At 35.8% G+C, this 72,089-nt stretch overlaps 3 protein-coding genes and 1 pseudogene across 3 annotated transcripts in view; 3 read left to right on the top strand and 1 right to left on the bottom strand.

The window, feature by feature from the left end:
• LOC132068472 (polyadenylate-binding protein 2-like) overlaps positions 1-10,267 on the top strand; it is a 10,540-nt gene extending 273 nt beyond the window's left edge. The window contains exons 2-6 of the mRNA XM_059462069.1: positions 1-40; positions 1,497-1,567; positions 8,628-8,819; positions 9,990-10,120; positions 10,211-10,267. The exon at positions 1-40 is cut by the window's left edge and continues 63 nt beyond it. Of these exons, the coding sequence (XP_059318052.1) occupies positions 1-40; positions 1,497-1,567; positions 8,628-8,819; positions 9,990-10,120; positions 10,211-10,259 (483 nt within the window). The 3' untranslated portion in view covers positions 10,260-10,267. The remainder of the gene's footprint in view (positions 41-1,496; positions 1,568-8,627; positions 8,820-9,989; positions 10,121-10,210) is intronic.
• A 3,298-nt stretch (positions 10,268-13,565) lies between these two features.
• On the bottom strand, positions 13,566-15,194 carry LOC132068471 (F-box protein FBW2). Its single transcript, XM_059462068.1, has 2 exons — positions 14,880-15,194; positions 13,566-14,434 (listed from the first exon to the last, which is right to left on the bottom strand). Exons 1-2 carry the CDS (start codon positions 15,185-15,187, stop codon positions 13,774-13,776), a joined length of 969 nt encoding a protein of 322 aa, XP_059318051.1. The 5' UTR covers positions 15,188-15,194; the 3' UTR covers positions 13,566-13,773.
• Positions 15,195-50,444: 35,250 nt separating this feature from the next.
• Positions 50,445-52,003, top strand: LOC132066349 (uncharacterized). The gene is made up of 3 exons (XM_059459674.1): positions 50,445-51,526; positions 51,642-51,882; positions 51,968-52,003. Exons 1-3 carry the CDS (start codon positions 50,445-50,447, stop codon positions 52,001-52,003), a joined length of 1,359 nt encoding a protein of 452 aa, XP_059315657.1.
• A 14,554-nt stretch (positions 52,004-66,557) lies between these two features.
• LOC132068470 (ferredoxin--nitrite reductase, chloroplastic-like) lies at positions 66,558-70,504 on the top strand (annotated as a pseudogene).
• Positions 70,505-72,089: the final 1,585 nt, after the last annotated feature.

Here is a 72,089-nt window from a genome sequence, read left to right as displayed (position 1 = left end):
ATGCAGGCCAAAGTTGAGAAAGAAATGGGCTCTGTTCAAGGTCTCTCTCTCTCTTTTTTTTTTTTTTTTTAAACCGTGGTGTCCAGGCTAGCTTGCATGACTATAATTTTGAGTAACTTTGACCACCTTAGACTTCACGGTTCTCAATTTACTTCAATTGACCACATCCTTTGGTGCTGCATTTCTATATTATGGTGTCAAAACTTGAAATCCTACTAATCTACTACTAGGAATGCTTGTTGGTTTGTCAAGAAGTGGTTGTATGTTTGATATTCTGATTTTCCCCTTAAAAAGTTGTGATCTTTGGGTTATTGGATCTAAATATTACTAGTTATTATTTGATCTTTATCTTGCAGAACTAGGAGAAAATTCAAGTTAGTAGGCTCCCGTTTGGCCATCCATGTTAAAGTTCAAACCTGAAATTTGAAAATATGAGTTTTTGAAGTTGTGTTTCGACATGCATTTTACTTGGAAAATATTTGAAGTTTTGTGAGTGGAAGTGAAATTTCACCCCAAAACTGGTCTGAGCTAGTTTTTGGAACTCAAAAATATTTTGAAGATAAATTTTCAAAATCTTTAGCCAAACGCTAGCTAGGTTTTGGATAAATTAATTATACACATTGTGTGCATTTTTTAACACAAATACAGGGTCTACGTTAAAGCTATTGGGTTCTACTGAACCGTATGCTAAATTGTGGCTCCAACTCTGCTTTTCTATAATTTGGTATCAAAACTTGAAATCCTATTAATCTACTATCAGATTTTTTGTTGGCTTGTCAAGAAGTGGTTGTATGTTTGATATTCTGATATTTTTCCTTAAAAAGTTGTGGTCTTTGGGTTATTGGGTCTAATTAAGGATGTGTTGTTCTGCTAGGTCCGCCATAGTTACTGTACTATCCTAAAAAATTCAACAATTTTTTTGCGTTAAACCCCCTAAAAATTGATGTTTGCTATGAGACTATGATATCTTTTCGAGTAGAGTTTGCCATAGGAACTGATTATACATTACCCTAGAGGCCTATACAATGAGAAGTTTCGTTCGTCTTTGGAAATTCAAATAAAACATACCGTAATGGAAACAAAAGATTCACCATTTAGTAAAGATGAGTTTATCAGTTGTAGTACAATTAAACTTGCAGGAGTTGTCAATGAGGCCAAAAGTATACATTTCTACTAGTAATTGGTTGTGATTAGTTAAGACTTAAAATTTTCAATAACTTAGAAACTGAAATCCAATTTTTTGACAGAAAAATCCATCTAAAGTCAACCCTTAAGACCAGCCGCAGCCCTTGAAACTCGGGGATATGTGCTCGTAAATACCAGACATAATTCGCTTGGTGCAGGGCTCGAACCTGTGACATACGTCACAATTCCCTCAACCTTTGGCAATGGCAATTGAGCTAAGCCCAGGGGCAATTTTTTTTCTTAATTATTTTTGCATCGTTTTAGTTGCTGAGTATCTTTATTGATCTTTTTCGGAACCATTTATTTTGCAGATCCTGCTAATGCAGCTGCTTCGCAGGCAAACCGTGAGGAAGTGGATGCACGATCAATATTTGTTGGCAATGTAAGAACTGTACATCTATAGTTTGTAAGTGGTGATTGCATTCTTGGGGAAGTGCTTCGCTTGATTGAAGAATGTTTTCAGATAAGTTGGTCTATGCGTGGTTGAGTGGTTTGTTAAAGGATCAGATTTGCCTCTATACTATCAAAAATAACTTATATTTGCCCTTCGTTATACATTTTGGTATATTTTCCCTTGCCATCCAACTTTGGGGCCATATTTACCCCTCATTCGTTAAATCTCATATCGCCACCTAAATTTTCCTACGTGGCATTTTTTTTTCCAATTAAATATGGTCACCCATTTAAAAGAATTTAACCCACCCGGCCCACTAAATTCTGGAAATTTGCAGATAGTCATCTTCTTCCATCAACCAGGGTTCTTTTCTAGACTTTGACGATAAACTACATTATTAAAATGATCACTTTCTATGCGAGTAATTAAATATATCAATAAGCATTGTCCTTCAGTGGGTATCAACATTTGGTACCAGGTTTTCTTGATGCAAAATTCAGATTTGACTTCTTCTGATATGATATCTGACCTGGAAGTTCTTGGAAATTTCTGAACCTCAACAAATCCATTTACCAAAAGAATCACAAAAAGCAAGATACTGAAAGATCACTTCTCCAATGAACAAAAGGTCTTTACAAGCAGATAAGTTTGTACCATGATTCTTAGATACAAAATAGTGTACAAGGGAAGAATGTGGTGGTTCTGTAACAAATGAAGGAAATTTAGAGAAACAAAAGAATTATCAATGAAATAGCATGTTTTATTATCTTGTCGGATGTAGGTTTGGTTTAAAAGTTTATATCCAGAAACGATAGCTGACACTGCTAGAGCTAGAAACGCGACGAACTCCATGCCAATTGCTGATCCTGAAGAATCTGTGAATATGTTGGGTGGGTCAGGCAGGGGGGTTAAATTCTTTTAAATAGGTGACCAGATTTAATTAGACAAAAAATTCCACGTAGGCGCCACGTAAGAAAATTTAGGTGGGGGCATGGGATTTAACGGATGAGGGGTAAACATGGCTTGAAAGTTGGATGACGAGGGCAAATATATCAAAAAAGTATAATGAAGGGCAAATATAACTTACATTATAATTTTTATAGGGGCAAATCTGACCCTTTTCCGTTGATAATTTGAACTCCACCTTGTTAGCTTGCTCACATGACTAATTCCAAGCCTGGATAAATGATGGTTGTGGTAGGTTGACAATCAGTTTAAAATTAGTTAATTTTTAGATCCTCACAATATTGAATATATTATGACATATTTATCTAGGCATGTGTACACCATTTGAACAGTGTAATGAAACAGGCCCAGATGGCGGGAAGTGGATATAGAAGATACACATAGCAAATATCAATTGTTTGGATTTGATGCATAGTAATAATTGTTGTTGTATATTTGATAGTCCCATTGCTGAGCCAATGCCCCCAATAAACTTGAAATTCCCAAATGTCTAAGCCCCGGGTTTACCCATTTCATGATTCAACCCCTAACATGAACCCTAGGTTCATATCTTTCAAAAATGAGCTTAACTATGTTCTAATATCATCATTCATGCTCAATTCTTCATTTTAAGCTCTTAGATATTACTACACATATCTCAAATAGTAGTAAAAATAGAAAGAACAAGACATGGATGCATTGAAGCACAAGCTAGTAGTGATTTACACTTCCTGCAGTGTTGCCACTTTTGATTTTGCAATTTCTTCACCAAGCTTCTTGGTGTCATTGATATGGAAGGGAGAAGGGTTCCCTTGTTTTGTCCCTCTCCAGTAAGAAAACCAAGTGCAAATAGCTTGATTTGCTTCTCCCAAGGTGTATTTATAAAAAAACTTGTTTATCTGATGTGTGCACTGCACTTTATCGTATAACATATGCCATATTGATGTCCGGTCCACATACTATACACATACATTAAATAGTAATAACAAGGACAGTGATCTTTTAACAGAAAAAATAGTAATATTAGCAACAGCAATAATAGAGTGTACGCAGACCTTACCCCTACCTTGTGAAGGAAGGGAGGTTGTTTCCGATAGACCCCCGGCTCAAACTTTCCTTCTCCAAGTTAAAGTTAAATAACACTTCTTAGCATCTTAATTTTGATATGACAATCCTTCGATTAACTGCCCTTTTTTTTCCTTCCTATTTAACCTATAAATTAGACACATTTCCCTTTGACTCGTGTAATGATCTAGTCCAAATTCACTTAATTTTGTAGCTAGACGAACCAAGTCTCTAGTTTGGGGTGGAGGTCGTACTATACAGTAGTACATTTGGTCAAAGTACATTGTAGTTCCACTGTAGTTGGGGAATTCTTTTCCCTACTAAAAGCTGTTTGTAGTTCTTAAAGGATTGCAGATATGCTACTCATTGCATCTAATCATATAAAAGAAGTAATATACCTTATTTCCCTTGGAAGCGTTGGAAGCATGTTTATTCCTAATTCATGATCCTAGCTCTATAGAGTTATAGTGTCTCATTATGAATGCGGTATTACAACATGAACAGTCAAATTTGTGAGGAGTCATCTTGTTTGGGGAGTTGGTATTAATGGTTGAAAGCTTTGGTTATTTATTATGCTTGAAAAATATAGGATTTGATCTTAACCTGAACTATGCACCATTTATTTGTTTCTTCTCTTGCAAATAAATGACAGGTACAAGCTTTGGTTCTCGGGCAAGTCGAGGTATAGGAATGGGGTAGGGATCTTAGTAGATAGTGAGCTTAGAGATCAGGTGGTAGAGGTTAGGAGGATCAATGACAGGATGATGGCGATTAAGTTAGTCGTTGGAGGGTTCGCCTTGAACATTATTAGTGCTACGCGCGCGAGTGGGTTTGGACGAGGAGGTAAAAGGCGGTTTGGGAGGACTTGGACGAAGTGGTGGTAAGTATATCGCTGCGAGAAGTTATTCATAGGAGGAGATTTCGATAGGGCACGTTGGAGTGCTGTTTCGAGGGTTATGACGAGGTGCGTGGAGGATTTGGCTTCGGGGACGGGAATGGTGGAGGAGTCTCGCTCTGGATTTCCTGCTTTTGGATTGGTGGTAGCCAACTCGAGTTTTCCGAAGAAGGAGGAGCGCTTGGTAACCTTTCGTAGCTCGGTGGTACAGCCTTGAATAGACTTTTTGTAGAAAAAAGATGATAAAGGCCTCTGTAAGGCTGAGTCATCTTAGAGTGAGAATCTTACGACCCGACATAGGCTTATTGGTGATGGATTTGGAGATAAGAAGGAAGAAGAAGAAGAGGGTCGTGGATGACGAAAGCGAGATTAGGTGGGGAGTTTGACTTTGTCTAGTGCCACAGAGATGGGGGGAGAAGTTGATGGCTATGGGAGCGTGGGATAGTAGGGGGGATGCGAGTAGTATGTGGGATGGGACGACGGTTGCATTAGGGAAACGGTATAAAGGTATTGGGGGTCTCGGGGGCGCGTGGTGGGCGCGAGGGATTGGTGGTGGAATGAGAGAAGTCGAGGGAAGGTAGAGCGAAAAAAGCGAGCGTATGTGAAGTTGGTAGATAGCGAGGATGATGAAGAAAGCGGACGAACGAGGAAAAGTATAAGATGGCGAGAAAGGAGGCGAAGGGCGGCGGTTTCGGCGGTAAAAACGGCGACACTTTTTGAGCAGCTGCTTTATGCGGAGACTAGAGGACGAGAGGGTGGGGATAAGAAGCTATTTAGCGCTCGCCGAGGGCGAGACGGAGGAAGGCACGCGACTTGGATCAAGTGAAGTGCGTCGAGAACCCGAGGATGGCCAAGTGTTGGTAAAGGAAACCGCGTTAGACGGAGATGGCGATCATACTTTCATGAACTCTTGAACGAAGGAGGGGACGGAGACATTGTGTTGGGAGACTTGGAGCGGCTCGATGGCGTCGCGACTTTGGTTATTGTAGGAGTATAAAGGTTAAGGAGGTTAAGGGGAGGATTCGTAGGATGCGCGGGGGAAGAGCGACGGGACTGATGAGATTAACTTGGGGAATTTTGGAAGAATGTGGCGGGGGTAGGCTTGGAGTGGGTTTATTTGCGGGTTGTTTAATGTCATTTCGAACGGCGAAATCGGAAGAATGGAGGTGAGTACGATGATTCCGTGTAAAAGAACAAGGAGACATTGGCTAACGATAACTATAGAGGTATCGAGCTGCTTCCAAGTCACACTATGAAAGTGTGGGAAAGGGTGGTGGAAATGAGGGTGAGGAGGTGTGTCTTTCGAGAGAACCGATTTGGATTCGTGCCGGGGCGCTCGACTACGAAACCATTCGTATTGTAAGAAAGATTGGTGGAGTAGTATAGGGAGCGGAAGAGGGACTTGCGTATGGTATTCATTGACTAGTAAAGGCTGCGACAAAGTGCCCGAAGAGGTCACATGGAGATGCTTGGAGGCTAAAGGTGTGCATGGTGTACGTTAGAGCGATAAAGGATATGTATGATGGAGCTAAGACCGAGGTAAGGACGGTAGGAGGAGACTCGGAGCCTTTTGTTACGATGGGGTTGCGTCGAGGATCGACTCTTGCTTCCCATTCGCCTTGGTGATGGATGAATTGACGCGACAAATACTAGGTGAGGTGCCTTGGTACATGTTGTTCGCGGATGACATAGTCACCGGCGGCGAGACTCGCCGAGCGGGTTAACGATAGCTGGAGAGGGAGGCAGACGTTGGAGTCTAAAGGATTTCGGTGAGTAGGACCGAACGGAGAATCTTGGAGTGCGGGTTCGGTGGCGTCGCGTGGTGACGAGGAAGTGAGGCTTGGTACCCGAGCCGTTTCGAAAAGGAAAGTTTGAAGTATGTTGGGTCTATTATACGGGGGAGATGGGGATATCGACGACGATGTTTCACGTCGTATTGGTGCGGGGTGGATGAAATGGAGGCTCGCCTCGAGGGTCTTGTGTGATAAGACGGTGCCGAAAACTTAAAGGCAGGATTCACCAAAGTGGTGGTTAGACCGACTTTATTGTACGGAGCGAGTGTTGGCCGATCGAAAATGTCACGTTCGAGAAGATGAGAGTCGCGGAAATGCGAATCTTCTGCGGTGGATGTGTGGGCACGCTGGGTGGGATAGAATTAGGAATGAAGATATCGAGACAAGGTGAGAGAGTGGCATCGGTTGGAGGACAAGATGCGGGAAAAGCGAGGTGAGATGGTTTGAGCATGTGAAGAGGAGAGAGGAGGATGCTCCGGTGCGGAGGTGTGAGAGGTTGGCTATGGACGGTTTCGGGGGAGAGGTAAAGGGAGGCGAAGAAGTATTGGGGAGAGGTGATTAGACGGGATATGACACGGTTTCCACCGAGGACATGACCTTAGATAGGGTTGTGGAGGACTCGGATTAGGATAGAAGGCTGGTGGCTTATCCTTTCACCATAGTAGTTGCGGATTTTGCTCATTTGTTTATTGCCGTTTTGATTTCTCGCATTTGATTCTTTGCTAATATTTGTTGGGCCGTTGTACTTTGATTATCTTATTTATCTATAGTAGTTAATGCTCCTTTCTTTCCGGACTGTTCTATCACGACTTTCTCGCTTTTATTATTCCTTGTTTTCATATTGTTTTCAATATGTATATATCTTTTTGTGTCTTGTTTTCCTCTCTTGAGCCGAGGGGTCTTTCGGAAATAGCCGCCCTACCTTTCAAGGTGGGGGTTAGGTCTGCGTACACTCTACCCTCCCCAGACCCCACATGGTGGGATTATACCGGGCTGCTTGTTGTTGTTGTTGTTCTCTTGCAATGTCCTAACTTCTTGGTGTAATTGTCTTTTTCCTTTTTGTAGTTATTAAGAACATTGGATTCTTCTTGATGATCTCTTCGTTTTGGTTTGACTTGGATGCTTCTTGAGAGTCATGCTCTGACTTTCTTCACTATAATCGCAGGTGCATTCATATTTTTGAGTAGCGCTGGCACCATGTTTTTGATGGTGGAAGAGAGCTATTTTGATTTTAGATATTTCTCTTAAGAGGCATTTTGACCTGTATGTTGACTTGTATAAAGTTTGAATAAGAAAGACAGCAATTCAGCAAAAAAAAAAAAGAAAAAAAAAAAAGAAGTGAAGGGAAAAAGAAAAATAGATTAAAAAAAGAAAATAAAAAGCATGAGAAAAAAATATTGTGAAGCTCCACTGGGAAAATGATGGAATTGAAATACAATTCAGTGAGAGGCAACGACAAAGTACAAGAAAATAAAAAAGAGTATTTGGAATGTGATTTGTGAGGATTCTCATGGAAACCACAAAAAGTCATTTCTTTGTTAAAGTACTTTCACCTTAGGTTCAAGTTTCGACCTTTTGCAAGAAGAAAGGTGCATTTGCCTGTGAAGTGCAAACCCTTGTCATTGCCATGCAAATTCTAGTTGCCGAGTCTAGTTGCTGCTGGTGGACGTGAGTATTCAGATTTGACTAGCTATTAAGCCTGACACGGTGAGGTGTCATTACTTTGCCTTTGGCCTTATCTATTATTTCTTCCATGGCTACCAAAACTTTTATACTGAACCATATGATCTGTTCTTCTCCTGTGCTACTATGGTGATGTGGCAGTCAGTTTCCATTGTACCTACACTATTTTTCGTTAGGGGGGAAAGAAAGGGGATAAGGAGTATTTCTTGTTTGGTTAGGATGTAAAAGAGGAGAGTCAACATTTTAACTCCAAAGTTTGGTGAAAGAGAGAAGTAAATATCATCTGGGCTTGTAATTGACTGATTAAAGTTTTTCTTGAAACAACCTAGCTACTTAAATCCTTTTAGAGCATTTGATTTTACAGCGAGAAAAATAGAAAATATTCTGTGTCAAGCATAAGTAAAGCCAGGAAAGCCAAGTGCTGAGCTGAATGATCTTTCTCTGCTGTTTGGAAGGCGCTGGGGCACAAAATTGTTTCTCTCTTTATGTGTTGATACACGGATCTGTATTATTTTATACTATCATTATCTTTGAGTTCATAGTTATTAGTTTTTGCAAAACTTAACATAAGATAGATTGGAATTCTAGCTTTCCATGAAGTTTCAAATTCTTTATTTCATTGTCACTTGCAGTTACCAGCTCGTGTTTAATGAATTTCATGTTACAGGTTGATTATGCATGTACCCCAGAGGAAGTTCAGCAGCATTTCCAGGCATGTGGCACTGTGAATCGAGTTACCATTCTAACTGATAAGTTTGGTCAACCTAAAGGTTTTGCTTATGTGGAATTCGTTGAACAAGAAGCTATTCAGGAGGCACTCCAACTGAATGAGTCCGAACTGCACGGACGACAGTTGAAGGTGAATTTCTTTTCATCTTTTATCTGAATAGAGTGATCACTCTCCAGCAAGCATGTCATGTTTGTTGGTAGGAGGGGAGATATAGAAACAGGAAAGGCTCTGCAATAAAGGACTCCGGACATATTGAACAGGTTGTTGACAATGCACAAATATCAAGCTTATGATGTTGCATCTTATATGTACAGGACAATCCGTCTTAGAGGGACCAATAAAAGAATATTGTCTTAGAGGCAAAATCTGTCATTTAATTGTTCTGCCTAGCTAATCTTTGCTTGTCGGACTTAAACACATAAAATGATTAATGGATTGCCAAGTAGCATATATCTGGATTGTAGTACATAGATTAAAAATAAGATTGAGGAAGTGGTAGCTTAGTATGATTTTGGGGTAGTTATGATATTGTCCTTTTCTTCAGATTGCTTTGTCATGCTTTATACCATATTTTGCCGTACTTTTTTTTGTTCTATCATAACAGTTTCTTTTATACATTATGCTTTGTTATGCTTTTTATTTTATTTTGTGATGACTCCTTTACTATTTGTTACTCCCTCCATCCCAATTTATGTGATATAGTTTGACTGGGCACGAAGTTTAAGGAAAAAAAAAGACTTTTGAATCTTGTGGTCTAAAACAAACCAAAGATATTTGTGTGGTTATAGATCATCTCGTTAAGCGTAAAAGTTAAAGTTGAATTGTTCCCAAATAAGGAAATATATCATTCTTTTTGGGACAGACTAAATAGGAAAGAATATCACATAAATTGGGACAGAGGGAGTAATTCTTATCTAACCTTCTTTGAAATGTCTTTTCTTGAGCCAAGGGTCTATTGGAAACAACCTCTCTACGTTTCTAGGTAGAGGTAAGGTCTGCGTACACTCTACCCTCTCCAGACCCCACTTTGTGGGAATGTACTGGGTATGTTGTTGTTGAAGTGGTTGCTTAAATAGGGAGGATATGATTGTTGCTCAATTAGACAACCGAACTCCTTAGCCTCTTTTATAAAGTTTTGGTAGCCTCTTTTATAAAGTTTTGGTTTTCTGATTTTGCAACCAATATGCTTTTCTTATTTACAACCAAACTCCATTTATATATCGTCTTCTAGTACGGTGTTTGCACTGAGTCTTTTCTTATTTTACGTGCGCATCTTGTGATTGTCTCCCTCTATTTCAGGTTATGCCCAAGAGGACTAATGTTCCAGGGATGAAACAGTTTCGTCCGAGGCGCTTCAATCCTTATATGCCTTACGGATTCAGAAGACCATATGCACCTGCCCCTTATTTCTACTCTCCTTATGGATATGGGTGAGTGTTTTTTTTATATCTTGTTGATTATCTCAAGCCTTGACAGTTCAAGTGGATGAAATCACGCGTATATTGTTTTGCATGGTGCAGGAAAGTTCCGAGATTCAGGAGGGCTTCGCGGTTCATGCCTTACTACTAAAAAATGTTGCTGTGTCAGCTAGATTTTGTTTGAGACATCATAGCAGTTGCCTATCATAAGCTTATGTAGCCTTCCTGCATGAAGGGAGTAACAAATAGTAAAGGAGTCATGAAGCATTTCTGTTGTGACTATTGGGAGTTTCTTTTAAATTTTTACCAATCAAGGGTTATGGCGGATGGATAGGATTCCTCCGCCCTTAACGAGAGGTCTCGGTTCGAGCCCTCGTAATGAAAAATCTTGGTAGTGAGCTCTTTTCTTTTAATGAGCTTTACATGATGAGTATGCCTATTAGTCAGAGTCCCTAAGCGGGTATGGATCACTAGATGGGGAACCAAAAAAGTTATTAGGAAGTTGGCGATTATCTTGATACATGGGGCAATTGGCAGGAATGCCTTTATTTTGGGGTGGTCTTTAATTTTTGGCCCTCAAATTGGTAGTCTTTAATTTTTGTCCTTCACCTAGTATCATGAGGTTTGGGTTTGAATGTCGGCTCAGTTAAAAAAAAAAAAAAAATCGCAATGTAGAGTTTTAATGCAAACTTAGGCTTGTAGGCAGAATTTTGCCTGCTTCAGGCAGAGTTCAAAACTCTACCTTTGGACAAAACTCCGCCTTAGAGGCAAAGATTCGCAAGCAAAATTCTGCCTTAGGAATCAAAGTTATACCTGGCGAAATTTTTTTAAATTTTTGACTAAGCACGGGTTCGAACCTCGAACCTAGGAATTTTAGGCGAAGGACAAAAATTAAAGATCAACAATTTGAGGAGCAAAAATTAAAACCAGTGCATTTGAAGGGCACTCCGCACATAAAAATGTGATACATAAGAAAATGTAATAAAAAGTTTTATTAATGAATAGCATCCGGAGAATCCAATGGATTAAGTATTACCACCCTGCAATGAGCATCTTAGTACACTAGCTCTATGAAATGAACTAAGGAAATTAAATATTTGATCTAGTACATTTTCATCAGGTAAAGCTAAACTCTATGCATGTAAGGTACATAGTATTATTTGATTTTGGCTTCAAAGTATCTTTTAGGGGAGACCTGAACGTACGATTTTTAGGGGGATCTGGTCGAAAAACTTGCCGCCAGCGATCTGGTCTAATCGAAGTCAACTAACTCACATGGAATTCAAGGTTCGTTTTCACCAAGCTAGTCCCTTGAGTCTATAGGCTACCTTTTCTTAGCGAGCATAGGAGATCTCCAGTGCGAGCCATCTTCTCTTTTTGCTTCTTCTGTAGGGGACTTTGTCATAGCTGCGGGTTCAAGCCCCGTCAATCCCGACTGATCCAATGAATATATCAATAAATCTCTCCTTTTTATGAAGGGGACCGGGGGCATAATTTCATTGTCAAAGCAATTTTCTCCTTTCACATACTCTACCATAGTATAGCGTTCCACAATTTTTTGAGGCCTTTTTGTAGTCCTCTTCTATTCCGACTAAGTAAAATTTCCATACATACTTAAAAGAAGGGATCGCCAAGATGATAAGCTCTGCTGGAAAACTTTGCAGATGGTTCTTCTCAATAAAAACAACCTATTCATTCAGTATTTACTCAAACAAATAGTAAGTACTTCATTGGTTAGTATGCTAATATACATTATAGAAATACAATCCCTCTCGCTCCTCTTCCAATGAAATTTCTGCAACATGGAAAATAAGAAAGAAACTACTTATCGTTTCGTTAGACAGTACTGAAGCAAATTATTCCTTACACCAAATGGACCATAATCTTAACTAAAAGAATACAATTACAAATTAGACACACCATAACAGTTGCATAAAAAAAAAAGATCTAGAATGGTCACCTAAGCTGGAAGTATGAAACACTGTATCTGTTTTGCTTATGGCACTTGTGACTTCGACAGATATGCCAAACACTTTTACAATAACAATAATACTTATCACCTAACACAAAACTAACAAACCTATTGAACATAAAATACTTGTCAGAAGAACAATTACAAAATACATTCAGAAGTAGAAAAAATATGCTGGTTCCCTCCTCTAGAATACAATTTTTTCATCAAAAAGCAATTCAGAATGCGTTGAATAGGAGTCATCAGAAACAGTAAGGGATCATATACTTAGCGAGGTCCTCCAGTCATCTTTATAACCTTTGTTGAACTAGCAGCACTGTGATGGGAACTGGAAACAAAAGCAGAACATTGAGTCATGCCTCTAGATATCAATATGAACAGTCGGTGACATGATACAAAGTAAAACACCAACATCGAGCATTACTTACGTTCATTTTTGACAAAGGAGGTGTCCGGACCAGCTTGCTTGGACCTCGAGTATTCCACTATGATAACACCAACACATATATCAGATAACTTTGCATCACTCACATATTCATATCGACTACAGTTCTCTTCTGGACAAGCAGGGTCAACAATGCTTCAGCACACCTTTCGTTATGTGTCTCTCCTTGAGGGCCAAAGAAAATCACTCGGATAAATACTGATAGACCTTGTTGGATTCTAGCTTTCACTTCAGTCCTTTTCTTTTTAATGACGGTGGTGTCCGGCCAAGCTTGGGCGCACCTTGACTATTTCACCGGCTACTTGTTACCTTCCACCAGCATAGGTATCGGGTAATTTTGCCCACCAAGGCTTAGGCGGATGGAGAGAATAGCTTTCACTTCATTCTTCCAACTGTCCATCTTCACTTTTCACCTTTTTCCATATAGTTAATGGAACTACATGAAAACCTAACTCCTGCTTCAATCTCTCTTCATCATCTTCATCACCTGAGCTAGATTTTAAGTTCAGTACTTTTTTCTTTATTGTGCAAGGGTTGGAGGTATGATTCTATTGTTCTTGTTCCAACTAAAACAAAACACCCTTCCTTATTTGTATAATTGCCAAGCAATCAGTATTTTGGAATAGCTAAGTATAGCTCATACTTCCACAAAATAGAATAAAAACCATGCATATTCCCTCTTTCTCTTTTTCTGTAGTTGTGGCCATAAGTGACGAACTGACTATTATAAATAGCCGATGACATTCTTCAGATGACTACACAGAAATGTTAGTTTGGGAACAAAATGGCAAGTCATTCTTTTATTTTTGAATTTCATTTTATCAGTACATGGGAAGAAGTGTTGAAAATGGAAATTATGTATGGCTTGAAGTTTTAATATTAGATGTGCAATGAAAGCCTATTCATAGTGAATCGTTTATCACCCCTGAGTTTAACCTATCCACCCTTGATTATCCAACTATGGCAAATTGGCAAGAGACAAACAAGTAAACTATGGAAGGTATCTATCTTGGCAACCCAACAAACAATTGCAGACTGAATTGATTAAGAAGATAGAATGGAAATCTTTGTTATATGAATAAAAACTACAACGGGAAAGTAATAAAACAGAAAAAAGAAAGAGGAAAAGGTACACAAGAAAGCAGGCAAACTTTCATATATATAGTAGTACAAGCAGTATTTACCATAGAGAAGAGAAGTATTTTAGAACTTCTGGAAATTGAATAAGTAGAATTTGATCATCAAACCTCAAGGAGATTGCGGCCAATCATATCCAGAGTCCACAGCATTTAAGTCATCATAAAACCACATTTCGACATCCTCAATATCTTGATCATCTTCCCAATACACATCCGACATCTCATCAAAGTCGTCATCATCATCGTCCACATCACCAGCCACAAAATCCCATGGTACATAGCCAGAAGAACTTGAATAATCAGAGCAATTGTCCCAGCCATTCCTATCATAGCAATCTACGACAGCTGGACCGACCACCTTTACCCGATTAAATTTCTTCACAAAATTTCCGTCGAGGTTCACATTCCAACAACCTCTTACATCCAGTAGTTCAAGATGTCTGCAGTTTTTAAGGACCTCGATTATGCTTTTAGTACCAACCAACATGTAGGCAATCTCGAGTTGCTTGAGATTTGGCATTGTAGTGGCTATTGCAAGGGCTTCATCGTCTTGGGAGAGTTTGTTAATAACCTCAAGGGGATGCATTGTTCGTCGCAAACCAGTGAGACATTTACAATGCTTCCCTATGGCTTCAAGGGCTTTGGCTCCTATTTTTATGCAGTAGCTTACATCCAAAAATGTTATGTTCGAGAACATTCCCGCAACTCGTTCCACAACGGAATCACCTATTTCACTTTTTGGCAACCGCAACATCTGCAGAGATTTGGCACTTGCAAGCAAAACAGAGAAGGGATAAGACGAGCATTATTGCAAGGGATAATTACATTTTTGGACCGCTCAAAAGAATAATAGCCATCAAATGTATAGGTTTTGTATATTAAGTATAACTATACATATAATAATAATATACGTCTAGTATACACAAGATATACATATAATATACATAATCAGTTTATAGGGTTTGTATATTTTGGCCACCACCCGTAATTAATTTCAGCAGACTGGCCAAAAAATGAAAAAAAAACCCTCATCCCAATTTATTGACAACAGCAAGTGCACATCATGCAAATGGATAAGAACCATTCTGAACCTCCATACTAACTCATTTTGACTCGAAGTATAGTATCTTAAAATTATGTGTAACTTATAAGGTACAACAAACTATTGCAGTCGCTGAGATATGTAAATAGTATCAAGACTGATAGTGTACTAACTTGTTTGCAATGAACGAGAAGCTTTGTTCCCAGGAGAGACCGGAAACACAGAGCTTACGAAGAGAACCAGAGCTTCTTGTAATAAGCAATTGAAGCATCCGATCAAGGTTATCAGGGCAGCGATTTTTGCTCCATTCCTCAATGTCAATCTCTTGCCAACAATAAGGACCCCTTGCTGCTTTTCCCCATGACTTGCAAACCCTTGGGACTATAGTTAAAACCTCTTGAAGTGGAAGTTTTCTAAATATCAGCCCAAGTGCATCAGGAATTAATTCATCCCACCGACGGAATTCAAAACTCTCCTCCATTGATTTGCTGCCAAGGTAATAAGATATATTTAGGACAAGGATCCATTCCCCAAAAAAGGTAACTGTTTTAATCACAATCTACCTATTTTATCTCAAAGGTCAGGCTTGAAAGAGGTGCAAAGCTTGAAAATTTGGGTAATCAACAGCTATAATTTGGAGTCACTGTGCCGTGATAAAATTTTGAATACATAATAAACAAGAGTTGTTTGTCAGATGGTCACTCAACTAATAGTTATTATCTCAAAAAGTCAATTTCTTTGTTGAAGGAGCTTGGAATCAAGAAGAAAGATGACTTTCTGAGACGGTAAGTATTAGTTGAGTGAAAATGAAAGCAATTGATCAGTGAAATCACAAACATAAATCAACTTAATTGGGGAAAAGTTAGAGAAACTTTCACATTATTAGAGGATGAGCTATGTTCCCTTTCACATTATTAGAGGATGAGCTATGCTCCCTTTCACATTATTAAAGGATAAGCTATGTTCCATGAAGCCCATAAGAAAAAGAAAGGAAATCTAAGACTGAAAGGGAGAGATAACTGTTTAAGAGAAAAACAAGATTTCTCAAAAGACAACAAATAGGACAGCGGGAATATGCAATCTTGAAACAAGCATATTTGTTAGCAAGACATCAAATTGGTATGACAAACAGAAGAAAAATGCAATCTTGAAACAAACATATTTGTTAACAAGACATCAAATTGGTATGACAAACAGAAGAAAAATGCAATCTTGGAAAAAAACATATTTGTTAACAAGACATCAAATTGGTATGACCAACAGCAGAAAAATGCAATCTTGAAACAAACATATCTGTCAACAAGACACCAAATTGGTATGACAAAACAGCAGAAAAATGCAATCTTGAAACAAACATATTTGTTAACAAGACATCAAATTGGTATGACCAACAGCAGAAAAATGCAGTCTTGAAACAAACACATCTGTCAACAAGACACCAAATTGGTATGACAAAACAGTAGAAACATGTAATCTTGAAACAAACATATTTGTTAACAAATCAAATTGGTATGACAAACAGCAGAAAAATGCAGTCTTGAAACAAACATATTGGTTAACAAGACATCACATTGGTATGACAAACAGCAGAAAGACACAATCTTTACACAACCCCATGTTTGTTAACTGCAAATAAAATTCTAAGAAAGAAACAGGAAAATGAAGATAAAGAACCAACCTTTATCCATCCATATTTCCACAGCAAAGTGCTAAAGCAATGAGATTCAGTTGGCTACACAATTTATCATTTCCCAGTAGAGTTAAATGCTCAAATCAACCAACACCCTGTTGAAAAAAAAAATGCTTAAATCAAGAAACAGTATTCTCAAAACTCAAGAAAAGCAACAAAAAAGGAAACTTTACACCATTAAATATGAAAATGTCCACTCCATTGTAAGTAAATACAAGTATCTCTAGAGCCCCAAAAGCAAGAACCACAATAATAATTGTGTTACTAAACACTAATTTCATGCACAACTCATGATATGTATACATACAAAGAAGAAAAGGGCGTCAGTATAAAGAGAAAAAAATACTCAAAAAGAGCAAAAAAAAAAAAAATTACCTAGAATATTTTGTAGTATTGGATCTATGAAATGACACCGGTTTATCCGCCTAAAATAAAGGGGTAAAAGAATGTGAGTTTTATTTCAGTTAAAAGAGGGTGTTTTGTTAAGTGTTAGGTACAAGAAAGAAACATAAGAGACTTGATATGACAAGATTTGATATAACAGCAGAAAAAACAAAAAAGGAACATGTGAAAGTGAAAAGTGCAAGAAATATCTCAGAAAGCAATGGGTAATTGTAATGGTAAAATAAAAAATGTAAAGGAGTAGTGGGAATATGGAATTGTATGTTTCTGAACTGGGGGTATGGGGTATATAGTACTACTACTGTTGCTACTGATGTGTTGCTCCTTTTTGAGTTCACTTTAATAAAAATAATTTACATTATTAAATCACTTTGAATATTGATTCTTTAATCCCAATTCATGTGATATAATTTGATTAGGTATAAAGTTCAGAAAAAAAGACTTTTGTGTTTGTCGTCTAAAACAAACATTAAATATTTGTGTATGTATAAATCATTTCATTAAGTACTTTAAAGTCTAGTTGTTTTTACGTAAAAAAAAATGGAGTCATTTTTATAGGACAAACTAAAAAGAAAAGTCTGTCACAATATATTGGGACGGAAGGTTTAATTATAAACAATTACCTCTAATTAGTCGAGATTAATACCTTAAAAATTGAGGCAGACAATTTGTTATAATATCAAAAATAGAGAAAATAACATAAGCTATTTGTTATGTTTGGATAGGTTGATAATAGTTCCCTAAATATACTCGTGAGCAGTTTTGATTTTTTAAGTTTATTGAAAGTGAAAAGGTTTGGTCTCCATCAAATATTTAACAAACTTTATCGATTATATTTGACGAAAAAGGTAAAAAAAAAAAACTTTTTAGCCAAAATTTAAATTTGGATTTTGGAAGGGCAGCTTATTCAGTTTGTGCTATTTTGGTTATTTCTTTAGTCTTGTGCAGCTTTTTGAAGTATAATTTCTGGTATTTTTGGTTTATTTTTAGGGAAAAGGGTCAAATATAGCCTCTACTTTGTTTTATTAGTTAAATATACCCTCCGTTAGTGAAAGTTAATAAAAATACCCCTGACGTCTTCAAACTTCACACTTATGCCCTTATTTGGATGGAAATCCACAAATCCTCTCAAATTACCCAACTTCAAAAAAATTACCCACTTTTTTCTTGACCCGCCCCGCCTATCATCATCATCAAGCTTTCGCTTCATCTTCTTCCATGAAAAAAAAAAAAAAGGCAAGAACACACCCAAATGATAAAATCCCAAAACTCACATCAAATTTGATCTTTAAATCCAACTCCAAATCTTGGTGCAGCCTTAATTATGGTAATGTTCAAGGCATTAAATCTCTCCACAACGAAGGTGCTGGCCTTGAGGTATTATCAATTTTTTTTTAATTAAATTTTTATGTAATTCAAATGTATATGTTATTGTTTGCATTAATACCCCTCCTCTCCAATTTAAATGTCTTAGTTTGATTGAGCACAAAGTTTAAAAGAGATTTTTGAATCACATGTGCATGGTTTTGAACTTGTCACGTAGAATGTTTGAATTGTAAACTTATTAATTATAGAAAGAGACACTCGTTTTGAGACTGATCAAAAAGAAAAGTAAGACATTGAAATTGAGACGGAGGCCAGTATGATTATCTTATTTTCTAATTTTGGAGATTTTACATTTTTTTTGGAGATTTGATGAGATTGAGTTGCTATAGTGATGAAAGACTGTGAATTTAGTCAATATCGATGATTGACTGAAGTGAATTTTGGATTTTAAGCTTTTAACAGCTGAGTTATGGTTTTTGTTTTAATTGATTATATATCTCTGCTTTCTGTTTTATTGTGGTAAAACTGTAAACTTGAAAGTATTTGTATGTTTACAACAACAACAACAACCCGGTGAAATCCCACAACGTGTGGTCTGGGGAGGGTAGAGTATACGCAGACCTTACTCCTACCAAGGTAGGATGGCTGTTTCCAAAAGACCCTCGGCTCAATAAAAAGCATAAAAAGAGGTCAGATAAGGCTAAGAGATTCCAAGCGATATGGAAATGCAAATAACGAAAGCGACACAGATAAAATAAGATAATCAAAGCACAGGAAATAACAAATAATAGCAGAAATCAGAGCACAAGAAATTATACTGCAATAATGCGACTACTAATAAGGAAGGATAGCGAGACTATCTACTAGTCTTCTACCCGAATCTGGGTCCTCCAAACCTTCCTATCTAAGGTCATGTCCTCGATAAGCTGTAACTGCGCCATGTCGTGTCTAATTACCTCTCCCCAATACTTCTTCGGCCTACCCCTACCTCATCTGAAACCATCAATGGCCAACCACTCACACCTCCGCACTGGGGCATCTGTGTCTCTCCTCTTCACATGCCCAAACCATCTCAATCTCGCTTCCCACATCTTGTCTTCCACCGAGGCCACTCACCCTTGTCCCGAATATCCTCATTCCTAATCCTGTCACTCCTGGTGTGGCCACACATCCATCTCAACATTCTCATCTCGGCAACTTTCGTCTTTTGAACGTGAGAGATCTTAACTGGCCAACACTCCGCCCCATACAACATAGTCGGTCTAACCACCACTTTGTAGAACTTGCCCTTAAGTTATTGTGGTACTTTCTTGTCACATAGCCCTCCGGAAGCGAGCCTCCATTTCATCCACCCTGCCCCAATACGATGTGTGATATCATTGTCAATCTCCCCGCTACCTTGCATAATAGACCCAAGATACTTGAAACTACTTTTCTTCTAGATGGCCTGGGTACCAAGCCTCACTTCCAAGCCAGCCTCTTGAGGTGCTTCACTGAACTTGCACTCTAAGTACTCTATCTTGGTCTTACTCAGCTTAAACCCTTTAGACTCTAGAGTATGTCTCCAACCCTCTAGATTAGTGTTAACTCCACTACGAGTCTCATCGATCAGGACTCTGTCATCCGCGAAAAGCATACACCATGGCACCTCATCTTGAATTTGCCGCGTCAATCCATCCATCACCAAGGCAAATAAAAACGGACTAAGAGTTGATCCTTGATGCAACCCCATCACAACTGGAAAGTGCTCTGAGTCTCCTCATACTGTCCTTACCCTGGTTTTGGCTCTCTCATACATGTCCTTGATTATCCTTATGTACGCCACAGGTACACCTTTAGCCTCCAAGCATCTTCATAGGATCTCTCTTGGAACTTTGTTGTAAGCCTTTTCTAGGTCGATGAATACCAAGTGTTATTATGAGTAAAAATATCAATGAATGAACTACGATTCAATCCAAACTAGTTGGGGGGGCGCTATATTAATTGTCCGATATTTATCCGCTCTATTCAGGCTCATTTCTATTCCGGAAAATCTGTGTGCAAAGAATTATTCATCATGATTAGACTATTTGTATGTTGGCATTTGAATTACCAACAGGGGCGGATCTACACCTTGCCGACGGTGTTCGGGATCTACACCTTGCCGAGAGTGTTCACCCGAACACCCTCGGCAAATATTGATGTATATAGAGGGTAGATTTAATGTATTTATGTACATATATTAACTTTTGAACACCCTGAACAAATATAAAAGGTTATCTCAAGTGGTTCAGGGTGTTCAAAATTGTTTCCAACATCCTAGGTTCGATTCTTAGGGATAACATTTTTTTTTATATTTAGCTTTTATTATTTTTTCCGAACACTCTGAGTGAAAATTCTAGATCCGTGTCACACCCTAATCTTGATCAGGGTGTGATGGGCACCCGGCCCCACATACGGAGCCGAGCGAACCCTCAGACTCCAATTTCATACATATTCCTTTCAAATTTCCAAATCAAATCACATGAAACGTACAGAAAGACTTTCAAAGGAACTGATAACAGACATCGTCTTAGGCGGCCATGCGTATCAAACATAACAAACATATCAGATCAAATCGTGGCGGGCGGAACGTACTTCGCCCGAACATACATACATGTACAAACATATAGGCCGTTCGAGCCACCATAGCAAACGGGTCGCTCAAGACACGGATCTCGGACCACGACTGCGTACGCAAAGTCTCTAACACAAATCGAAATCACAACTCGGGTATGCTCGACTCCGACACTCCGGAGGGAAATGGAGCTCGCCAACCTCGCTGAAACTCCTCCTAGCAAAGTCTTCTGATCATCTGGGTGTACCTGCGTGGCATGAAACGCAGCCCCCGAAGAAAGGGGGTCAGTACGGAATATGTACTGAGTATGAAAGGCAGGAAATACGAAATGTTAATCATGATCGAATCAAATGTACGGATGTATAGCGGACGAAATCATAACCGCATCCGGATGTACGAACATATGTACGATGTGCAGAGTAACAGAAACAAATACAGAAGTGACAGATCAAACCTGCGCGGAATGCAAATGTACGGAATGCAAATAAAAATCATGCATGGGCTCAGGAACGTGGTCACCCCCTGACGCTGGTGCCACAACACATCATACTCCGAGAAGATTTCAAATCTCCGTACAAACTCCGAACACATCGTAACATCATACACATCATATCATCGAATATATCGAAGCCATATCACATCATAACACCATAGACGGTAACCGGCCCTATGGCGAGGTCTCGGAAACCGTAACACATCATCTTGCCGAATATGTCATAATGCGCACGAAATAAACCGGCCGGGACTCGGCAGAAAGGAAATCGTAACATATGCACGAACAGAGTAGTGAGAAACTAAATGCACATAAACCAAGACCCGATGAAATAATCAGACGTTCATAATGGATTATTCATAACAGAATACTTATATCAGAATCTTCTTATTAGAATATTTATATCAGAATACTTATATCGAAACACTTATGTCGGAATATTTATTTCAAGGTTAGGAATACTCATACTTATATCAGAATACTCAAATCAGAATACCTATTCCAAATTTCTTGTATCAGAATTTCTCATGTCAGAACGCTTGTGTCAAATATTTACATCAGAATATCTATGTCCGGATGCCTAGACCAAAATGTTTATATCAGGATACGTATACCAGAATGCTTAAATCAGAATTCGTCTGTCAGAATTATTAGATACTTAAATTAGGGGGGGACATACGACTCCTAAACAGATTCGGAATCACAGAATAGAATGACCCGAATATACATATCAATATCACACCTTACTTGGCTCTAAGACATGCCAAAAGAAAGAAAGGGTAAGCCTTACATACCTGTGCCGCGACCAACTAGTTATGCTTATTTGTCCAAACTTGTCAATCTACATACAAAAGAATTCACACAATCATTTAATCCATTGTTATTCACTTGTCTCAACTTTTCAAATAAATTCACTTATATTCGCTACGAAATTTCGCAAAGATCTCCCTCAAAATATTAATCGTCCCGAGAATATGGCTCGGCCCAAACCAACGTCAACAAACCCAGAATTCAACTCGGCCAATCCAACAACATTACTAGTAGATTATCCCAGCAACACTTCTATATTTAATTCAATTCACTTCAATTCAATCCAATTCAATGCAATTCACATAATCTTCTAACAACTCAATTAACATATTACTTTACCCGAAACCTTCCAATTCACAACAACTATACATTTCATCATCATTCACGTATACTAACTTCAACAACAACCTTCCATCTTCATTACATAATTCATAACGACGACCACTAGAATATCAAATAATATCAATTTACATTAACTTACCAAAACACCTCTTATCCGACCATAACCACTTCTTACATATTTTCATGCAATATAAGAATTCAAGCTAATGCCGCATTAACTTCCTCAACATTCAAGTAATGATTACAACTTTATTTTAAACCATCAAACCTTCATTTTTCTTCATGGAATCTATAACACAACAACAAAAATATCAAATAGAATTTGGGCACCATAACTTGCCAAACCACACCTCTATTCGGCCACAATAACAACATTCATATTTTTGTGAATTTTTCATCCATTTCTATACGTCACAACAACAACCAACATACTACGTAAAATAATTAGTTCATCACCCTTACACAACACCAACATACACGCCAAACACACCACATGCATACGGCCACAACACAACATCAATATTCTTCATGAATTTCATCCATTTCTACACACCACAACATTCACAAGCATCCATAACATGGAAAAGAAGGTTGAATTCTTACCTTTTTCCTTCAACTTCCTCACTTAGCTAAGGTTGGAATTTTGCACCAAAGAGTGATTCTCTTGCTTCAACAAATATACCATGTTGAAGAGCATCCTTGAAGTAGTAGAAATACGTGAAGAAACAAATTTTTGGAGCAAGATTTCCAAGGCCTAATTTCTCCATGGTTGGCCGAATGGCCCCTTTCATTCTCCCTCTCTTCTTTGTTTTCTTTCTTTCTCCAAATTCTTGAATTAAAAGATGACTCCTCATATATATATACATGCCTTCCACCATTTTTCCATATTTATGTTTTAGTCCCTTAATTAAGAAAAGTTTAGCACATAGCCCCTTTCTTTATTTTTCTAGAATTTTCTTGAAATTCCACCAAAGATGACTTATTTTGTCATCTTATTTTTTTTTTCTCACATGGTCAATATGACCTTTTGGAACATTCAAGAATCTTGTGTGAAATTCTCGTTTTGCCCCTCGACTTTTCTCACTATTACCATTTTACCCCTGGCCTTCCACATTATTTCCACGGCCCATTTTGCGAATTTCTCTTTTTGCCCTTAACCTTTCACAATATTTCCATACTAATAATAGTCATAAATAACAACTCGTCCATTAGAATAATTTCTGAAAATGGTCTCGCCCTTAACTTTCCACGACGACCTTGGAATTTCCAAACGTACAATATACGGGCTATAACAATCCGTCACTGATTACTAAGTACTGGCTGCACCAAAATTTGGAGTTGGATTTAAAGATTAAATTTGAGGTGAGTTTTGGGATTTTATCATTTAGGTGTGTTCTTGCTTTCTTCTTTTTTTCTCCATGGAAAAAGATGAAGCTAGAGCTTGATGATGATGATGATAGGCGGGTCGGGCGAGGCGGGTCAACAAAAAAAGTGAGTAATTTTTTTGAAATTGGGTAATTTGAGAGGATTTGGGGATTTCCATCCAAATAGGGGCATAAGTGTGAAGTTTGAAGACGTCAGGGGTATTTTTATTAACTTTCACTAACGAAGGGTGTATTTAACTAATAAAACAAAGTAGAGGGGTATATTTGACCCTTTTCCCTTATTTTTAAGGTCTAATGTAGTTTTTTGTGTTGTAAATTTTAGGATTTGACAAGACTTTTCTAATCTTTGTAGTTAAATCTTTTAACTAACAATTTCCGTCAAATCTATGCAGATAAAGTTTGTTAAATATGTGATGGATACAAAAAATGTTTGTTTTTTGGTAAACTTAAAAAACTAAAATTGCTCAAAGATATGTTTAAGGGACTACTTCAATTCTACCCTCAAAGATAAGGATTTTTCACATTTTTTTCTGAAAAAATATGTTGATGGTTAAAAAAAAAAAAAAAAAAAAAAATTCTCTTATTCTTGACTGTGGAAGTAAACTAAAACTAAATAACTGTATGGAGAACTTTGTGAGTTATGAATGTGTCTTGAAGTGTCTGTAAATAAAGCTGCACTCATTTATGATTCTTTTACCTTTCTCATTGTCTTGCCTATCCCTACTACTAACATTATTAATGCTCCACCTGCATGCACAGTTATTCATTTCTAGACCAAACTAAAATTTAATGCTGTAACCTAATATGTAAAACGCATCTTATTCTACTAGTTGCAGATGGATTCAGAATTTGAAAAAGATGGGTGCCCTATTACAAATTGGTGGATTCAAGAGTATAAATTTATCGATTTAGCTTTTACAACAGGTTGTTATCATCCAACTTATTACGTTTGCAAAAATATGGGTTCCAAATAAATTTTTGTAGATAGTAATTTCTTACATATATAGCTGTACTCCGTGCTGAAGATGTTTGGATAATTAAATTCATTGACTATATGTTACATCCATCTAGTACTAGTTTTAATATACATACAGACAGAGGCGTCTCAATGATATTTGTGGCCTAAGGCCAAACTCTAATATAAGGTCTTCAGCTTAAATCAAATATATATACTTGTCTGAAATTTATTTTTCTAGTTTTTGAGATGTAAACTTATTAACAATTTTCATAATCTCTTTTTTTATGTCAATAAATTTTAACTTTTTCTTTAAAATTACTCAGAATAAGGAAAACCAACAAAAAAAATATATTACTCCATAGTACAAAGTGGGGCCTGATCATAAGTAACTACTCTTTATGTCCCAATTTATGTGATACTTTTTGTTTTTCGAGAGTAAATTCGACTAAGCTTTGAAATTAAGTTAGATTAGATTAGATTAGCTCAATATTTTAAGATTAAAATCTATATATCTGAAACTAAATGAAAAGTATTATAAATTGCAACTCTTCTCATATCAATTTGGTAAAATTAAAAATATATTTTAAAATATTGGTCAAAGTTTATGCAGTTTCAATCTCGAAAAATGAAAAGTATCACGTAAATTGGGACAGAGGGAGTATCAATCATCTTAAAGTAAACGAAATATTGTCATTCCTTTTCAATACAAAAAATTTGGATTTTTCTTTTTAAATACTTAAATAAAAAAGAGTAAATCATAATTAAAAAAAATTTAACAACAAAAAGTGTGCCTTAGTGACCTTGCTATGGAGCTGCCCCCGCGTACAGGTTGATTTAACGAAATTAAGTTTAAGGTGACAAAATAAAATTAGAGATCTCAATTTGTTAGACTTAAAATTTTTTAAAGAATGAACCACTTAAAGAAAGCAAAAGAAAAAAAATACTTACTATAAAACATAAGAATTGACCCCAATAACCACTAAAAGAGGTGGCCCGATTCAAAGAAAAAGACAATAAGGTAGCCATAAAATTTGAACTTCTAACCTCACTTGGGGAGGTGCCCTCAATTTCAGAAAAATAAAGAACAAAAACAACAAAATAGACACAAAATTTGGATTCCTACCATCACTTAGAGAGGTGCACCCAATAACCATCGTATTAAATGACACTTGAAGTTTGGATACGCACATATATATTTTAGTACTTTTGAAAAACTATAGCATTAATACTATGCAGGATTCAGGGGATGGAGCATGTGTTCATGTGAACCCAAGAACCACTTAGATACGCCACTGACTAGGTGATAGTCAGAGGTAGATCTAACCTTAAGCATTGGATTCATGTGAACCCAATAATTGAATCATGTACTTGTATTAAGAGATTCACAAAATATATATAAAACTAAATTAGTTGTTATTGTATTAACTTGTACTTGTTATCAGTTGTTATTGTATTAATTTGTACTTGTTATAGGAGCCTGTAAACTTCAAATCTTGCATATGTCTCTAGTGACATCATTTTTCATTTTAATCGTTTTTTAAAAAGATGATTTCTTTTTATATTTGAAAATAATTTTAATTTAAATTTATTATGTTATTTTTAATTAAATAATTTTATAACTACACAAATGTCATGACACGTTTAAGACCACTAAATTTAAAAATCTTTCCTAAATTTTGTGTTTAATGAAATAGGTTCACACAAAATGAAATATATGAAATAACATTTATCTTGTGTCAAGTTTTATGGATTGATCTATTAATACATAGTCATGTAATCAAGTTATTTATAAAGTAATTAGAAGCAAATCTATATGGTAATTGATGGTGGGAGTGTTTTTTTATTTTTTTATTTTTTTATCCTTTTCTGGACCAGTGAACAGTGGTTGTTATAAAACTCATGTGTAACTATTAGCCAAGGAGTACTATTTCTTCCTGCCATGTTTTCATCTTGCTTTACTCTTTGTCTGAATCAGAAGAATCTCCAGCTATTGTCAGATTCCTAATGGATCTTGGATGATTCTGTTGCAACAATGAAAAGGTTTTCCAAGTATCTTTCTTTCCAATCAATGTTAATTAAAATGATTTTTAAGTTGTATGTATTAGTATAATAACAATATAATATAAAAGAGATAAAAATTACTATTTTTATTTAATATTTTCTACTAATGTATAAATTTTAAAAAGGCTAAAACAACTTCTAAAAAAACAAGGACGTAAAGTAAAAGTGTTAGCATAACACAAATATATTCCCAACTACTAATAAGTATTGTCCATATAGATCTTATTTTTCGATTGTGTTTTATCTTTCGCTAAGAATACATGAATCAATCGCAAGAGACTGTAAATCCTTCGAGAACATGTTTCAAGTGATTTCTTACACCCCGTATTTTTTTACGTTAAGCATCTTCGTGAGGTAGTGCTTATAGATTTGGAGAGCGGAATTATCTTCGAGGTTTTATAAGGATAGACGTGTTCATCTTGAGTATATGAAGGTTTAAGTTCATGTTTGGCATGTGTTGGAAGGATTAGGGAATAAATGAATCGAAGAGAATACATTTCGTCGAAGTTGCATTTTGGGAAGTGGAATTATGGACCGTATAATAGAAATACGGAATGTACTTTGGAATACGGTCGTTCGTTAGACAGAGAGAGTGATTTTTGGTTGGAAATATACAGCCCAAAAATACGGACCGTATATATATATATATATATATATATATATATATATATATATATATATATATATATATAATCGTTGTTGACACCCAATTTTGTCCCGCCTTCCCTAAATATTTATTTACATTTATAGTAATTTTGGCAATTTAAGAAATGATTATTTATACTTTTACTATAATTATTGACTTTTACTAATACTGGCATTTTATTATCCTGTTGTAGTCACTACTGTTATTATCTTCTATTTTATTACCGTTACTACTATCACTATTATCACTATTATTATTATTATTATTATTATTATTATTATTATTATTATTATTATTATTATTATTATTATTATTATTATTATTATTATTATTATTACTATTATTTTGTTATTATTATTATTACTACCAGTATTATTATAATTCGCATTATAATCATTTCAGCATTTCTACCATCTTATGCACACGCACTGCATTTATTTCTGCGCAATTAAATAATAGCGTTTATTTACTATTGACTTTCAATATATTATCGCACGGCTATTACGACGTCATTTTATTTTATCTGAGCACTAATAATTACATACTTTTATATTAGATAATATTTTAGCACACGTTAGTATAGAGTTAATTAAAAGGGATCTTTTATTTAAATTAGAGGCCCAAAGCAGTATAAGAAAATATATTTTGGGGACCATCCGTCCCAAGCAATTTACAAGTATTTTGGACCAGCCCATATTTTCAAATCAGCAACCCGGCCGGCCCATATTCTTAATTCACCCAACTCACTACCCAGCCCATGTTTAATTCATCAGCCCAGCCTATTAACCCCACGACCCGACCCAACTCTCCTTCAAGATATGAAACCACTAGGGTTCTTCTCCCTTCACCCGCGGCGCCTCCCTCACCCCTCTCTCCCTCTCTCGTCTTTTTCAACGCCGTGAATGGCAAAATCCCAGAACTCTTTCACTCCCACAGTCCTTGCATGGTTGATTTGGGAAAAAAGAATTAACGCTCCATCAGAGTTCAACGTTTAAGAGGCACTTCTCTCCTCTTTCTGTTTTGTTCCGATTCGGAACCATTAATGGGGTTTGTCCATTTGTGAACTTTGAAATAGTGCTTTATCAGTGCCATTCGCTTTCGGGTACGAAGCTTTAATGGAATTTGTCCATTTCTCTGACCGTGGTCATAAGAAATCCGAACGTTGTTGACTAAAAACCCCGCCCAAATTTTCAAATCTGAGAAAAACCCTAGTTGATTCTTATAAATAATCGTTTTTGAGGTAAAAAACGGGGAGCCTTTTTTTAGCCGCGGAAATTCTCCTAAAAATTTTGGAAGTTCTTTTGGTCGCAAAAATTCCCTAAAAGAAAAGCTTTAGCCATTGAATCCCTAAAAATACAAGTCTTTTAGCCACGAAATTCCTAAAAAATATGAGTTCTTCAGCCGCAAATCCCCCTACAAAAACATATGTTTTAGCCTCCTAGAATATCCTAAATATTAATCTTTTAACAGTCGCAATATTGTTTTAGCATCGAGTAAAAAAAATATAATACTAAATCAATTTCATTTTGTTTTTTCGTTTTCCTTGGTATTGCGTCGAATCCGAGCACACGCAAGTTCGGGTTTGGGGGTGTTTCGAGGTATATCGGAAATTCGACGCCTCACTTCGCTGCACTCGAAGCAGGTAATTTTCCCTCTTGTCTCGATGTTCTTATTTTCTTTAATTCTGTGTTTCGAGTAAATTAGTTTAGCTTCATTTTCATTTTAGATGTTTAGACTCCCTTTCAATCTTATTTTCCAGTTCTGTTGTTGTCGAGTTCGCATAGGTTAGCCTAGTTCATTTTCGTTTAATTTAGGCCAGTAATTCCCCTTTAAATTATCTGTGTCTATTGTTATACCCCTTTTTTAGACCGGGTTAAATTAGAGTACAACATATTGGTGATTCCTAAATTACTTTGTTTTAAGGAGTCGCCACCTAATTGATTTAAGGTGAATTAGGGCACCTAATTATTAACTAAGGTAAAGCTAATTAAACCTCCGTTAATAGTCTGCTTAATCAGTGTGATTCTAGGTAAGGGTTCTATATTATCCTAAAGGGAAGGGGTTAGGCATCCTTTAGAATCCGTTAACTACGGTTATCCGGCCAAACTTAGGTTAACTAATTAATGCTAAATAAGGTGCTTTGAATTTCAAGAAAAAGGGCTAAGAAAGGTTGTTAAGGTTTTAAGGAAAATATAAGAATGTTGCTTAAAATAAGATTTAGAGAAAATATAATAATTTGTATAAAATAAGACTTTAAATAATTTTAACATAAGAATCGAAACCTAGGGAATTAACTATTGGTTTCTCCTTTAAATTTAACTACCTCGTTACTACTAACATTATCCCCACTAATCCGCTAGGATTCGTCTAATGTTAAGAAAACGAAACAAGGCAAAGCGTTAATCATTCAATACCAAAGCCAAAATGCACAACAGAGCATAAAATAGTGGAGGAAAGGAATTAAATGGATCGGCCCATTTCAGGCCAATTGCTGTGCACTGTTGCTGCTGTTATGGGCCTCGACCCAGAATCGTCTTACACAGCTGGTGGGGCTGACTCGATAGAATGTTTCGTTGGGCTTTGGCCCAACATCGAATGCGGAAGAAGACGAGTTCCTCGGACTCGCACGCGGTGGTCATGCATAAAAAATGGAAGGAAAAAGATTAGTATGTAATCGATAAATATGGCTAAACATATAATATATAGACTCAAAACAGATCGGTAAGTTAAATATATATACCGTGTATATTTAAGTATATATACACAATTCGGCCAACACACATTTATGACACATGAATGTGGCAACACTCAATATAAACCGAATCAAACAGCGTAATATTTATTGGATTATTCCTATCACACACGCTAACTAGCATCCGATAGACACAGTAACATGCTACAGAGATCTACTTCCTGACAGATTAATACTTCAAACAAATAACCGCATTAATAGTTCAAGTCGCTCCGAACTACATTACTATACTTGAATCATAGGCATAATGGGATAAAGACTAGCGAACTTAAATATACATGAAACTAACATTTCGAACTACCTTAAAACATTAACACGAAACATGGAGGCAAATCATCTAAGCGTAACAATACGAGATCATACTGTTGAATACTAACCACTATATTAAGCGAGAAATCGAAACAAACGAGCAAGAATTAAAACACACATAAGAAAACGATAAAATTAAAAGGAGATGAAGATTACCAACTAAACAATACAATACGGCTGAACCCAAAACAATGCTAAAACGCTAATGCGCCTAAACATGCTTGCAACCATTAACGAACATAACTAAATAAGAACGACAACCGACACATAAGCAGATATTGAACTAGTAATTAAAAGCTACCACAATACCATCCTAGAACACAGCTAAGCGGGGAAACAACTATAAATTCAAGATAACTAAAAGAGAAGCTTCACTGACCTTCTTCGGGTGCAGCGAAGTGGGTGCGGAGGGTTTCCAATCTACTCGAACACTATCAAACCCGAATTTGCGTGTAATCGGATTCGAACAAATACCAAGGACAAAACAAAAAAAACGGTGTAGATTTTTTTTTCTCGATATCAGAAACTGCAACAACTACTGAGCATTAAAACTTTTGGGCTTTTGAGCGACTAAAACAAAAGACTCTAATTTCCATGGAATTTTCAGGCCGCTGAAGAAAAGTTTTCAAGGGGGTTTTGAGGCGGCTCCAAAACTTGTTCCAATGAATTAACAGAAACCATTATTTATAGGGGGATTCTAGGGTTTTCGGAGTTCAAAGATTTGAAATTTTTGGGCGGGTTTTTTTTAGTCAACAACCCCCACCTCAGACACAACGTTCGGATTCTGTCCATTTTCAGAAGTTTGATCAGAAAAAAAAGAAGTGGACAAAAACTCTTAAAAATTTCGTACCCGAAAAATAAGAAAAAGAATTCATAAAAGATTTTGGGTTCATAAACAGACAAAATCCATTAAAATTGCCTCAGATCGAGAACAGTGGGGAGGGGAAGAAGAAACAAAATCTCATCTCTTTCATCGGTTGAAATCTGGATGGGGGAAGGACGAACCATTAATGCTCTTCCCCGAAATGACCATGCAGGGTCTGATAGAGGCGAAAGGCGATTGCTGTTTTGCTCATTGTGTTGAAGACGACAGGAAGAGGAAGAGAGAAGGGAAAGGGAAGAGAGAGAGATGAGGAAAGATAAAGGGAGGCGGAAAGAGAAAGAGAGAAAGGAACCCTAATGGTTCCTTGTTAAATGAAATGTGGGCCGGGTCGGTTCATGGGCTTAGGTGGACTGGGTATTGAAATATTGGGCTGGGCATTAAAACGTGGGCTGGTCTGAAAATCGGGTTGGGGTGAATTAAAATGGTTGGGATGATGAATTAAAATGTAGGCTTCCAAATTTAAGTAAAAGACCCATTTTGACTAATTATATGCTAACATGTGCTAAAATATTATCTTATATAAAAGTATGTATTTATTAGTACTCATATAAAAATAAAGTGGCGTCGCAATAGCCGTGCGATAATATATTGAAAATCAATAGTAAATAAACGCTATTATTTAATTATGCGAAGATAATTGCGATGCGTGTGCATAAGATGGCAAAAATCCGAAATGATAAAAATGCGAATAATAATAATACTGGTAGTAAATAATAATAACAAAATAATAATAATAATAATAATAATAATAATAATAATAATAATGATAATAATAATAATGATAATAATAGTGATAATAGTGACAGTAAATAAAAATGGAAGATAATAATAGTAGTGATTACAACAGGATAATAAAATGCCAGTATTAGTAAAAGTCAAATATAATCATTTCTGAAGTTGCCAAAATTACTATAAATTTAAATAAATATTTAGGGAAGGCGGGACAAAATTGGGTGTCAACAACTGTCCCTCTTTGCCGGTAATGATGAAAGAATTTTTGGGCAAAGACGTTGACTCAAGAGATGGCCTATTTTTGTCCCGGCTAAAGGACTTTGGAAGACTAAGGGTGAAATGTGGAAGGATTGCGAAGATTGTGGCCGAACTCCGGCCTCGAGTTGCCTACATATCTCGGCTGCACGAGAATCGGGCCGCGTGTAGTTCGGGGGGGGGGGGGGGATAACTACGACACCTATGAAAGACGAATCCCGATTAGTGCGAATCTTCGCAAAATATTGTCCCAGTGTCGAATTATGGAGACACTGGGCATTATGGTAGAGACTTGAAAATTCTGAAAATCGGATGTGCTGGAAAGCAGGCGGAATAGTTGAAGACGAGTGTTCGAGGTAGATCTTCGACCCTTGTCGGGAAGTCTGATTTCCTTCCCAACATATTGCCCCAGTTCGCTGCCGAAGAAATAGTTCCACGTTGCGCTAAAGCTCCTGCGAAACTTTAAACTAGATAAAAATAGTCAGTAAAAAATAAATATCGAAAATAAGGCGATGTAAAATAAATCCGCAAAAGAGCTGCAGTGATTAAAAGGATAGCCTTGCTGAGGCTGATGCAAATGAGGTTCTGGGCCGATGATTCATGAAAATGATGCCTTTTGGCGATTAATGGAAATGAGGTCCTAAACCAGATATGGAGATGAGGCTATTTGAGCCAAATGATTTATGAAAATGAGGCTTGCTAAGCCCGCATAATGAGGTTTTCCTTTGAAACCCAATGACTGATGAAAATGAGGTTTTAAAACCAGTATGATTCATGGTGCAAAGCATTTATGCAGTGAACTTTAAGCATTTGTGCGGTGCATGTGCGTTTGCAAGCATTTACGCGAAGCAGTTAAAAACATTTATGCGGTGCGTGTGCGGTGTATTTAAAGCATTTATGCGGACCGGATGAAAGTATTTGTGCGGTGCGGGTGCAATGTGCATGTGCAGTGCATTTAAAGCATTTACGCGGAGCAGATGAAAGCATTTGTGCCGTGCGGGTGCGATGTGCATGTGCAGTGCATTGACAGCATTGGCGCGGTGCATGTGCACGTGCAGTGCATTTGAAAGCATTTATGCGGAGCAAATGAAAGCATTGGTGCAGTGCGTGTGCATGTGCAGTCCATTTAAGAGCGTTTATGCGGAGCGGATGAAAGCATTTGTGCGGTGCGGGTGCAGTGTATTTGAAAGCATTTGCGTAGGGCATTTGAAAGCGATAATGCGTTTAAAAATAGTAGTGCGATTCATGCGCAGTGCGTTTGAAATTATTTATGCAGAGCATTTGACAGCGATTGTGCGATGCATGTGCAGTGCGTTTGAAAGCATTGAAAGCGTTTATGCGGAGCAGTAAAAAAATATTTGTGCACCGATATATTTGAAAATCTTCGTAAAACTTAAGCGCTAATTTATCGTAAGATTCGAGAGTTGTTAGCAGTTGAGCGGCATAATTAGTCCTAAGAAAACTCAAACCGTTCGATGCATAAGCCTTGCAAGGCCGTAAACATTACGTACTTTTTTTTTTTTTTTTACAAGAAGCGTGGAGTTACTCTTAGATAAAATTAATGCAAGTGTAAAATTAATGCGATATTATCTCGAGATAAAAATAGTGCAAGTGCGCGATTCGTACAAATTATGTGAGGTAAAAATTGTGCCAGTGTGAGATCAGTACAAAATATTTAAGATAAAAATAGTGCTAGCGTGAGAGTAGTATAAAATATTTGAGATAAAAGTAGCATTAGTGTGCGATTAGTATGAAAATCATTCAAGGTAAAAGTTGTGCGAATGCAAGTGCAATATCAGTGCTTCTTTTTGAAAAACTTAATATGTCCAATTTTAAGGCGGACATGCCCAAATAGATTAACCAAGTCCTATTATAAAGTGGACGAGCCCAAATTAAAAATGATTAAGTCCTATTGTAAGGCGGACAGGCCTAATAACATTGCGTCCAATTTTAAGTTGGACAAACTAGATGAAATAATTAAGTCCTATTATAAGGCGGACAAACCTAATAACATATGAAGTCTTATTATAAGGTAGCAAACCCAAATAAAATAATTAAATCCTATTATAAGGTGGACAACCCAAATAAATAATGAAGTCCTATTATAAGGTGGACAAACCTAAATGTTCAATTAAAGGCAAACAAGCCTAATATGTCCAATTAAAGGCGGACGAGCCTAAATGCCGTGTTTGAGGGTAGACGACCCAAAATATTCTATTTGAGGGTGGGTGAACCCAATATATCCTATTAGAGGGTGGACGAATCCAAATATCCTATTAGAGGGTGGACGAATCCAAATATCCTATTTTAGGATCGATGAACCCAATATATCCTATTAGAGGGTGGACGAACCCAAATATCCTATTCGAGGGTGGAAGAACCCGATATATACTATTTTAGGGTGGAATAACCCAATATATCCTATTAGAGGGTGGACGAACCCAAAATATCCTATTTTAGGGTGGACGAACCCAAATATCCTATTCGAGGGTGGAAGAACCCGATATATCCTATTTTAGGGTGGAATAACCCAAAATATCCTATTTTAGGGTGGAAGAACCCAATATATCCTATTAGAGGGTGGACGAACCCAAATATCCTATTTTAGGGTGGAAGAACCCAATATATCCTATTAGAGGGTGGACGAACCCAAATATCCTATTAGAGGGTGGACGAACCCAAATATCCTATTTGAGGGTGGACGAACCCAAATATCCTATTAGAGGGTGGACGAACCCAAATATCCTATTCGAGGGTGGAAGAACCCGATATATCCTATTTTAGGGTGGAATAACCCAATATATCCTATTAGAGGGTGGACGAACCCAAAATATCCTATTTTAGGGTGGAGTAACTCAAAATATCCTATTTTAGGGTGGAAGAACCCAATATATCCTATTAGAGGGTGGACGAACCCAAAATGTCTAATTAAAGGCGGACGAGCCTAAAAATGTCCAATTAAAGGCGGACGAGCCTAGAAATGTCCTATTAAAGGCGGACTGGCCTAAATGCGGTGCTTTTGCGAACAAAGATGTTGTGCTTTTTGCGGAAGCGTAATAATGCAATGCAAAGTGTGCTTTTGTAGTGCGGGATATTTGAAAGCAGTAGTGCATATGCAGTGCGGGGCATTTAAAGCAGTAGTGCAGATGTTGTGCGGGGCATTTAAAGCAATAGTGCATATGCAGTGCGGGGCATTTAAAGCAATAGTGCATATGCAGTGCGGGGCATTTAAAGCAATAGTGCAGGGCATTTAAAGCGATAGTGCATATATAGTGCGGGGAATTTAAAACAATAGTGCATATGTAGTGCGGGGAATTTTAAAACAATAGTGCGTATGTAGTGCGGGGAATTTAAAACAATAGTGCGTATGCAGTGCGGGGTATTTGAGGCAGTAGATGCATGCGCAGTGCATTTGAGAGCATTTATGCAAAGCATTTAAAAGCAATAATATTTGTATGCTGATATGTTGGAAAAACTCATTTGGAAGACTAAACATTAATTTATCGCAGATTTCGAGAATTATTAATATTTGAGAGGCATAATTGTTATAAGAATGTTCAAACCGTTCGACGCGCAATCCTTGCAAAGCCGCAAACATTATATATTTCAACTTCCGCAACTTGAAAATCTGCATCCAAAGAAAATTTGTAAGTTTTGGGGGGGGGTTGATTCGCGTTGACTCTGAAGATCTGGCTCTTGACGCTTCGTGCTTCCAACTTCTCTGGACTTGTAGACTCTGCCCATTTCTGCGACTGCGACACATTGAAATAAAGCGAGCGTCCTTTCTACAAAGTCTTCCTTTTGCCTGATGACTCGGTTGACCATATACTCTTTCATGTCTCTCGATGTCACTTGCGATGATGCCTTTAAAATTTGTCCCAGTTTCTAGCACAGGGAGATGTTGAGCTGCGATGATGCCCTTAAAATTTGTCCCAGTTTCTGGCACAGGAGGATGTTGAGCTTTTGCAATCCTTAGGCCATGAAATGGTGTCTTTGACGCCCTCAGAGAGCGTATTTGTTTTGAGGAGGCAGTGCACAGTTTTAATGTAGAAAACATCGAGTAGAAGGCGGTGCTTAGCCTTATGTAGCCTTCAAGAGGGCGGTGCTCAGCCTTATGTAGCCTTCAAGAGGGCGGTGCTCAGCCCATGCAACATATAGAAGGCGGTGCTCAGCCTATGCAACATATAGAAGCGGTGCTCAGCCTTATGCAGAAATATCAAGAGGGCGGTGCTCGGCCCATGCGACATATAACGGGCGGTGCTCAGCCTTTGCAGAAATATCAAGAAGGCAGTGCTCAGCCCATGCAACAGATAGAAGGCGGTGCTCGGCCTTATGCAGAAACATCAAGAGGGCGGTGCTCGGCCCATGCGACATATAAGGGCGGTGCTCGGCCTTTGCAGAAATTTCAAAGGGGCGGTGCACAGCCCATGCAACATATAAAAGGCGGTGCTCAGCCTTTTGCAGAAATTCCAAAGGGGCGGTGCACAGCCCATGCAACATATAAAAGGCGGTGCTCAGCCTTTTGCAGAAATTCCAAAGGGGCGGTGCGCAGCCCATGCAACATATAAAAGGCGGTGCTCAGCCTGTCATTCCATTTTTATGGCGGATATGATAGATTTACTCGTTTTCCTTGTTGATTTGAAGGATACGCGTTCAAATATCCGATTTCTTCCCTTCAAGCTCTTCATAAGGGTCAAGCTCTGGATGCTGCACAGCCTGCAACTGGGTAGTAAATGGTTGAGCTTCTGCTACATATACCGGTGGCACATACTGCGTGTTATGGTTAGCGGTTTGTGCCAACGGTACGTGTTGGGTTGCTTGGTAGCTTTGGGTAACTGTAGGTTGAAGAATGTAGCGAGTGGTGAAGGGTGGCGGATTGGTTTGTTGAAAGTTAATTTGCTAGGAGTTGGCTTCTTGCGGGTCATTTGGTTGCGGGATGATTTGTTGTATCTTCGGTTTGTTGCGGGCGGTTTGTGGTGGACGGTTTGTCATGTGGATTGGTGGTGGAATGGCTTGTTCAGGATTTGATTGTTGTGAGATGGTTTGTTGTTGGCCGCTTTGTTGTGAGTCGGTAGTATTTGGATGGCCGTGTAAAGTTGAGGGTTTGCGGGAGAGGGGTGGAGGAGCGGGGCGAATCGACGGGCGTAAAAGATGATGGAATTCGTCGTATTTGTTCTTTGTTCGTGGTGAGGGAGTATTGAGGGTGGTGGATAAATTGGTAAGATAAAAATATTATCTTATATAAAATATGTATTTATTAGTACTCAGATAAAAATAAAGTGGCGTCGCAATAGCCGTGCGATAATATATTGAAAATCAATAGTAAATAAATGCTATTATTTAATTATGCGAAGATAATTGCGATGCGTGTGCATAAGATGACAAAAATGCTGAAATGATAAAAATGCGAATAATAATAATACTGGTAGTAAATAATAATAACAAAATAATAATAATAATAATAATAATAATAATAATAATAATAATTATAATGATAATAATAATAATGATAATAATAGTGATAATAGTGACAAGAATAAAAATGAAAGATAATAATAAATTAGTGATTACAACAGGATAATAAAATGCCGTATTAGTAAAAGTCAAATATAATCATTTCTGAAGTTGCCAAAATTACTATAAATTTAAATAAATATTTAGGGAAGGCGGGACAAAATTGGGTGTCAACACATAGTTCATAATAAAATTAATACTCTACTAAGACCTTTCTAAAAAATACAACATCAATTGATCAAACTTTAGTTCAATAAAAAGGAAAATTTAACATGAATAGTAATGTAACTACTCTTTAATATAATCCTCCCACATGGTAAACATGATTGGTAAATATATTTTACCAACTTGTGCATTAATATTTAATACAAATGGTTGGTAAACATGATTGGTAAATATATCTACCAACTTATGGGTCATTTTTTACAAAATATAAACGTATGGATTAAATTTTACATTTATATTTTTTGAAATCATGATTTCAAATCCTAAATCATGCCTTTTTGGATGATTTGGGATTTCATCTCATGAGATGAAATCAGAGATGAAATCGCATGTCCAAACGCTGATTTCATCTCATGAGATGAAATCGCATGTCCAAACGCCTACTAAACTATAACTAGAAGACATTCAAGGGTACACAAGTGGGTGTTTAAGAATTCAACACTATAGGCTTGAGAAGCGTATAAGTGAAATCAAGTGACTATATTGAGAAATCCCCACTTGTAAATGAGACCCTGATAAGTAAGTATTTTACCAACTTATCTCTTCTTTGATCTTAGATTTTTGTTATGTTTGATTGAGAAAATAGTGCATTAAATGTCGTTTACTTCCATTTTACAGGTTTTATGTGATTTAGAAGCGAACAGGAAGAAACCAAGTGAATAACAAGTCAATAAGATGCCAAATTGAAGAAATGAGAAAAGTGGCTAAAAATGCAAAAACTGGCCAGAACTGCAAAATCTGAAATCTGAGGGCTATTTTCGTCAATTTTATGGGGAAAATTGAAGATCCGCAAAGCAAGACTTGGGGGGAAATTTCTCACATCTTTGTCCACTCTTCCTAGCTTAAGAGCAAGAAACTACACCTAGGGTTTGAAGATTTGAGGCACTCAATGAAAACTTCTTTACCCATTTCTTCAATTCTTGCTTTGTATTGTATATCTAAATGTGTGGAATTTTATTCCATCATTTTAATCTTGTTTATGGAAATATGCATTTGCAAAGTTGGATTAAATCCTCTTGTTATACTTGTGTATTGAATGATTTTTATTTCTAATGAAGTGAGTCTTTGTTTTTTTAATTAATCTTGTTCTTTAATGTTTCTTAAGGGATTAGCTAGCATAGGACTCACCCATTTACTTCGATTTGAGCTCGGAAGAGGAAAATTGAGGTTGAGAAAGATTAATTAACAAGGATTTGGAGCTTTAAACAACATCTAAAATTTGAGCTAGGAATAAGATAGTTAACTTGAGATTCAATTGCTTGTGCTTAATAGCTCGGAAGAGTTTAGACTGAAATTCATTGATTTGGTTGGAAGACTTTCAATGAGATCTTAGAAAATCATTATCTATTATATAAACTCATTCTTAGTTGTAAAATTGTGAAATATATTGGATCATTAGTTGAGAGTAATTTCCCTTGTATCCATGCTTGTTGCCATTGATCGTTTTTCTTATTTTCTAGGTTAGTTTACATTTCCACATTAGTTATAATCTTTTCAAAACCAAAACATTATCAACCGTATGGCTTAGCGTAGATAGCGATAATTCATTACTTGCTTGATCGCCTAGTATATTCACTACTAAAAAGGGGCATTTTCGACCAAAAAATTTCGACCACAATTTTGCTCGGAAAAAAATCGACCACAGGTGGTCGAAATTTGCAGAATTTAATTTTTATTAATCATTTTATAGGATTTCGATCACATTGGGTCGATTGTTTAACGGGAAAACTGAATTTCGACCACGTGTGGTCGAAAATAATTTTTGTACAAATAATAAATGGGAAAAAAACATTTTATACATAATTAAATTATATAAATATAAATCAATTATTTTTTAAAAAAAAAATAAAATAATTTTGACTACAAGTGGTCGAAATAATTAAGTCAAATTTGGTCAAATATGACTTAGTTATTTTCGACCACATGTGGTCGAAAATTCAAACAGATTTAGACCCCACCGGGTCATTTTCTTTTTATTTTTCTCCTTTTCTTTCTCTCCTTAATTCCTCCCTCCCTCTCCTCTCTACGCAGCCCACCACCCCACCTCCCTCAACGTTGCACGCCACCGCCGTTTCCGACCAGCAGTCGTCCCAATCAGACACCACCGCCGTTTTCGACAAGCTGAGGTATTTTTTTTTTCTTTTTCAGTCTTATGAACACAAGCCTCAAATTGAACTAGTTCTCAAGCATGTATTTCAATACCATGTTATTAGTTGCATTACCTTCTATATTTAGTAGATTTGATAACTTTTTTTTAAATCCCAATAGTTGTTCTAGGGTTTATATCATGTTATTTTTTTAGGGTTTTCAATTGAAATGGAATGAAATACTGAAATTGAATGTTGTTGTTGTTGCATTTGTAGCAAATAGTTACTAAAAAGATCAAAAGATATCTCACCTTGACAGAATTCTCAAATTTTCTTGGTATGTGGCTTGAACAATGTTGAAGTCCAATTTAGCAAGCTCGAGCAAAAGAGGATTAGCATTAGACATTCTCTCATAAATGCTAATATACCACCTTGTCTCTAATCTTGGCATCATCCAATGTCTTGGAAGTTCCAAGGCATGGCGGACTAATTCGACCATTACATTATTGTCATCAGTAGCACAATACTGATTATCAACATAATTCTTTAGATGTGCCACCGTGAATTTTGTGGCATTTTTCAAAGTGATTTCAGTGTCTGCAGAGAGATACGAAGCTTCGTATAATTGTAATAAACCTTTTCTATCGTTACAGATACTCTGTTTCAAATTGTCATTCTCATCCTTGAAATCATTGAATATATCTAGAACACAAGAAAATACAGTGGTCAAAACCTAAATAAAGAAAGGTTGACTTTCGTTGTCTTTTCAATTAGGTAACAAGTAATCAAGTCAGATTTCACAAGCTAATAATGCATGTATGTCTTTAAATGTGTGTCCCTACTTAATAATCAAACATATAAATAATCCTGCATATATTAAATTAGTATTGTATGCTCCTGTTACTTGATAAATAATGAATTCTCATAAATCATAATCTACCTTTTCTGTTTTTGAGAAATACTACTGTTAACCAACCAAATATCTGAATATGAAACAAGATCAAAAGATTGTAAAAACTAGTACACTACGCACCTTGGAAGATTGTAAAAACAAGATCAAAGCCATGTTGCCTCAAGAGTCTAAATTTCAGAGCAGTGTCGTATAATGAATCTCCTGTGGCTGCACTTTAGTGAATGCTCCTCAAAATTTGCATGATTTCATCCTTGAAGTGGTGACTCATACCAAGAGGATTTGAGAATTCTATCAAGGGGAAAATCTTCTATTGGGTGCTACATAAGCTAAGTCTATTTGGAGATTCACACTACTAAAAAAAAGGGGCATTTTCGAACTAAAAATTTTTGGGACTATTTTGGCATTTTTTGGACTGTTTTGGTTCATTTTTAGGACTGTTTTGGTTCATTTTTTGGACTGTTTTGATTCAGATTTTTGGGCTGTTTTGGTTCATTTTTTGGGGACTGTTTTGGTTCATTTTGGGGCTGTTTTGGTTCAGATTTATGGGACTGTTTTGGTTCATTTTTGGACTGTTTTGATTCATTTTTTTGAACTGTTTTGGTTCTGATTTTTGACAGTTTTAACGTCAGTTTTTGGACTGTTTTGGGACTGTTCTGTTTTTTGACAGTTTTAATTTAAGTTTTGTCTAAGTTTTTTGATCAAGCTACTTATCTCAACGTTGTGGAAGTCTACAATTAGGTAGTATATGTGAGTTAAGATTTCATTGTTTAGCGGGAGGAGGTAAATGAGAATTATTTACCATTAACATTTAATCTTTGTTTCATAATTTAATTGCAATCTTTGAAATGAAGTGCAAATGGGAAGGCCGCCAGAGCCTCAGTGAAGGGTGGATCGCTACACACTAGTGGGGGCTAGACCCATAATGAAGTTGAATATACAAAAAGTTATTCATTATCCATTTAAGTTCCAACTTGAGCTGTCATTCAGAATGTGAATTTGAGATGCCATAATTTAATGTTTTGTGCTGTATTTTTTATTCTTCATACATAAGTTAAAGAAACTTTGAGTGTAGAAAAAAAAGACAAACTTTGAGTGTAGAAAAAAATGACACTTTCTTTTTCATAAGTGGATTTTTATGTTTTGATCATTATAAAAAATTATCTGCTAATGTCACTTTAATTAGACATGGATATCTTGATTTGTTTGTAGGAGCTATAGAGGGGTCAGATAGTACCTCAAGATGAGATCTTCAAGATTACTCACACTAAGAAGGAGAAGAACGCCGATGGTACAGACCGATGGGTTGAGCCAAGGTGGCTGAGCGAACTTGGGTAAGTCATTAGTTAACAATAATAATCTATTTTTTGTACGAAATTAGACTACTAACATTGTATCCTTCAATTTCAGAATGAATTTCAACAACACTTTGGGGAGTTTCGAGCCACTCAGCCAAGTAGCACACCGATGACCGAAGAGGTAATACAACAACAGTGGATTGAGAAGGTTGGTCCCCCAACAAGGCATGGGACAGTTTATGGGATGCCTAATCGAGCCTTTCGTCGATACCCGTCGGCCCTTGAAGGCATAGATGCTGATGATGATGGCGCAGTTGATCCTAAGGAGTATGAAGCCATGAAGCATCAAGTTACTCAGCTAACAAGAACACTTAATTCCTTGGAGGCTAGGATGTTGGGTATGCAAGCCCAAATTAATAGCTTACTCAATTCGGGGGCGTTTCCGATTCCCCCGTGTCCTGGGGATGCTCGTAGGTCACAGCCCCCTAGCCAACCCCGACCTTCCCAAGGTAGACGACGTAGGTCACAGGCTGACATAAATCATGCTCTTGTCGACGAGTCTAGCGGGGAGGATACGGATCATGTCTCTAACACCGAACGTTGACCTTTTTGATTAGTGTACTTTTGGATTCTAATTCGGCTATGTTTAAATGGATATGTATATTATCTTTAAGGGTTTGAATGTGGTTTTAGTTCGAATTAGAAGTATGTTTAAGTTTATGATGTTTAAGTGTTTGAATGTAGTTTATGATATTTAAGTGTTTGAATGTAGTTTTAATTTTAAGTACTTTGAGGTTGAATTTGATTGTTTAAGTGTTTGAATGGACAATGTTTAAGTGTTCAAGTGTTTGAACATTGTTTATGGTTGTTGTGTTGCATTGTTGATGAATTGGATGGCTGTTTTGGTTGATGAATTTGGTTATTTGGAAATTGGCAGGTGGGCTGCCAAAAGCAGGCAAATGCTGGAAAAAATATTCCAGATTTTCGACCACAGGTGGTCGAAAATCAGCCCAGATATTTCACAATTTCGACCACATGAGGTCGAAATTGTACCCAGAAAAATTCAATTTCGACCACATGTAGTCGAAATTTAGCAAGATTGTTGCCAGATTTCGACCACATGTGGTCGCAATTGTGAAAATAAATTTCTTTTTATGTTTAAATATAAATAATTTTTTCGATCACGTGTAGTCGAAAAAATTATATATAATTTAATATAAAAATAATATTTTCGACCACATGTGGTCGAAAACAGTTTCTTTTCTTAATTTCGGTAGAATTTTATTTCGATCACGTGTGGTCGAAAATTTCGACCACATGCGCTCAAAAAAAAAATTTCGGCCTACGTGTTAGCGACCAACGTGTGTGGTCGAAATAAAGGCTTTTTCGACCTCGTGTGGTCGAAATTTTTGGTCAAAAATCCCTATTTTTTTAGTAGTGATTGTTCCCAGTGGGATTTGATCCCGGCTCGTATTAGGGTAAATTATATTGCATATGATCGTGTACACTTTCTTACTTGAGGAATGGATTAGGATGTTATCAGTCCCTACTACCCATACCACAATGTCTACACCTATATTAGCTAAATAACCCATCACAAGACCCATTGCAATATTTACAGCCCTAACCCCTCTTATTCAAATAGTTTCAACTAAACAATTTACCAACAAACTGTCACACCCCGGTCTTACTAGGGTGTGATGGGCACCCGACCCCATATTCGGAGCCGAGCGAACCCGCTGACTCTTATTATACATATGAACTTATGAATCAGTTAGAAATGAATACATAGAATTTTTTTTTCCATAAGTAAAATCTGACATCATATAAGACTCGTGACACGAAACATAATAACATATCGGCTGCTGGAGCCGCTTACGTAACTGACAACCCAATACCCACGACTCGTCCGCAAAGTCTCTAACTTCGAACAAAGCATCACAAGATCTATACATCGACTCGGCAGCACTCCGGGACAAGTGGAGCCTACCAACTCGCCGGAACATCCTCTATGCTAGATTCAACATTCATCCGGCGTACCGCGCACGAAACGCACCCCCCGAGGAAGAGGGGTCGCACGAGCAATGTACTGAGTATGTAAGGCATGAAAAATAATACAACAGGAACATAAGTATGAATACCATGGGATCATAGAGCATGTGATGAGATAAGAGGATAACCTGTACATGTGAATGCCTTTTTGGCTGGATACCATGCATGCTTGTCTTTCCTTTTTAGGAAAAAAAACATTTCTTTTCCATATACATAGAAAATAGATCTTATATCGCATCATGTTATATCATAGCATATCATATCATATCGTGTTATATCATATCAAGTCATAGTGTATCATATAGTATCATAGCACCGAACAACGTCGGCTCGCCCACATTGCGCCGAAATACTCCGGCTCGCCCATAAATCCCGCGTCCGGGATGAAAAACCAGCTGACCAGGTGGCAATGAAACATGTTTCCCTTCCCATTCCCCATGTATCCCTTCCCCCACCCCATGTGCATATACATATCTCATATACATATGTCATATAAGCATGCAGGAGAGCCCAAAGGAAAGTCGTGCATTCGTCGGAGTGACGTAAGGTCGGTAGCCTCCGATTACTTTATGGAATAATCATGGGCGCTTTGTCTCACTTTGAAGGAACAATTATAAAGTGTGACTTTCAATCAAGGATAACATCGCGGGAAAACATAAAACAGGGACATAACATATCATTTCATATATTTTGAAACCTTTAAAATAGTCATTATCCGGAAATGGCTTGGCATCTCGTATCGTCGTGTTCCCGGTAAGAACATATCCTTGACATATTCGTCCTAGTCATTTTCTCATACCTAGCATCATCATTATCATCATAAAATCATAGTCGTTGTTTTGGTCATAAAAACTTTCAAAAATCGTAAAACTTGATTTTGGAGAAAATGAATATTGTGGAAAACATTCATAAACTTTTAGGAAGGAAATCATGCTTTGAAATCATAACTTCTAACTTATGAAAATACGGACGTTATGGGAGCATCGATAAAATTACATCGTATGATTCATGCCATAGGAAGAAAGGGCTTAGCCTTAACATACCTGCGCCGCGCCTTATTAGCTACACTTATTTGTCCGAACTTGTGCCGCTAGTCTACATTCAAGAAAATTGATGCAACCATTAGATTCATTATTAAGCACACTTGTCTTGATTTTTTTTTTTCAAATGAATTCACTTATGATCTGCCGAAATTTTGGCAGCATCTCCCCTGTAAATACACCATCCCCGAGAGTCTTACTCGGCCCAAATCATCAACAACAATCCGGGAATTCAACCCGGCCAAACTATCAACAATACCCACAATTATTCTAGCAACACTTCAACATTCAATTCTATTCAATTCACATGACTTTCAAAACGATTCAATCGACATACTACTTCATTCAACACCTTTCAAATACACAAGCACAATAACAACTTAATTCTTTCTTTCAAATTCAATCTCAACAACCAGCTTACAATCTTCCAACACATGTCTCATTTTCAAATTCATGAATTATATTTACAACCCATACATTGGTGAATTTATTCTTACAAATATAAGAACCACACTAACATCACACTAACTTCTTCGATGATGCACAAACAACTCCAATTCATCTCAAACTACTAAACCTCCATTCTACGTCACATAATTCATAACGATCACAACTAAAATATGAAGTAAAATTATCTTCTCATACACAACTAGGGCAGCCCCTATACATGCATATTCCATAAACTCCATTCATTTCATAACATTATAATAACAAGCAACACACTACATAAAATTAATGCATTACTCCTACATCACACTACTCCATTCGGCCACACCACACGCATGCATATTTCATGAGTTCCATTCTTTTCTACATACTACAATATTCACAAATCATCTATAACACATAGAAAAGGGAATTAAACCTTACCTTCCTCCACTTGTCTTCTCACTTGGCTAGAGTTTCCAACTTACACAACCAATGCTATTCTTATTCCAACAACCACTCCATGTTATAGAGGACCTTCCATTTGGTTAGAAAGGCTAGAAGAAATTAATTTTTCTTGGACATCTTCTTGCTTCCAAAATTTGGCCACCATGGCCGAATATTTTTTCTTCTTTCTCCTACTCTTCTTCTTTTTTTTTTCAAGTCTTTCTCAAGTTAAAATGATGACCAACCCACATATATATATATATATATATATATATATATACATACTTGGCTCCAATGGTAAGTGGACTCTTGTCCTCTTCTTGAAGTTTCCTTAATTACAATAAAAGATGACTTATTTTTTTGTCATCTTTCTTTCCTTTTTTTTTTCTTCTTTTAAATTCGGCCAACATGGCCCTTTCAGAAGCTTCTTGAATCCTTTGCGAAATTACCATTTTGCCCCTAGTCTTTTCGATATTGCCATGAACCCTTTTTGTGAGTTTCCTTTTCGCCCTTAACCTTTCTCAATATTTCCATACTAATAAGGTTCATAAATAATATTCACAACCCATTTGTATATTAAAATAATTTTGAAAAATAGTCTTGCCTCGACATTCCTCGACTATCTCGAAATATTCGGACGTACAAAGTACGGGCTATAACATCCTCTCTCTTTAGAACATTCGTCCTCGAATGTTTAACCGACCTTAGCGGGGCGTCATAATATTTCGGAGGGTCCCTTTTATAGCCGCTCTTTCCTTTATGCCCGTTTCTTATCCTTTACCTTATTCTCCTTATAATCAAACTCCACGGTTTTTACATGAATTCTTATTCCACACCTTCAACTTCCACTCGACAATGTCGACCCATTACCTTTATATACCTTTCAATACCGAAGGCTTACAACACCGCCACTAAACTTAGTCATTCCTTTTCTTACTTCACATTTCCTTGTCACTTACTATTCTTTTAGCCTCACTTATCGCAATTAGTTCTCGAATCCCATACATTCCTCTCCCGTCTTCTTTTACCACACTCGTCCCCTTTTCACATACTTATTTCGAGTCCTTTCCCCAATAGCCTCGTGTTTTGCCGGTATTTTTCTCGGGAGCTTCACTTACTGAGGTTCCTTACCTTTCTGATAAGACAAAAATACATATATAAATTAAGTTGTTATTTAATTTTAAATATTAATATTTCTATATTTTATTTGCAGGAGACACCATAATTTTAATAAATAAATCAACATAGCAAAATCAAGAAGAAGAATGAGAAAAGAAGAAGCAGAGGGGAACGGAAAGTGCTGCAAAAGGAAACTAATTGTGCAAATTTTCCTTAGTGTGGGACCCACCAAATTAAAAAAAAATAGAAAAAGAAAATCAAATGAAGAAAGAGAAGAAGTTGCAACTTACCATTTTGGGTGTATCCTATTGGAAAAGCAATTAAAACATGAACTTGCCAAGTTGAAAGCTCATATTAAATAATCTTAAAAAGGAAAACCAAAGAGAAGTGGTAGGACAATCAACAGCAAATGCAAGTTACAAGCAAAGTTGCCAAACCTCTCATTGGCTATAAATAGAGACATTGTTTTCCATTTGAAAAAAAAAATTGGGAGAAGAGAGATTTGAGAGCAAAGGGAGGACTGCAAAATATATTGTTCCTTTCTTAGAAGCTTTCTTCTACTATTTCTTCAATTGTTTAATGTTAGGAAATTATTCTAGGTCCTACTTTTAATTAAATAGCGGAATTATTCTTCTTGAATATTTCTTCTATTTTCTTATTAATGGATAAGAATATTTCCATTAGCTGTATTAACTCCAATATGGAATAACTTTCTTTTGTGTTGGGAGAATGACGGATCTTGATATTTCTATATAATAGTAGATAATATTATTCCTCAATTTCACATGTTTGAGCGGAAGCTTTATATTTAACTTTTATATGCTTTACAGTTAGATGTTATTTTATTTGTTAACGTTTATCTAATTTATACTACCAATTAATTTGTTACTAATTCTGTAATCGAGAGAGGCGGAAGAAGTAACATAGTTAATTGTTGTATTGATAGATGTTAATATTTATTTAGTGACATCTATCTCTTTTATGTTATAATTAATTTTACACTTATTTGTAATCGAGAGAGGCGGATAGTGTATTGATTAGTTATAGCAAGTAAGGTAACCGAAAGGGACTTACTATAAAGAGCATGTTTCAGTTCAAGCATATATTTCTGGTGCTTTAATATTACTATTTTGATAATTAATTTGTATAACCGAGAGGAGTGCGATTAATTCTTCAACTTAAGTAATAATATATAAATGTAATCGTGAGAGGCATTTATACATTTATGAGAAATAGAAATTGAAGATTAAAGAATTTACTTTATAATAGAAATATCAAGTGAAGTCAAGATCCCAACACCTTTTAGTACATTTGTGAAAAATTAAAATATTTCTCCATTGCTTTAATTACATATTTTTAGTTAATTAATTCACCAATCAACTCTCTTCTGATATTCTCAAATAGTAATTAAAATAAGAAACGTCTGTAGAATAGATAAACCAATCTCTGTGGGTTCGACATCTTTCTATACTATAATTTGACAGAGTACGAGTAAAAATATATATACGCCAGACACTCGTCAAATTTTTGGCGCCGTTGCCGGGGATTGGCAAAGTCTACTACAGATAAATTGTTTTACTACTAATTTGAGAACCATTTTTTTTTTATTTATTAATTTTTACTTCAAAAAAAAAAAAAAAAAAACAACTTCAGGAAGTGCATGACCCGTTCCTCTTCAAGGGAACTAGTTAAATACGATCCTGAAATTGAAAAATCCTTAAAATTATTACGAAAAGGACAATCTCAAATTCCTTCACTGAAAGACATGGAGAACAATGAAAACAACCCACCTCCACCACATCAAGTGGATGAACAATTTGATGAGGTGATACCACGACGTGATAGGATACTGAGAGATTATGCAAGGCCAGATTACTTTGAAGGAGAGTCAAGCGTAAGGAGACCACCAATAGCTGCAAATAACTTTGAAATCCGCACAGGTTTGATCAAGACCATCCAAAATTCATGCCAATTTACGGGTGATGTAAGTGAAGATCCACATTCCCACCTAATTGATTTTCTTGAATTAGTTGAGGTACAATGGAGTCACAACAGACGCTATCAAAGTTGCGACTTTTTCCTTTTCACTAAAAGGAGAAGCCAAGACATGGTTGCGAGGCTTACCAAGAGGTTCTATTACTACATGGGACCAAATGACCCAAAAGTTCCTTAACAAGTATTTTTCACTTGCCAAAACAATTAAAATGAAACAAGAAATCAATAATTTTAATGAAAATGCATGGGAAAGATTAAACTCAATGTTAAGAAAATGCCCACATCATGGTATCCAAGATTCTGATATTTTATATATTTTTTATCATGGTCTTAAACCCTCTGCTAGAAATGTAATTGATGCAGCATCAGGAGGATCTATAATGGGCAAAACCACTGCAGAAGCCACACAATTACTGAATGAAATTTCAGAAAATGCTATTCAATGGCCTTCAGACAGAATGATTATCAAGAAAGCAGCAGGAGTGAATCAAGTTGAAGCTTTAAATTCATTGACACAACAAATTGCAGCTCTCACACAAAAAGTCGAGGCTATTCAGGTAAATGCGCACTCACCATCTCAACTTGAGAATTGTGATGTGTGTGGAGGTAATCACCCCAATCACGAATGCCAAGCTTCAACTCAAAATGAGGAACAGGTAAGTGCTATTGGTTACAGAAACAATTACTCATTTGGTAGTCCTATGGCACAAAAACATCCAGGATTCCAATGGAGTAATCCTAATGGTGCTGAAAATTCCCAACGATTTTTTAATCAAAAGCAGCAGGTACAGGCACCACCTGGTTTTCAAAATCAAAACAGAGGGCAGCAAAGTTTTCAACAGTATGAACAACAGCCCCAAAGAACGCATCAGCCAGGCCTTGAAGACTTGATATACAAATACATTAAGACTGCTGATGAAAAAATGGAAAGCCAAAATTCAGCCATCAAAAATTTGGAAATTGTGTAAGCCAATTAGCAACCCTCATGTCAGGACAAATTCAAGGTACTCTACCGAGCAATACCGAGAAGAATCCAAGGGAGCACCTCAAAGCCATTGCCCTACGGTCAGGTAAAGCTCTTGATGATCCATATGCGGATCGACAAGGAACTCCACGAGAGGTAGAACAGGTAAATGAAAGCGAGAATAAGGATGAACCTAAGCTTCCAAGTGAACAAAAAGAAAAAAAGAAAAAGGTGGAAGAAAATGAATTCATTAGAAATCCTCATTTTGAACCTCTCCCCTTTCCCCAAAAGATGAAGCGAGAAAAACTTGACAAACAGTTCTCAAAGTTTCTGGAAATTTTAAAACAACTTTACATTAATATACCTTTCACAGATGCTTTGACACAAATGCCTTCTTATGCTAAATTTCTTAAAGATATCTTGTCAAGTAAAAGAAAATTGGAAGAAGTTTCTGTCGTTAAGCTTACAGAAAAATGTAGTGCTATACTTCAAAATAAGCTTCCACAAAAACTTGGTGATCCAGGAAGTTTTACAATTCCTTGCACTCTAGGAGGTGCTCATTTTGAAAAAGCATTATGTGATTCAGGTGCATCAATAAATCTAATGCCTTTTTCAATTTTTAGGAAATTAGAACTTGGTGAAATGAAAGACATTGGTGTGTCTCTTCAACTGGAGGATCAAAGTACTAAAAAACCGAAAGGAATAATTGAAAATGTTCTTGTAAGAGTCGACAAATTTATATTCCCAGCATATTTTATAGTACTTGAAATGGAAGAAAATACAGAGGTACCATTAATTTTAGGTAGACCATTTCTCGCTACAGGTAGAGCAATTATTGATGTCCATCAAGGACAATTGATACTACGAGTTGATGAGGAAAGAGTGATTTTTGACATGCAGAAAATAATGAAATTTCCTAAGGATGAGTCATCATCTTCTTGTTTTCAAATTGACCTGCTAAATGATCTTGCAGATGAATACAAAGATGATCAGTTGATTACTGATTCATTGGAAAGATGTTTGTCCAAATCAGGTTCGACAAGTGATGATGACCCCATAATAAAAGAAGAAGCTGAAACACTTGAAAAAGATTTCGAAAATGAGTAAGTCCCACCAGAAGTTCAACCAAAAATTAAACTCAAAACTCTTCCTTCTCATTATATGTTTTTCTTGAATCTGAATTTTTTCCAGTAATCATCTCATCTTCTTTAACTACAGAACAAGAAAGCAGATTAATTGGAGTGTTGAAAGAACACAAAAGGCTTTAGGATGGACTATAGCCGACATCAAAAGAATCAATCCAGCTATTTGCATGCATAGAATTCTCATGGAGGATAATTACAAGCCAATAGTCCAACCCCAAAGGAGACTGAACCCAGCAATGCAAGAAGTTGTCAAGAAAGAAGTGGTGAAACTTCTAGCAGCAGGTATCATTTACCCGATATCTGACAGCCCTTGGGTAAGTCCCGTGCAGGTAGTACCAAAGAAAGGAGGTATGACGGTAGTAAAAAATGAAAATAATGAACTCATACCTACCAGAACAGACACAGGATGGAGATTCTGTATTGATTACGAACTAAGACGACTTAATGAAGCCACAAGAAAAGACCATTTTCTCCGCCTTTTATTGACCAAATGCCGGAGAGAGTTGTGTGTCATGGTTTTTATTGTTTTCTTGATGGATATTCTGGATACAATCAAATATCAATTGCTCCAGAAGATCAGGATAAGACCACATTCACATGCCCCCAAGGTACGTATGCTTATCGAAAAATGCCATTTGGACTATGTAACGCCCCTGCTACATTCCAGCGTTGCATGTCGGCAATTTTTTCAGACATGACTGAAAAGTTCCTTGAAATTTTTATGGATGATTTCACACTTTTTGGTAAGACATTTGAAGATTGTCTCTATCATTTAACTTTGGTGCTTAAAAGATGTGAAGAGACAAATCTAGTTCTTAACCGGGAAAAATGTCATTTTATGGTAACAGAGGGAATTGTTTTAGGACATAAAATCACTGCTAAAGGGATAGAAGTGGATAAGGCAAAAATTGATCTTATAGCAGGATTACCCCCTCCTACTACTGTTAAAGGCATTAGAAGTTTCTTAGGGCATGCAGGTTTTTACGAAGGTTTATAAAAGATTTTTCAAAATTTCAAAACCACTTGACTAACCTACTAATGAAAGATGTGAAGTTTGAATTTTCAGATGATTGCAGAAAAGCATTTGAGATCCTCAAAGAAAAATTGACCAATGCCCCAATTGTTGTTTCTCCTAATTGGAGCCAACCATTTGAAATAATGTGTGACGCAAGTGACACAAACAGTTGGAGCCGTATTAGGACAAAAGAAGGACAAGATTTTCAGACCTATCTACTACGCCAGTAGAACGCTCAATGAAGCTCAAAGAAATTATGCCACAACTGAGAAAGAACTACTGGCGGTAGTATTTGCATTTGACAAATTCCATTCCTATTTGATAGGAACAAAAGTTACAGTATTCACTGATCATGCAGCTTTAAAGTATCTCTTAACAAAGAAAGATGCTAGACCTAGATTGTTAAGATGGATACTCCTTTTACAGGAATTTGATCTTGAAATAAAAGACAGAAAAGGATCGGAAAATCAGGTAGCTGATCATTTGTCACGTCTGGAAAACCCTCCTACTGAAATATCCGATATCAAGGAGGAATTTCCCGATGAACATATCTATGCAATCACAGCAGTTGTAAACCAGCCACCTTGGTTTGCTGACATCGCCAATTATCTGTCTGGAGGATGGATCCCAAAAGATTTTTCTTATGAACAAAGAAAAAAGCTAAAAAAAAGATGCAAAACATTACTATTGGGAAGATCCTTACCTGTTTAAATTTTGTGCAGATGAAATAATCAGAAGATGTGTACCGTAAACGAAATGAACAACATCTTAAGTCATTGCCAAGATGGAGTGTTGGAGGACATTATGGAGGGAGGAAAACAAGAGCTAAAAAAGTACTTGAAGTTGGTTTTTTCTGGCCTACTCTATTTAGAGATGCAAGAAATTATGTCGCCACTTGTGACAAATGCCAGAGAAGTGGTAACATTTCAAAAAGGGACGAAATGCCTCTTGACTCTATTTTTGTGTGTGAAATATTTGATGTTTGGGGTATTGATTTCATGGGTCCTTTTCCCCCTTCAAACAGTTGTGAATATATTTTAGTGGCCGTTGACTATGTGTCAAGGTGGGTCGAAGCAATGGCTACTAGAAAAAATGATGCTCGTATTGTTTGTGCTTTTCTTAAAAAAAAATATATATTTTCCAAGTTTGGAACTCCACGAGTTATCATGAATGACCAGGGAACTCATTTTGTAAACTGACAATTCGCTAATTTTTTGTCTAGATATGGAGTAACTCATAAAACAGGAACTCCCTATCATGCTCAAACAAGCGAGTAAGTAGAAGTATCCAACAGGAAATTGAAAAGTATTTTAGAAAAAACTATTGGATCCTCGCGTGAAGATTGGTCTTTAAAATTAGATGATGCTTTATGAGTATACAGAACTGCTTTTAAAACTCCCCTAAACACATCTCCTTATAGACTAGTTTTTGGAAAAGCTTGTCATTTACCTGTGGAATTAGAACATAAAGCATATTGGGCTATAAAATTGTTGAATCTAAATTTGCCAGATACAGGTAAAAATCGTTTGTTGCAGCTTGATGAATTGGAGGAGTTCAGACTTGAAGCGTATGAAAATGCTAATTTGTACAAAGAAAAGACAAAAAGATGGCATGATAACCTCAATCGCCATAAGTATTTAAAATTAGAGACCATGTTCTATTGTACAATAGCCGATTAAGACTATTTCCACGAAAATTCAAGTCACGTTGGACAGGACTGTACATCATAACAGAAGTAACCCCTTATGATGCCATCGAAATACAACATATCAATGGGGGAGAAAAATTTAAAGTAAACGGTCATCGTTTGAAGCCTTATATCACTAGAAATTTTGATAAACAGGCTTCAACAATTCTTTTTACTTAAAAAGAATACTAATAAGTCGAGCTGACGACGTTAAACTCAGAACTATTTTTTTCTTCCCTCTTTCATACTTTAAATAAATTTTAGTAATTAGAAGTATACTTTTTCCTTTTAAGTATATTTTAAATAAAGTCATATATATAATAAAAAAATATAGGTTATAAAAAAAAAAAAATATATATATATATATATATATATATATATATATATATATATATATGTTTGCATGTTTATGCCCCTTGATATGATTTTTGTTTTCTCCTCTGCAACCTAGTCTCTACTATAGCAGGGAAACTCCCAGAAGCGGGAAATATGTTTCAAATTCAGAATTGCGGGTGGAGTTGACAGGCGCTAGAAAAAAAAAATCAGGGAAGCCCTTTTATCTCCTTTTACTTTTAAATTGCGTGTCATGGGGACATGACATTATTTAAGTATGGGGGTGGAGGAATATATTGTGTATATATATATATATATATATATATATATATAATAATAATAATAATATGCATTTTCATTATTATTTAACTAATTTTTTTTTTTTTTAAAAAAAATATATATATATATATGTGTGTGTGTGATTTCTTTTTCATATTAAAAAGAAAATTGAAAAAAAAAACTGAGTTACTTTATCCATAAGGTAACTTATTTCATGTACTTCCATGGATTTCTTGTTCGGTTCTTTGCCATGGTCGTAATATTTTGAACCGAACACTTTTTAGGACTTTTATTTATTTTCTTTGTTTTGCTAAATAAGTTGGCTAAACTTGGTTTGATTTGAAAATCATGAGACTTCAGAAAGACGAATTTAACTGAGTACCTTTCATGAGTTGTACGACTACTTTTCCAAGCTCATACTTGCTTATTGGTGATTGAAATCATGGTGTTTACTAGTCCCAAGTGCATTGTGTGGTCAGTATATATTTTACCTAGTTCTCATGTTTATTTGGAAATCTAGAACTTGCCTTGAATGTGGTTTGAGGCGAAATTCTAGGTTGATTTTTGAGTTGAGAAATGAAAGTAGGCCTTCCTTGTTAAACTATGGCCTAAATTAACCTACCCTGATGATTTTTGTCCCTTGCTAGCCCCGTTGAGCCTAAATGAATTATCCCTTATTTATTGATCGCCAAGTCTTAACCCTTAGCCTTTTTTTTTTTTAATTATTATTACGACTTGCTATTTGTTCACCCTATTTCCTTTAGGCACTTTGAAAGTTGATTTGAATGCAGAAAATTTAGTGTGGATGGTGATTGAGATTGTTGATCTTTTGGAGATGTTGTCTGAGAAAAAAATTGTTGAAAAACTGAAAAAAAAAAAAAAAAAAAGGAGAGCAACAAACAGATGTTGGCAACTCCATTTTCAAAGAAAAAATAACAAAAATCGTGAAAAGATTGAAAAGTAAAGAAAAAAGGTTTATTGTTTAAAAAGAATTGGAAGGCAATTGTGCTTAAGCGAGAAAGTGAAGTGTAGTGCCTAAAGGGAATTTGAGTCACTATTATCCATATGTATCCTACCTGTCCCTAAGCCTACATTACAACCTTATAAAAGCCCCTACATGATCTCAACTCAAAGACTCCTACATTAGTGGATAATCACATGATAGTCAAGCTTATGGTTATTTCCGATAACATGAAATACTTCTTTGTTGAGAGTGAGCGAAATTTCAACATATGCCCTTCTTTGTTCTAAAATAGATATATTGTGTGATATCGGGCATCTTTCTTCATTTGGTGAGACGCACTTGGGATTAGAAAATATTGTTATTTCACTTCTCAATAAGTAAATATGAGTACGGTTAAAGGTTGTCGAACTCATGTAAATCATCTTAGTCAAATCTTCTCTACCAAAAGTTCTCATGATTTTACTTAAAATATTTAGCCACTATATTTAATAATTTTCTTTGCTCGAGGACGAGCAAATATTTAAGTGTGGGGGTATTTGATAAGACAAAAATACATATATAAATTAAGTTGTTATTTAATTTTAATACTAATATTTCTATATTTTATTTTAGGAGACACCATAATTTTAATAAATAAATCAAATAGCAAAATCAAGAAGAAGAATGAGAAAAGAAAAGAAGAGGGGAACCGAAAGGTGCTGCAAAGAGGAAAGCAAATTGTACAAATTTTCTTTAGTGTGGGACCCACCAAATTGAAAAAAAAAATGGAAAAAGAAAATCAAAGGAAGAAAGACAAAGCCTATTCTCAATTACAATTTAAAGGGAGTATTATCCTAATTGGAAAATTTGCAGGTCATGAAACCAATTTTAAAACATGAACACAATTTTCTTTAAATAATCTTAAAAAGGAAAAGGAAAAAGAGAAAGGAAGTTAAAAAATTTTGGCAAATTGCAAGTTACATTTAAAAAAAAAAGAAAGAAAACAAATTACAGCGTAGTTGCTCATTGGCTAGATAAAAAAAGACTCTATAAATTTCCATTTGAGGGGAGACTGAAAAAAAAATTGAGAGATTTTTTAGAGCAAATGGGAGGAAGAGAAAATATATTGTTTCCATTCTTAGAGCAAAAATATATTGTTTTCTTTTCTTCTACTATTTCTTCAATTGTTTAATGTTGGAAATTATTCTAGGTCCTACTTTTAATTAAATAGCGGAATTATTCTTCTTGAATATTTCTTCTATTTTCTTATTAATGGATAAGAATATTTCCATTAGCTGTATTAACTCCAATATGGAATAACTTTCTTTTGTGTTGGGAGAATGACGGATCTTGATATTTCTATATAATAGTAGATAATATTATTCCTCAATTTCACATGTTTGAGCGGAAGCTTTCTATTTAACTTTTATATGCTTTACAGTTAGATGTTATTTTATTTGTTAACGTTTATCTAATTTATACTACCAATTAATTTGTTACTAATTCTGTAATCGAGAGAGGCGGAAGAAGTAACATAGTTAATTGTCGTATTGATAGATGTTAATATTTATTTAGTGACATCTATCTCTTTTATGTTATAATTAATTTTACACTTATTTGTAATCGAGAGAGGCGGATAGTGTATTGATTAGTTATAGCAAGTAAGGTAACCGAAAGGGACTTACTATAAAGAGCATGTTTCAGTTCAAGCATATATTTCGGTGCTTTAATATTACTATTTTGATAATTAATTTGTATAACCGAGAGGAGTGCGATTAATTCTTCAACTTAAGTAATAATATATAAATGTAATCGTGAGAGGCATTTATACATTTATGAGAAATAGAAATTGAAGATTAAAGAATTTACTTTATAATAGAAATATCAAGTGAAGTCAGGATCCCAACACCTTTTAGTACATTTGTGAAAAATTAAAATATTTCTCCATTGCTTTAATTACATATTTTTAGTTAATTAATTCACCAATCAACTCTCTTCTGATATTCTCAAATAGTAATTAAAATAAGAAACAATCTCGTAGAATAGTAAAAATATATAAACCAATCTCTTTGATCTCTTCATTTTCCATCTACTCACTCTCTTTCTTTTTCCAAATATGGGTTCGACATCTTTCTATACTATAATTTGATGCCTTTCGTACCGTAACTTCGGTGGTGGGATTCGATGTACGAAACAATATATATGGGATATCCTACTCGCGGGATCTCCTTTACCATGCCTACTATTTCAAATCGTGCGTCACGTATATATCGATAACACCTCGCGAACATACGGCCTTATGACACATTCCGGTCGTCGGTGCTTCCAATTTCGGGTGATTTAATAATTACGTTAGGATTTACCTCTATGACCTTCCATAGCGTCACTCGCTTTTCCATCGTACGTACGGCTTATATAGGAAAATCTTATTTCTTATGACTTGGCTCTATCGCACGATCACGGGACGTAAAAGAAGGTCAACAATTCCTAGATGCCCGCGCAGCCTCCGTTTATAAATGTGGCCGGCTTCACACCCATAAACAAGACTCTGCCGGGACACGACTTTGCGGACAACCCCTAGACCGACTCGCTCCGATACCACTTTGTCACACCCGGTCTTACTAGGGTGTGATGGGCACCCGACCCCATATTCGGGCCGAGCGAACCCGCCGACTCTTATTATACATATGAACTTATGAATCGATTAGAAATGAATACATAGAATTTTTTTTTTTTTTCCATAAGTAAAATCGACATCATATAAGACTCGTGACACGAAACATAATAACATATCATTAGTGGAGCCGCTTACGGACCGACAACCCAATACCCACGACTGCGTCTCCGCAAAGTCTCTAACTTCGAACAAAGCATCACAGCATCTATACTCGACTCGGCGGCACTCTCCGGGACAAGTGGAGCCTACCAAACTCGTGGAACATCCTCTATGCTAGATTCGATTATCGTACGGGTGTACACGCGGCATGAAACGCGCCCCGAGGAAGAGGGGTCGGTACGAGCAATGTACCGAGTATGTAAGGCATGAAAAATAATACAACGGGAACATAAGTATGAATACCATGGGATCATAGAGCATGTGATGAGATAAGAGGATAACTTTGTACATGTGAATGCCTTTTGGTGGATACCATGCATGCTTGTCTTTCCTTTTTAGGAAAAAAAACATTTCTTTTCCATATACATAGAAAATAGATCTTATATCGCATCATGTTATATCATAGCATATCATATCATATCGTGTTATATCATATCAAGTCATAGTGTATCATATAGTATCATAGCACCGAATAACGTCGGCTCGCCCATCTCTTGCGCCGAAATACTCCTCGCCCATAAATCCCGCGTCCGGATGAAAAACCAGGCGACCGGTGGCAATGAAACATGTTTCCCTTCCCATTCCCCATGTATCCCTTCCCCCACCCCATGTGCATATACATATCTCATATACATATGTCGTATAAGCATGCGGGGAGAGCCCAAAGGAAAGTCGTGCATTCGTCGGAGTGACGTAAGGTCGGTAGCCTCCGATTACTTTATGGAATAATCATGGGCGCTTTGTCTCACTTTGAAGGAACAATTATAAAGCGAGACTTTCAATCAAGGATAACATCGCGGGAAAACATAAAACAGGGACATAACATATCATTTCATATATTTTGAAACCTTTAAAATAGTCATTATCCAGAAATGGCTTGGCATCTCGTATCGTCGTGTTCCTGGTAAGAACATATCCTTGACATATTCGTCCTAGTCATTTTCTCATACCTAGCATCATCATTATCATCATAAAATCATAGTCGTTGTTTTGGTCATAAAAACTTTCAAAAATCGTAAAACTTGGATTTTGGAGAAAATGAATATTGTGGAAAACATTCATAAACTTTTAGGAAGGAAATCATGCTTTGAAATCATAACTTCTAACTTATGAAAATACGGACGTTATGGGAGCATCGATAAAATTACATCGTATGATTCATGCCATAGGAAGAAAGGGCTTAGCCTTAACATACCTGCGCCGCGCCTTATTAGCTACACTTATTTGTCCGAACTTGTGCCGCTAGTCTACATTCAAGAAAATTGATGCAACCATTAGATTCATTATTAAGCACACTTGTCTTGATTTTTTTTTTTCAAATGAATTCACTTATGATGCCGAAATTTCGCGCAACATCTCCCCGTAAATACACCATCCCCGAGAGTCTTACTCAGCCCAAATCATCAACAACAATCCGGGAATTCAACCCGGCCAAACTATCAACAATACCAACAATTATTCTAGCAACACTTCAACATTCAATTCTATTCAATTCAATTCAATTCACATGACTTTCAAAACGATTCAATCGACATACTACTTCATTCAACACCTTTCAAATACACAAGAACAATAACAACTTAATTCTTTCTTTCAAATTCAATCTCAACAACCGCTTACAATCTTCCAACACATGTCTCATTTCCAAATTCATGAATTATATTTACAACCCATACATTGGTGAATTTATTCTTACAAATATACGAACCACACTAACATCACACTAACTTCTTCAATGTATGCACAAACAACTCCAATTCATCTCAAACTACTAAACCTCCATTCTACGTCACATAATTCATAACGATCACAACTAAAATATGAAGTAAAATTATCTTCTCATACACAACTAGGGCAGCCCCTATACATGCATATTCCATAAACTCCATTCATTTCATAACATTATAATAACAAGCAACACACTACATAAAATTAATGCATTACTCCTACATCACACTACTCCATTCGGCCACACCACACATGCATATTTCATGAGTTCCATTCTTTTCTACATACTACAATATTCACAAATCATCTATAACACATAGAAAAGGGAATTAAACCTTACCTTCCTCCACTTGTCTTCTCACTTGGCTAGAGTTTCCAACTTACACAACCAATCTTTCTTATTCCAACAATAACAAATGTTATAGAGAACCTTCCATTTGGTTAGAAAGGCTAGAAGAAATTAATTTTTCTTGGACATCTTCTTGCTTCCAAAATTTGGCCACCATGGCCGAATATTTTTTCTTCTTTCTCCTACTCTTTTTTTTTTTTTTTTTTTTTTTCAAGTCTTTCTCAAGTTAAAATGATGACCAACCCACATATATATATGTATACTTGGCTCCAATGGTAAGTGGACTCTTGTCCTCTTCTTGAAGTTTCCTTAATTACAATAAAAGATGACTTATTTTTTTGTCATCTTTCTTTCCTTCTTTTTTTTTTCTTCTTTTAAATTCGGCCAACATGGCCCTTTCATGAAGCTTCTTGAATCCTTTGCGAAATTACCATTTTGCCCTCAGTCTTTCGATATTGCCATGAACCCTTTTTGTGAGTTTTTTCCCCTTTTCGCCCTTAACCTTTCTCAATATTTCCATACTAATAAGGTTCATAAATAATATTCACAACCCATTTGTATATTAAAATAATTTTGGAAATAGTCTTGCCCTCGACATTCCTCGACTATCTCGAAATATTCGGACGTACAAAGTACGGGCTATAACATACCATTTTCCAACCTAAAAACTTGGTTACTTAAGAAATAGAGAACCTAGTAAAGTCATTACATAAGATGAATAAGATGTGTTTAACAACGACGAGTTCCCTGTGAGATTCAACCCCAACCTAGTTGGGTTTTATATATGACAATGACCGATTTACATCATAAAAAGGTGTAATTTGGGCAACATTAAATTTTGGCGCTGTTGCTCAGAAATATGGTCCGCTAACAATCTTATTTTTAAAGTATTCAGATCTTAATTCAACATCTTAATATTCTTAATATTCAAATGTGTATTCAAATTGAAACATCTAAATCTTATTACATGTCTTAATATTTAGATGTGTATTCAAATTCAGACATCTAAATCTTAATACACATCTTAATATTCATATGTTCATTCAGATTCAGATAGCTTAATCTTAATAAAAATAAATGAGGCCATAGGTGTACATAGGTGAAATTTATAACCAAACATTTGTACATAGGTGAAATTTATAACCAAACATTGTACAAAAATTTTATACCAACATTTTTCTTCCTAGTATACCCTACCGACTAGTACATGAGTTGTTCGTACTGTCTATCTAGCCGACTAACCAATATTGTAACTAATTCACCAACTAAGCTCTTAACTGAGTAGCAACCCAAAAATATTATCTCTCACTAGTAAGCTTCAGCTGTACATTAACGCATACAGCAGGTTGCATGTGCCACTTGAGGTTTTCTTTAATACTTATAGACTAATTAAATAAAATATCTTCAATTCCTTCATTTTAGCCGTATTGACTCGCCAGTTAGATATTGACACAATGACATGTTGCTGTGGGCGGGGCGGCTAGTTGATCTTTTTGGGGTGGTCATGATGTCGACTCTTGGCTCTTCTTGGAGGCCAACCTTTATATATTACATCCTCAGTCTCATAATAAGTGTTAATTTAATAAAAAAAAAAAAAAAAATTCATAATAAGTGTAATTATAAGAAGTCAAGACATAAATTGACTAGTTTTTTTCAATCTATCCTTAGATAAAAATTAACAAGTTAAAATAACATCTAAATTATTATTGGAAAAGTACACGTAGTAACTTGGTATTATTGGATTCTCAATGTCAAAAAGTTTGCTACTTGTGCATGCTTTAATCAAGAGAAAAAAGTAATTTATTTTTACTATATGGGGTAATTTGATAAACTTTACATTGCATTATTTGTTTCTTAATATGAGTGTTTTTGGCTAAGGTAACACTTATTATCAGACGGAAGGAGTAGTACTCTTCCCCTCTCAATTTATATGACACTTTTTTCTTTTTTAAATCAATTTAAAAAATAATGACACATTTCTATATTAGTAAAAAATCAAAATTTTAAATTTACCTTTTTACCTTTAATGAAATAATTTTTAGTTACATAAATTTTTATGATTTGTTTAGAATCACAAGTTTTAAATTTTTATTTTTATTTTTAAAATTTCATACAGAGTCAAACACCTTAAAAAATAGGGGGATGAATATTATGGTTGTATCTTCTTCTTTTTTTCTACAATAATTTAATGCACTTTCATCTTTTCTTACTTTTTGTCATACTGCACTGCAACTGTATCTTCTATTTTGTACCTTTCGTGCCACCCTACTGACCGTACGGCTTACCGTTAATTTTACGCAAATGATGATTTTTTTTTTCAACCGCAAATCATGAGTTACTCCCCCTTTTACCGTTTTAGATTTTTCTAACTTGAAAAATATTATTCAAAAAGATAAAGTGAATTTATTAATTTTCGAAGGTTTAGGTTGGATCTAATAGAAATTAATAGGATTGATACTAGAAGGTTGTATACCAAATTTAGAGTCATTTAGAGTTGATTTGAATCAATTTAGAAGAAAAAATGCGTTGGCAAATTTTCACACAACCAATTATAGTGGCTCGTCAAAAATTTGTAATCAATTCTAGCAATTTATCAGCCTTTATGGTCATATTATATATAATACCAACGATCTGTAAGAATTGTCACAAAGCAAGTTTTGATTTCAATTTAAACATAGCTAACATTTATGGTCAAAATTTTGGCGATTGACCAAGATGTGGCTAGAAAACATGGCGATTGTTGTGACAAGGAAAGTTTTTCCCATAAATTTAAAATGCTATTAAAACCTGGCCACAAATCTATTTTTATAATTTTTTTTAAAAAATGGAATCAAAATTTAAGGGGCGGCACTGAAACATGATCTCATTTATGAAAATATCTCCTATGTTTAAGGGGTGTACTTAAAAGTGTTTGGTTGATAAAATAGAAATAAGAGTTTTATACTTGTACAGTTAAAGTTGAGTGACTTATTCACTAAACGGGGGAGAAAGAAAAAGGGTCAAATCTAAAATTAGATTTGGATTAATAATTAATTGAGAATGCAAAATATACAGCAAAAGATATTGTCTAAAGAAGAAGAAAAATGATTCTTAAAAATTAATCCTACCATCTTATAGTTTTAACCAAATAAAACGCTTCGTAATCTAAAAAAGAAAGACACTATTACACTTTTCACACACACATGTACTCTCTCCGTCCATTTTTACTTGTCACATATTAATTTGGCGGCCCTATTAAGGAGCAAAAATTAGAATGATAATTTTACTATATCATCTTTAATTATTGCTAAGTAACGTAATAATTGAAATCAATAAAACATACTTTAAGAGTGTGCAGTCACTAAGAATTCCTATAAAACATACTTTAAGAGTTGTGCACCCATTAAGAATTCATTGAAATTGTCAACCCAATAATTAATCATAAGAGTAAAATATATATTAAATAGTAAATTAACTCTTAGTTTTTTAAACTGAACAAGTAAAAAATGAATAATTATTTTTAGTATATAGGACAAGTAAAAATGAACGAAGGACCTAACATAATGTAGTTTACTGTTTTTTAAATTTAACTTTATTTGGAAAAAAACAAAAAAGTTGATTTCATATTCATGTAAAATATTAAGTGATGTTAGATCTGTCTTGAGTACCGCTATAAGACGATTGAGTACCTGCAATTTGCCAATAATACTATCGTTCTCACCGTACATTTGACTTTTCTGACTTTCCGATTATAAAAGTTGCTTTTGTTATTGTCTAAATTCTTTTTATCACTTAATATACGACAACATTATTTTCGATGTATTTTATGATTATAGTGATTCCAGGGTCCAACACCATGGCCCCCGCCAAGTAGAAAAAATGCGGCGACCAGTTTCCTAGTCACCAAGTTGTCACCAACATCATAATTGTGCTAAACTTTTATATAAAATAATGGAGTATAATTTTATATAAACATAAAATTACTTAAATATAATTACATAAAATTATTAGGTGAGACCATAAATATGAACATTAGACATGTAATCTGTTGTAACGAAATGAATTACACCTCTAACGTACTCCAACTGTATCAATTAAGTGATCAACGGAGTTTAAGAAAGAAATAATTTTGAATATGTGGTCTTAAATTTGTCAAGATATTTTTGCCACCATAAAAGTATGTTTTTAAAAATAAAAAATATTATTATTATTACATATAAAATTTGTTAATCTTTGTCGGATTAATTAGTAAGAAAATAGTGGCACGTCACAGTGCTTTGCACAAAGGGAATACTTGGGAGTTGATATCTTAAAATTGTCTCCACTTTTGATATTTGTGTGGAACTAAGCGTTTTAATTAATATTAATGAGAAAATTATGAACTAAAATAGCTTTAAGTTGAGCGGAAAATATGATAAGGAACGGAACCAAAACTAATCATGAATTGGGGCATGCCAGTCATGACAGATCGGAAGACTTCATGCTATATTAAATCTAGATGTCATGTTGGATTACTCACAAATCATATCGGATCGTCATGATTTCAGAGTTACAAACAAAAGAGGAACAAAAATATTTCAGAACTGTGGCATGCAAGTCATAATTGACAAGTTACTTAGCTACCTTATTGGATTACTCACAAATTATGTCAGTTCATCATGGTTCTATAGCTACAAATTATAAAAAGTACATTTAATTAAGAACTATGACGTGTAAGTCATGACAAATCGGTATGATGTCATGCTATATTTAATATAGTTGTCCCGTTGAATTACTCACAAATCACGATGAATCATTATGATTTTAAAATTACAAACATAGAAGAGGCATTATGGCATGCAAGTCATAACATGTTATTGATATGACTTCATGCTACCTTCAGTTTACCTGTCATGCATGTTGGGTGCTCACAAATCATGATGATCATCATCATAATTTTAAAGCTACAAAGAAGAAGAGGAAAAATGTATTTCAAAATGTTATGTAGCTGTAATATTGGAGTGAAATAATAATAAAGAATAATTTTCAGGTGCCACGAGTAAAACATACTTATTTTAAAAGTGTTTTCACGTACAATGAATGAAAAAAATTTATTTAAAGGCAAGAATTAGCGACAGATAAATTATGTAGCTAAACGGCAAATTCCGCCGCTAATCATATTTATCAGCAACAAATTAGAAACAGCTTATCAAGAAAATTTGTTAGCTATGATACATTTAGTTACGGATAAGTGACAAGTTGGTAGCTAATACTAATTTTTTATAATCTTTTATTAGGTACCGTTTATGATATAAATATATTTAAAAAATTACTCTACCATGAGTAAAATACTATCAAACAAAAGGAAAATAGTTTCAAGCATGCAAGTCATGTAAGCTATTATGACTTCACTAATTATACTGAATTATCACAACAATTATATATATATATATATAATAATAAATCGTGAAACACACCGACTTAAATTAGAACGACAAATATGTCATTTGTCCTGGGGGTATTAACAAAACGCATTCATTTTTGTAAGATGTGAAAAAATGGGGACAAATAAACAATAACAATCTCAAAATATCAAACTTTTTGATACGTATTGTTATCCTATAGCCTTAATCAAAAGGCCACACGTCTCTTTCCTTGACCCATGGATGTCCCAAAAGGCTACCCCTTACAAAAACACCTGCCTAAACGAGCTTCACATAACACCTTTGACCTTTTTATACCCCACCAGTTTTAAAATTAACCGCAATGGAGACATACTAGTCATAAGTTATTTTAATACTACAATAACGACCCTTTGGAGTTACCAAGAGTCCCAGAAAAACAGTCCCCCCTACCCCAACTCACGACTACAAAAATGATCATATTTCTCCACTTTCAAGAATCAATCAACTAAATTCTCAATATGGCATCTTTTTCTGTTAAATTTTCAGCAACTTCACTACCAAATTCTAACAAATTTTCCAAGCTACATGCTACTCCGCCACAAACGGTGGCGGTAACGCCACCTGAGGCGGCGGAGATAGCTACCGAGAGGCTAGAGCCTAGAGTAGAGGAAAAAGATGGATATTGGGTACTTAAAGAAAAGTTCAGAAAAGGTATAAATCCAGCTGAAAAGGCAAAGATTGAAAAAGAACCTATGAAGTTGTTTACTGAAAATGGTATTGAAGATCTTGCTAAGATCTCACTTGAAGAGATCGAAAAAACTAAGGTCACTAAGGATGATATTGATGTTAGGCTCAAGTGGCTTGGCCTTTTCCATAGGAGAAAGCAACACTGTAAGTACCATAAAAAATATCCTGTTTTTAGTACTCCCATGATCTCAATTTGTTTGACATCTTTTCTGTTGTAGAGTTAGTTTGACTAACTTTCGAAGCTAAATTGAATTGGATTAATTCAATTATTACATTAAAACTCAGATATTCTCTGGAAACTATGCAAAAAGTGCTACTCCCTCTCGTCCATAATATTTGTCATGTTTAATTTTTAGAAGTCAAATTACATCAACTTTCGATCTAACATTTTAAGATATGTTTTCCCAACATATTGATATATGGGTTAATTGCAACTTATAGTACTTTTCGTTTTTGAATATCTAAATTGTAGTTTTAAATATTAAATTAGTCTAATTCAATTTAGTTTCAAAGATTAATCAAATTGACGGCTTGAGAACCGATAACTAATATGGAGACCTTGTGGGAGTACTCACCTAATTTCATTTTATATATGTGATGTTTGATCGAATGTCAAAACATTTCTTAAGTTATAAGATCATGCCAATAAAGATGTAATATGAAGTTTAAGTTGGAGATTTTTCAAAATATAGAAAAGTGTCTTTTTTTGTACAAGCTAAAATAGAAGAGTGTCATACAAAATGAACGGATGGAGTATAAGTCAAGCTAAAAGTAAGATTCTGCTCTGTTAATTATTATGTTAATCTTCAGCTAATATGCTGATCATATTTACAAATTTGTCATCAAATTGTGATGATCAGATGGACGATTCAAGATGCGATTGAAGCTTCCAAATGGGGTAACGACGAGTGCCCAAACTCGATACTTAGCCAGTGTGATTAGGAAATATGGGAAAGATGGATGTGCTGATGTGACTACAAGGCAAAATTGGCAGATTCGCGGGGTTGTGCTGCCTGATGTGCCTGAGATTCTAAAGGGACTTGATGAAGTTGGCTTGACCAGTCTGCAAAGTGGCATGGACAACGTTAGAAATCCGGTGGGGAACCCTCTCGCGGGGATTGATCCGCAAGAAATTGTAGACACAAGGCCTTACACTAATTTGCTGTCCCAATATGTCACTGCCAATTTTCGTGGTAATGTGGACGTGACTAACTTGTAAGTCTTACGTACTCCCTCCATTTCAATTTGTTTTATGCTTAGTTTCAAGATTTTGTGCGGAGTTAAAAAAAAAGAAAGAGAACTTTTATTGAATCGTGTGGTCTTAAAACTAAAGATGTGTCTAATGTACCGAAATGCCCTTTCAATATTGTGGTTTTAAATATGTCATGTAGGATATTGATGGTAAAGAGTTAGTAAATATAGAAAGTAGCATTCTTTTCTAAACAGAGTAAAAAGGAAAGTAAGACAAACAAATTAAGCCTGAGGGAGTAAAACATTTCCCATTTTTTTTTGTTTTCCACTTTATAGCTTGATTGAAGATTCGAGTCATTGATTTTACATTGAACTTACCTTTTGTAGTGATTCCATATATTGCTTTTAACTTGGCGTGTTAGATAGACAACTTTTTTAAGCCTTTTGATTATTATTGAGAAAATGAAACTTAATCTAACTAGAAATTGTAGACACAACTTTTTTTCTTTGCAATGGGGGAAAATGGGATTATGCTAGTGATGTTTGGAGTAATCTTTAAGATAAAAGTGTCAAGGATGGAATAATGTCTAATTTCAAGAAGAGGACTCAGTAGTTGTTCATATTAATTTGAGGGAGAAAATTAAATCATCTGCTAATCAGATTTTGCGATATGATGATGTTATGGCAGGCCAAGGAAATGGAATGTATGTGTAATAGGGTCACACAATCTTTATGAGCACCCCCATATCAATGATCTTGCGTACATGCCTGCAACGAAAGATGGACGATTTGGATTCAATTTGCTTGTGGGTGGATTCTTCAGTCCGAAGCGATGTGCAGAGGCAATTCCACTTGATGCATGGAGTTCCAGCTGATGATGTAATCCCTGTCTGCAAAGCAATATTAGAAGCTTATAGAGATCTTGGTACCAAGAGGAAACAGGCAGAAAACAAGAATGATGTGGTTAATTGACGAACTTGTGAGTGATACCTTCACTATGTTTTTATCATTTGCATGCTTATTATGTCTTATATTTTACTTGTCCCAAAAAAAAAATTTGTCATTTATCTTTCATCTTACGTATGGCCTCAAATGGAGTTTATAAACTCATAGTATACATCGTGTTGATTGGAAACATGAGTTCCATGATAACATTTAATTTTGAGCTGCATATTGTTTTGAATAGAAGCGCTTCAACCAATCCTACACTACTAAAAATACAGAAATAGACGACGGTTAAATTCTATAGCTAAACAGTAAAATACGTCGTTAATCCTATTTAAAAACGGATTAGTGACAGATTATCAAAAAAAAAAATGTTAGGTACGAGCTATTTAGGGACAGATTAGTGATGAAATTCGTCTCTAATTTCTTTGTTTTTGTAGTGTTAACTCATCATGTAAGTGATGGAATATTAATAGCTTCTCATCTAGGTGGATGTGTACAAATTCCCTTTCTAGGCAGAGCCAAAATTTCTCTAGCTGATCTAACTGGTCTCATTTTCTCCCTGCTTGATTCAATGATTTAGGGTGTTGAAGGATTCAGGCAGAAGTTGTCAAGAGAATGCCCCAAAAGAATCTAGAGAGAGAGTCTACAGAGGACTTGGTCCTGAAAACAATGGGAAAAGGAGGGAATACCTTGGCGTGCATCCGCAGAAACAGGAAGGGTACAGCCTTATCGGTCTTCACATTCCGGTGGCCGTGTCCAAGCAGATGACATGGACGATAGCTCGCTAGCGGATGAGTACGGTTCAGGAGAACTCCGACTGACAGTCGAACAAAACATCATTATCCTATCATTGAGAACTCGAAGATTGATGCATTGCTCAACGAGCCTCTTCTGAAGAACAGATTTTCACCCGATCCACCTATCCTCATGAGAAATTTGGTGGCTTGTACTGGTAACCAGTTCTGTGGGCAAGCCATAATTGAGACTAAAGCACGTTCGATGAAGATAACCGAGGAAATTCAATGGCTAGTCTCTGTGACACAGCCAGTGAGGATGCGACTCGGACAGGTTGCCTGAATTAAGTGCACAAGTTCAAGTTGCGGATATCGGGTTTATGGGGTGCTTGACAAGAAAGGAAGGAAGACTGGTGGAAGGGGCCGATGTTTTCTTGGGTGGCAGAATAGGGAGTGATTCACATTTGGGAGATGTTTATAAGAAATCTGTCCCTTGTGAAGATTTGGTACACACCAGGACTTACCAGTTAAAAACTTTGGTGCGGTTCCAAGAGAAAGAGAAGAAGCAGAAGAGTAATCTTAAAATTTCAGAATTAGTCAGGGCGTTACTCAGCACAGTTAATTGGACAAGAATGGAATGTGCTTACCATATTAAGATATTTCAAGGTACAGAACTGGTGGTACTGTTGTTGAAAGTTAGTTGAATAATCAGAAAATGAGCTGTTCCCAACACGTTCGTGTGTGACATAGCACGATGCAAAATACTTGTACTTGTTTCCAAATATAATTACAGGGTGTATTCTTTTAGAAAACAGATCCAAACCAAATGCTTTTGATTGAACCACCTCTGTTGGTTTCCTAATAATAATTTTTTATTTATTTTGATATTCATACATATCAATTTTTCCTATTATTGCAATCAATAAGTGTTGGTATTTGAATTGTTCGATTTTACCACCAACACCAGGGATATCTGAGCAGAGCCGTGGTCAGAATGTACTTCTGATTCCCTTGGCCTAGTCAAATATATTGTGTTGGAGAAATTCTTGAATCTCTGTTGAATCTGAAAAGAAAATGTACATCGAGTTTAGAGTCATGTTGACTTCATCTATTTAAAACTTTAAATGTTGTACTTAATTCCTCTGGAAACTCACTTCTTGATCTATCTAAAATAAAATTTAAATGATTTAAGACTACATAAAAAGTTCAAGAAGTTCTACCAATTTACAATTTGTGCTTTCTAAAGATGTTTTTAAATTCTATGAAGATTGTACTCCTAATTAGTAGTGCTAGTAAGTGTCATATGAAAAGAAACGAAGAGCATAGTGGACTTATGACCTGCCAATTACTCTCATTTGCCATGTAGCAATAATTGAGTGGGGAATTTATAAGTAATCGAAGAGTTAAAAAGGGGCAAAAAACACACCTCATTCTAATTTCTATGTGGCAATTTTTTTTTTCGAGAGTCAATTTGACCAAACTTTAAAACCAACAGGATTAGATTGAAGAATATTTTATGATTAAAATTTATATATTTAAAAACTATATAAAGTACATAAGTTGCAACTTTTTCTATATTAATTACAGAAAAATATCTAAAATATTAGTCACAGCTCACTAGTCAATTCTGCAAGCCTAAAAAAGTCAGCTACATACCTTGGGACACAGGAGCACTAGCCAGCCACCAAATTATCATCAATTGGCTGAAATGTACACATCAACTATCGCTCACTTTTTCTGGGCCACGATGGGGCTGTATAACAAACTCTCGCATCAGAATCGACAAATTGAGCAGAGAGGAAACTACAAAAAGGAAGCACCGCCGCGCGTTGACCATTATCTCCTAATTCATACAAAGTATATGTGGGCAAAAACAAAGAACATCAATTTTTTCTTTTGATATTTATTTTTGCAATTGGGGCTGCAGAACGACATGAATCAAAATTCACTTATTAAAACAGACGATCGAGAAAAGGGAAGTTCAAAGAACCTGCTTTAGGGCGATTACTCCGCCTAACTTTTCGCAAACCCATCAGCAAGATATCAAGTTTGGCTAAACAAACAAGTTACGTTGCCAACGAGCACTGTTAACGTAAAGCAAGAAAACGACAAGGTTGAAAAGTACACCGCATCAAATAGAAACCTTTATTATTTTTTCTTCTGTTACAGCGATTGGAAGTAATCTGTAAATTATACAACAAAAAGTAATACAACGACAACAAACCTGGAAGCATATCCTCACACAAATGAATTTTATATGTAGGCATTTATACTTACCTTACTCTACCTCAAGGAAAGAGAGACATTGCTTAGTCAGAAAAGGCACCGAACAATAATGTTAGAATAGCAAAACAACAAGATACGTGAA

This window comes from Lycium ferocissimum, chromosome 8, assembly GCF_029784015.1.
Source record: "Lycium ferocissimum isolate CSIRO_LF1 chromosome 8, AGI_CSIRO_Lferr_CH_V1, whole genome shotgun sequence".
NCBI lineage: Eukaryota > Viridiplantae > Streptophyta > Magnoliopsida > Solanales > Solanaceae > Lycium > Lycium ferocissimum.
The sequence above is the reverse complement of the archived record's forward strand: the minus strand, read 5'-3'. Positions and strand labels throughout refer to the sequence as shown.

Coding starts and splice junctions, on each gene's coding strand:
- LOC132066349 (XM_059459674.1), top strand. CDS start 50,445: ATGTCAGGACAAATTCAAGGTACTCTACCGAGCAATACCGAGAAGAAT. Junction 51,527..51,641: donor GAAAAAGATTTCGAAAATGA/GTAAGTCCCACC, acceptor CTTTAACTACAG/AACAAGAAAGCAGATTAATT. Junction 51,883..51,967: donor CGATATCTGACAGCCCTTGG/GTAAGTCCCGTG, acceptor CTACCAGAACAG/ACACAGGATGGAGATTCTGT.
- LOC132068471 (XM_059462068.1), bottom strand. CDS start 15,187: ATGGAGGAGAGTTTTGAATTCCGTCGGTGGGATGAATTAATTCCTGAT. Junction 14,435..14,879: donor TTCTCGTTCATTGCAAACAA/GTTAGTACACTA, acceptor TTTGCTTGCAAG/TGCCAAATCTCTGCAGATGT.